We start from the raw sequence: 71,878 nt of genomic DNA, 5'->3' as shown, positions 1-71,878 counted from the left end.
AATGAAATGCGCTGACTTGGTCAACCTATCAATAATGACCCAAACTGCGTTGAACTTCCTCCGAGTATGCGGAAGCCCAACAACAAAGTCCATAGTGATCTGCTCCCACTTCCACTCGGGAAGCTCAATCCTCTGAAATAACCCACTAGGCCTCTGATGTTCATACTTAACCTGCTGACAATTCAAACATCGAGCCACATAGGCAACGATATCCTTCTTCATTCTACGCCACCAATAATGTTGTCGCAAGTCCTGATACATCTTCGCGGCGCCCGGGTGAATAGAGTACCGGGAGCTATAGGCCTCCTCTAAAATCAACTCTCGAAGCCCATCCACATTAGGCACACAAACTCGACCCTGCAATCTCAAAACTCCATCAGCATCTAAGGTAACCTGCTTGGCACCTCCGCGCTGTACCGTGTCCCTAAGGACACACAAATTGGGATCATCAAACTGCCGATCACGGATACGCTCTAATAACGAAGAACGAGCGATCGTGCAAGCTAATACTCTACTAGGGTCAGAAATATCCAACCTCGCTAACTGATTGGCCAAGGCCCGAACGTCCAAAGCAAGCGGTCTCTCGCCGACCAGAATATAAGCAAGACTGCCCATACTGGCTGACTTCCTACTCAAGGCATCGGCCACCACATTGGCCTTTCCCGGGTGATATAGGATAGTGATGCCATAATCTTTTAATAACTCCAACCACCTCCCCTACCTCAAATTCAACTCCTTTTGCTTGAACAAATACTGAAGACTCTTATGATCCATGAACACCTCACACGCCACGCCATACAGATAGTGCCTCCAAATCTTCAACGCGTGAACAATGGCTGCCAACTCCAAATCATGCACTGGATAGTTCTTCTCATGAACCTTCAACTGCCTCGAAGCATAGGCAATGACCTTGCCATCCTGAATCAACACTACACCAAGTCCAATACGAGATGCATCACAATAGACTGTATAAGGCCCTGTACCTGTGGGCAGAACCAATACCGGTGCCGTAGTCAGAGCTGTCTTGAGCTTCTGAAAGCTCGTCTCACACTCGTCCGACCATCTGAACTGGGCTCCCTTCTGGGTCAACTTGGTCATCGGGGCTGAAATAGATGAGAAACCCTCCACGAACCGATGATAGTAACCTGCTAACCCCAAGAAACTCCGAATCTCTGTGGCTGATGCTGGTCTAGGCCAGTTCTTGACTACCTCAATCTTCTTTGGATCAACCTGAATACCCTCTACTGATACAACATGACCCAGAAATGCAACTGAGCTCAACTAGAACTCGTACTACGAGAACTTAGCATATAACTGACTATCCCTCAAGGTCTGAAGAACCACTCTAAGATGCTGCTCGTGCTCCTCCCGACTACGGGAATATATCAAAATATCATCAATGAAGACTATCACGAACGAGTCCAAATAAGGCCTGAACACTCAGTTCATCAAATCCATAAAGGCTGCTGGGGAATTGGTCAACCCAAATGACATAACCAAGAACTCATAATGTCCGTACCGAGTGCGGAATGCTATCTTAGGGACATCGGATGCCCTAATCCTCAACTAATGGTAGCCAGATCTCAAGTCAATCTTCTAAAATACCTTGGCACCCTGAAGCTGATCGAACAAATCATCAATCCTTGGCAGTGGATACTTATTCTTAATTGTAACCTTATTCAATTGCCGGTAATCAATGCACATTCTCATCGAGCCATCCTTTTTCTTTACAAATAGAACCGGCGCACCCCAAGGCGATATGCTGGGTCTAATGAAAACCTTCTCAAGCAAGTCTTGCAACTGCTCTTTCAACTCTTTCAACTCTGGCGGAGCCATGCGATATGGCAGAATAGAAATGGGCTGAGTGCCCGGAGCCAAATCGATGCAAAAAACAATATCCCTATCGGGTGGCATCCCTGGCAAGTCTGATGGGAAAACCTCAGGAAACTCACGAACCACGGGCACAGAATCAATAGAGGGAATCTCGGCACTAGAATCACGAACATGAGCCAAGTAGGCCAAAAACCCCTTCTCGACCATACGCGGAGCCTTCACATACGAAATAACACTGCGGGTAGAATGACCAGGAGTCCTTCTCCACTCTAAATGGGGAAAATCCGGTAAGGCTAAAGTCACAGTCTTGGCATGACAATCCAAGATCGCATGATACGGGGACAACCAATCCATCCCTAATATAACATCGAAATCCACCATATCTAAGAGCAACAAATCAACACGGGTCTCAAGTCCCCTAAACACCACAACACAGGAATGATGAACCCGATCAACCCCTATAGAATCACCCACTGGTGTAGATACATACATAGGAATACTCAAGGCCTCACTAGGCGTAACTAGGTAGGGTGCAAAATAGGACGACACATATGAATACGTAGATCCAGGGTCAAATAGCACTGAAGCATCTCTATCACAGACCAAAATAATACCTGTAATAACAGCATCGGATGACTCAGCCTCTGGCCTGGCTGGCAAAGCATAACATTGGGGCTGGGCCCCACCTCCCTGAATAACATCCCTGGGACGATCGGCTGCTGGCTGACCCCTACCTCTGGCGGTCTGAGCTCCACCTCTATGACCTCTACCTCCACCTCTATGTCCTCTACCCCCGCCTCTAGCTAGCTGGGCAGGGTGTAGAGCAACTGGTGCCTGAATCATAGGACGAGGACCCTACTGCAGAGAACTACCCGAAGCTCGAGGGCAAATCCTAGCAATATGACCAATATCACCACAAGTGTAACAAGCTCTCGGCTGCTGAGACTGCTGACCCTGTCGCCCTAAATGACCACCTCGAAAACTCTGAAGCGGCGGTGCACTAATGGGAGCTGGTGGTGCACTGAAGGACTTCTGATCCAACTACTGCGTTTGAGAACCACGACCACCTGAGATACCATGTGATACCTAAAGAGCTGACTGAAAGGGCCTAGGAGGATGGCCTCTACCATACGAATCTCTACCTCCAGATGAGGTACCACTGAATCTGCCTGAATGACGGGGCCTCTTATCTGACCCATGACCACCTCCCTGTGACAAAACCATCTCAACTCTACGGGCCACATTGGCCGCCTCCTAAAATGTGATCTCGCTCCCGGCCTCCTTGGCCATCTGAAGACAAATCGGCAGAATAAGACCATCAATAAACCTTCTCACCCTCTCTCTCTCGGTGGGAAGTATGATGAGAGCATGGCGAGCTAAATCAATGAACCTGGTCTCATACTGGGTAACAGTCATGGAACCCTGCTAGAGGCGCTCAAACTGCCTGCGAAGAGCCTCCCTCTGAGTGACTGGGAGAAACTTCTCCAAAAACAACTCTACAAACTGGTCCGAAGTCAAAGACGGCGACCCTGCTGGTCTGGCTAAGCAATAGTCCCTCCACCAAGTCTTGGCGGATCCAGACAAGCGAAATGTAGCAAAATCAACCCCATTGGTCTCAAAAATACCCATGTTTCTGAGAACCTCGTGGTAGATGTCTAGATAATCCTGGGGATCCTCAATAGAAGCACCGCTGAATGTGGTAGTGAATAGCTTGGTGAATCGATCCAATCTCCACAAAGCATCGGCGGACATAGCCGCACCATCTTCGGTCTGAGCCGCTATACCCGGCTGAACTGCCACTGCTGGCTGAACCACCGGAACCTAAACCTGGGGAGCTACCTACTCCGGAGTATGTGTAGCGGGAGTCTGAACCCCTCCTCCAGCCTGAGAAGTGGCTGGTGCTACTAGAAGCAAACTCGCTCGTAAGACGCTCTCTATGAAGCCTACCAATCGGACCAAAGCGTCCTGAAGCACTAGAGTGGCTATGAAACCCTCTGGGACCTGAGCTGGGCCCACCGGAGCTGCTGGAGCTGGAACCTCCTCATCATAGTCAACATGAGGCTCCACCTCTGAGACTGTTGCTCGGGGTTGAGCTCTGCCCCTGCCTCGGCCTCTGGAACAGCCTCGGCCTCGCCCTCTGCCCCTAATAGGAGCTGCTGCTGGGGGCTCGGGCTGCTGCGCAATCGATGAGGAAGCGCATGTCCTCGCCATCTATGAAAGAACGGAGTAGAAATTCAATCAGTATTGGGTAAACAGAACTGCACGACAAGAAAGAACAGATGCGAAGTTTTCCTAACTCAGTAGCCTCTGCGGGATAAATACAGACGTCTCCGTACCGATCCCTCAGACTCTACCGAGCTTGTCCGTGAGTTGTGAGACCTAAGTAACCTAGTGCTCTGATACCAACTTGTCATGACTCGGATTTCCCACCATCGGGAGTCGTGATGGCGCCTACTATTGGAGCTAGGCCATCCAAGTATTAAAACATTTCTAATAACATTCGCAACAATATAAACAAAACGAGACAATTTAATAAAAGCGAAAGTCTTAACTTATATAGAAACTTAATAGAAATGCGGAAAGTTTAACATAATCCTCTACCCAAGATTGGTGCCACAATGCTCACGAACTTCTAAGATTTACTAAATACAATCGCCTAAAAGAAAATTTTAAACTGTTTGTTTCGGTAGAAAAGATAACAAACTGAATAAGGAGAGAGAGACTCCGGACCTGCGGACGTCAGCAAGGCTACCTCGTCATCTCTGGACTAAAGTCAGCTCCCGATCAAATCCTACTGCTGAGGTCCAAAAGCTGCTCCTGGATCTGTGCAAAAAGATGCACAAAGTGTAGCATCAGCACAACCGACCCCATGTGCTAGTAAGTGCCTGGCCTAACCCCGGCAAAGTAGTGACGAGGCTAGACAGGACCTACCAAAAACAACCTGTGCAGATATATGCAATAAAAGGAAATATACAGAATCTAAACAGCTAAGAGGGGGGAAGCATGCTATGGGGAGCTAACAGTTTCAAATAGAAATCCTCAATAACAGAAAGAAGTAACGAAGCCAGAATGTCAACAAGAATCAAAAATCAACAATTTGCACGGCATCACCCTTCGTGCTTTTACTCTCGTTCTTACCAAAACAATACACGGCATCACCCTTCGTGCTTTACGCTCTTCCTCACCCAAACAACAATCACAAGGCAAACAGGGTAAGGAAATCTATAACCTCGAAGTAAATCAAATAAGAACAAGTAATGAAAGAAACAACATAACTCGGATATCAACAAAGAATCAGAAAGCAACAAATGCACGGCAGCACCCTTCGTGCTTTTACTCTCGTCCTCACCATATAATCAATAAAATCAGCACGGAATGGTACACGTGCAGCACGACATCACCCTTCGTGCTTTACACTCTTTCCTCACAATAGCAAACAATGCACGGCATCACCCTTCGTTCTTTATCACTCTTCCTCACCCAAGCAACAATCACAAACAAGGGGCAAGGGAGTAGACAAATAATGATAGACATCCCGGCAAGGGAATACAAATAAACAGCTAACTCCCGGCAAGGGAGCACAATTAAGCAATTAAAACCCGGCAAGGGAACAATATCAATAATCTCAGCATCCCGGCAAGGGAGATAGTCAACAAAGCAACAAGCATCCCGGCAAGGGAGCAATTCAATAATTCTTTCTCTTTCTTTCACTTTTTACCTCTTATCTCACTTTACCACCTGAGCCAACGCTCCAAAGGGGTTCAATCATTTCCTATACTTTCACGCTTTACGATATACTCGAGCCAATACTCCAAGAATGTACAAATCATAATTCTTCCTCAAACTCTTCACATTATATGAAATTTATCAATTTAACAAGGAAGAGGTATCACGAAATTCGAATAAACACAAATAAGACTCACGGTCATGCTAGAATCCGGTGTATAGATACTCCTCACCATGCCTATACACCATACTCAACAATTAACAAATAGCAACCAACACTCTAATCCTATTCCCTCAAGCCAAAGTTAGAACAAACACTTACCTCGGTCCAAAGAATAGCGATCAACCCTCAAATACCGCCTTTCCTTTATAATCCAACTCCGAAACAACGATATCTAGGCATAATTAATTCAATAATATCAATAAAGTCTCGATAACAAAATCTCATAGCTTAGATATGAAGTTCCTAGCATTCTTCCAAAAAAATACCAAAATTCGACCCCTGGCCCACATGGTCCAAACACGAGTCTCAGACCAAAACCCGATTACTCATAACCCCACGAGTTCAAATATATAATTTATTTTAAGATCCGACCCCAAATTGAGGTTGAATCACTCAAAATTCCCAAAACCCTAACTCCACCCAAAACCCCTAATTTCTAGTCTAAATTACACGATTTAAGCTTAGGAACTCAATAGTTAATGATGGAAAATGAAGAAAATAAGTGGGAATTTACTAACCCAAGAATTATTGGTGAAAGAAATCTTCAATAGACGCCTAAGGACCTTGGAGAAGAAAAAGCTCGTGTGTTTTGATGAAAATCCCGCAGCTACTGTTTCTGAAGTTTTAAAAATTTAACTGGGCGGAAATAGTCTATGCGATCGCGAAGAAATCAATGTGATCGCATAGAGGATGGGGAAAATGGTCACTGCAATCGCGAAGGAAGCAATGCAATCGCATAGAAGAAGCAGGCTGGGCATTGCGATCGCGAACAGGACTCTGCGATCGCATAGAGGAAAATATAGGGCTTCGCAGGCTAACACTATGCGATCGCGGGAGGATCTATGCGATCGCATTGAACAAACTGGACCCCCCTGAGAATTTGCACTATGCGATCACGGACATAGCTATGCGATCACATAGCACAAAGGACTGGACAACAGTAAACAGCAGTTCTGCAATTTTCCTAACGCTAAAACAACCCTGAAACACATCTGAATCACACCCGAGCCCTCGGGGCTCCTAACCAAACACGTGCACTAACTCAACAACATCCTACAAACTTAACCATGCGATTAAATTGCCAAAATGACATCATAAACGAGGAATCAAACCTCAAAATCATCACTTTTTCATCAAACTTCATAAACTTTCAAACTTAGTTTTAGGTCCGAAACACGTCAAATGACGTCCGATTTCAACCAAATTTCACAGGCAGTGCTTAAACCACATATGAGACCTGTACCGGGCGCCGCAACCAAAATACGGGCCCGATACCAACGCTTTCTAATCCATTTTCATTTCAAATTTCCAAATAAATTTCAGAAAACAAAATTCTTTTAAAAAATCATTTCTCGGGCTCGGGACCTCGGATTTCGATTTCTTGCATACGCGCGAGTCCCATATTTTTCTACGGACCCTCCGGGACCGTCAAATCACGGGTCCGGATCCGTTTACCCAAAATGTTGACCAAAGTCAACTTTACTCATTTTAATACCAAATTTTAGCATTTTTCACAGAATTTCACATATAAGCTTTCCGGCTACGCGCTCGGACTGCGCACGCAAATTGAGGCAACTAAAAATAAGGTTTTCGAGGCCTCGGAAGCACAAAAAAAGGGGAAAAACAGGTGATGACCCTTTGGGTCGTCACAAAAACTTATCAAAATAACAGCTCGTTGTCGTTCGAGCGAGGTCAAACCACTCTTTTTTTTATGGCGAAGGCCCTTGTCCTTATAGGGTGTTATTTCAAACTTATCAAAATGATAGCCTGTCATTGTTCGAGCGAGGTTGACACTTTCTTTTTTTATGGCGAAGGCCCTTGGCCTTAAAGGGCGTTATTTCGAACTTATCGAAATGACAGCTCGTCGTCATTCGAGCGAGGTCGAACCTCTCTTTTTCTTGATAGCAAAGGTCCTTGGCCTAATAGGGTGTTGTTTCGAACTTATCGAAATAATAGCCTGTCATCGTTCGAGCGAGGTTAAATGTTTCTTTTAATGAAGGTGAAGGCCCTTGGCCTTAAAGGGTGTTATTTCGAACTTATCGAAATGATAGCCCGTCGTCATTCGAGCGAGGTCGAACATCTCTTTTCCTTGATGGCGAAGGCCCATGGCCATAAAGGGTGTTATTTAGAATTTATCGAAATAACAGCCCGTCGTCATTCGAGCAAGGTCGAACCACTATTTTTTTTTAGCGAAGGCACTTGGCCTTATAGGGAGTTATTTCGAACTTATCAAAATGACAGCCCGACATATTTCGATCGAGGTTGAACCTTTCTTTTTTGATGGCGAAGGCCCTTGGCCTTAAAGGGCGTTATTACGAACTTATCGAAATAACAGTCCGTTGTCGTTCGAGCGATGTCGAACCTCTCTTTTTCTTGATGGCAAAGGCTCTCGGCCTTAAAGGGTGTATTTATCGAAATAACAGCCTGTCGTCGTTGGACCAAGGTCGAACCTCTCTTTTTTTTATGGCAAAGTCCCTTGGCCTTAAAAGGTGTTATTGCCAACTTATCGAAATGACAGCCCGTCGTCGTTCGAGCGAGGTTGAACCTCTCTTTTTCTTGATGGCGAAGGCCCTTAGCCTTAAAGGGTGTTATTTTGAACTTATCGAAATAACAGCCCGTCGTCGTTCGAGCAAGGTGGAACCTCTCTTTTTTTTATGGCGAAGGCCCTAGGCATTAAAGGGTATTATTTTGAACTAATCAAAATAATAGCCCGTCGTCGTTCGAGCGAGATTGAACCTCTATTTTTTTCATGGCGAAGGCCCTTGGCCTTAAAGGGTGTTATTTCGAACTTATCGAAATGATAGCTCGTCATCATTCGAGCAAGGTCGAACCTCTCTTTTTCTTAATGGCGAAGGCCCTTGGACTTGAAGAGTGTTATTCCAAACTTATCGAAATAACAGCCTAATGTCGTTCGAGAGAGGACGAACCACTCTTTTTTATGGCGAAGGCACTTGGCCTTATAGGGTGTTATTTCGAACATATCAAAATGATAGCCCGTCATCGTTCGAGCGAGGTTGAACCTTTATTTTTTGTTGGCGAAGGCCCTTCGCCTTAAAGGGTGTTATTACGAACTTATTGAAATAATAGCCCGTCATCGTTCGAGCGATGTCGAACCTCTCTTTTTCTTAGTCGTGAAGGCCCTTAGCCATAAAGGGTGTTATTGCCAACTTATCAAAATGACAGCTCGTCGTCATTCGAGCGAGGCTGAACCTCTCTTTTTCTTGATAGCGAAGGCCCTTAGCCTTAAAGGGTGTTATTTTGAACTTATCGAAATAACAGCCCGTCGTCGTTCGAGCGAGGTGGAACCTCTCTTTTTTATGACGAAGGCCCTAGGCATTAAAGGGTGTTATTTCGAACTTATCGAAATAATAGCCCGTCGTCATTCAAGCGAGGTCGAACCTCTCTTTTTTTATAGCGAAGGCCCTTGGCCTTAAAGGGTGTTATTTTAAACTTATCGAAACAACAACCCACCGTCGTTCGAGCGAGTTCGAATCTCTCTTTTTTTTATGGCGAAGGCCATTGGCCTTAAAGGGTGTTATTTCGAGCTTATCGAAATGACAGCCCGTCGTCGATCGAGCGAGGTTGAACATTTCTTTTTTTGATGGCGAAGGCCCTTGGCCTTAAAAGGTGTTATTTCAACTAATGGAAATGACAGCTCGTCATTATTCGAGCGAGGTCGAACCTCTCTTTTTTTGATGACGAAGGCCCTTGGCCTTAAAGGGTGTTATTTCGAACTTATTGAAATAACAGCCCGTCGTCGTTCGAGCGAGGTCAAACCTCTCTTTTTTTATGGTGAAGGCCCTTGGCCTTAAAGGGTGTTATTTCGAACTTGTCAAAATGACAACCCGTCGTCATTCGAGCGAGGTCAAACCTCTCTTATTCTTGATAGCGAAGGCCCTTGGCTTAAAGGGTGTTATTTCGAACTTATTGAAATAACAGCTTGTTGTCATTCAAGCAAGGTTGAACCTTTCTTTTTTGATGGAGAAGGCCCTTGGCCTTAAAGGGCGTTATTTCGAACTTATCGAAATAACAGCCCGTCATCGTTCAAGTAAGGTCGAACCTCTCTTTTTCTTGATGGCGAAGGCCCTTAGTCTTAAAGGTTGTTACTTCTAATTTATCAAAATAACAGCCCGTCGACGTTCGAGCGAGGTCGAACCTCTCTTTTTTTTTATGGTGAAGGACCTTGGCCATAAAGGGTGTTATTTCGAACTTATTGAAATAACCACCCATCGTCGTTCGAGGAAGGTCGAACTCTCTTTTTTTTTATGGCGAAGGCCGTTGGACTTAAAGGGTGTTATTTCGAACTTATCAAAATAATAGTCCGTCGTCGTTTGAGCGAGGTCGAACCTCTCTTTTTTTATGGCGAAGGCTCTTGGCCTTAAAGGGTGTTATTTCAAAGTTATCGAAATAACAGCTCGTCATCGTTCGAGCGAGGTCGAACCTCTCTTTTTCTTGATGGCGAAAGCCTTTGGCCTTAAAGGGTGTTATTTCGAACTTATCGAAATAATAGCCCATCGTCGTTCGAGCGAGTTCGAACCTCTCTTTTTTTTATAGCGAAGGCCCTTGGCCTTAAATGGTGTTATTTCGAACTTATCGAAATGACAGCCTGTCGTCATTTGAGTGAGGTCGAACCTCTCTTTTTCTTGATCGCGAAGACCCTTAGCCTCAAAGGGTGTTATTTCAAACTTATCGAAATAACAACCCGTTGTCGTTCGAGCGTGATGGAACCTCTCTTTTTCTTGATGGCGAAAGTTCTTTGCCTTAAAGGGTGTTATTTTGAACTTATTAAAATAACACCCCGTCGTCGTTTGAGTAAGGTCGAACCTCTCTTTTTCTTGATGGCGAAGTCCCTTAGCCTTAAAGGGTGTTACTTCAAATTTATCTAAATAACAGCCCGACGTCGTTCGAGCGAGGTCGAACCTCTCTTTTTTTTTATGGTGAAGGACCTTGGACATAAAGTGTGTTATTTCGAACTTATCGAAAGAACCACCCGTCGTCGTTCGAGCGAGGTCTAACCTCTCTTTTTTTTTATGGCGAAGGCCCTTGGCCTTAAAGGGTGTTATTTCGAACTTACCGAAATAACAGCCCGTCGTAGTTCGAGCAAAGTCGAACCTCTCTTTTTTTTAATGGCGAAGGCCCTTGGCCTTAAAGGGTGTTATTTTGAACTTATCGAAATGACAGCCATTCGTCGTTCGAACGAGGTCGAACCTCTCTTTTTCTTGATGGCGAAGGCCCTTGGCCTTAAAGGGTGTTATTTCAAACTTATCGAAATAACATCTCATTGTTGTTCGAGCGAGGTCGAACCTATCTTTTTTTTTTATGGCGAAGGCCCTTGGCCTTAAATGGTGTTATTTGGAACTTATCGAAATAACAGCCCGTCGTCGTTCGAGCGAGGTCGAGCCTCTCTTTTTCTTAATCGCGAAGGCCCTTTGCCTTAAAGGGTGTTATTTTGAACTTACCGAAATAACAGCCCATTTTCGTACGAGCGAGGTTGAACCTCTCTTTTTCTTGATGGCGAAGGTCCTTGGCCTTAAAGGGTGTTATTTCTAACTTATCGAAATAACAGCTTGTTGTCATTCAAGCAAGGTTGAACCTTTCTTTTTTGATGGCGAAGGCCCTTGGAATTAATGGGTGTTATTTCGAAGTTATCGAAATAACAGCTCGTCGTCGTTCGAGCGAGGTCGAACCTCTCTTTTTATTGATCGCGAAGGCCCTTAGCCTCAAAGGGTGTTATTTCAAACTTATCGAAATAATAGCCCGTTGTCGTTCGAGCGTGGTGGAACCTCTCTTTTTCTTGATGGCGAAGGTTCTTTGCCTTAAAGGGTGTTATTTTGAACTTATTAAAATAACAGCCCGTCGTCGTTCGAGTAAGGTGGAACCTCTCTTTTTCTTGATAGCGAAGTCCCTTAACCTTAAAGGGTGTTACTTCGAATTTATTGAAATAACAGCCCGTCATCGTTCGAGCGAGGTCGAACCTCTCTTTTTTTTATGGTGAAGGTCCATGGCCATAAAGGGTGTTATTTCGAACCTATCGAAATAACCACCTGTCGTCGTTCGAGCGAGGTCTAACCTCTCTTTTTCTTGATGGCGAAAGCCTTTGGCCTTAAAGGGTGTTATTTCAAACTTATCGAAATAATAGCCCATCGTCGTTCGAGCGAGTTCGAACCTCTCTTTTTTTTATAGCGAAGGCCCTTGGCCTTAAATGGTGTTATTTCGAACTTATCGAAATGACAGCCTGTCGTCATTCGAGTGAGGTCGAACCTCTCTTTTTCTTGATCGCGAAGACCCTTAGCCTCAAAGGGTGTTATTTCAAACTTATCGAAATAACAGCCCGTTGTCGTTCGAGAGTGGTGGAACCTCTCTTTTTCTTGATGGCGAAGGTTCTTTGCCTTAAAGGGTATTATTTTGAACTTATTAAAATAACAACCCGTCGTCGTTCGAGTAAGGTCGAACCTCTCTTTTTCTTGATGGCGAAGTCCCTTAGCCTTAAAGGGTGTTACTTCAAATTTATCGAAATAACAGCCCGTCGTCGTTCGAGCGAGGTCGAACCTCTCTTTTTTTTTATGGTGAAGGCCCTTGGCCATAAAGTGTGTTATTTCGAACTTATCGAAATAACCACCCGTCGTCGTTCGAGCGAGGTCTAACCTCTCTTTTTTTTTTATGGCGAAGGCCCTTGGCCTTAAAGGGTGTTATTTCGAACTTACTGAAATAACAGCCCGTCGTAGTTCGAGCAAGGTCGAACCTCTCTTTTTTTTAATGGCGAAGGCCCTTGGCCTTAAAGGGTGTTATTTCGAACTTATCGAAATGACAGCCATTCGTCGTTCGAACGAGGTCGAACCTCTCTTTTTCTTGATGGCGAAGGCCCTTGGCCTTAAAGTATGTTATTTCAAACTTATCGAAATAATAGCTCGTTGTTGTTCGAGCGAGGTCGAACCTCTCTTTTTTTTTATGGCGAAGGCCCTTGGCCTTAAATGGTGTTATTTGGAACTTATCGAAATGACAGCCCGTCGTCGTTCGAGCGAGGTCGAGCCTCTCTTTTTCTTAATCGCGAAGGCCCTTTGCCTTAAAGGGTGTTATTTCGAACTTACCGAAATAACAGCCCATTTTGGTTTGAGCAAGGTTGAACCTCTCTTTTTCTTGATGGCGAAGGTCCTTGGCCTTAAAGGGTGTTATTTCTAACTTATCGAAATAACAGCTTGTTGTCATTCAAGCAAGGTTGAACCTTTCTTTTTTGATGGCGAAGGCCCTTGGAATTAATGGGTGTTATTTCGAAGTTATCGAAATAACAGCTCGTCGTCGTTCGAGTGAGGCCGAACCTCTCTTTTTCTTGATCGCGAAGGCCCTTAGCCTCAAAGGGTGTTATTTCAAACTTATCGAAATAACAGCCCGTTGTCATTCGAGCGTGGTGGAACCTCTCTTTTTCTTGATGGCGAAGGTTCTTTGCCTTAAAGGGTGTTATTTTGAACTTATTAAAATAACAGCCCGTCGTCGTTCGAGTAAGGTGGAACCTCTCTTTTTCTTGATGGCGAAGTCCTTTAGCCTTAAAGGGTGTTACTTCGAATTTATTGAAATAACAGCCCGTCATCATTCGAGCGAGGTCGAACCTCTCTTTTTTTTTATGGTGAAGGTCCATGGCCATAAAGGGTGTTATTTCAAACCTATTGAAATAACCACCCGTCGTCATTCGAGCGAGGTCTAACCTCTCTTTTTCTTGATGGCGAAAGCCTTTGGCCTTAAAGGGTGTTATTTCGAACTTATCAAAATAATAGCCCATCGTCGTTCGAGCGAGTTCGAACCTCTCGTTTTTTTATAGCGAAGGCCCTTGGCCTTAAATGGTGTTATTTCGAACTTATCGAAATGACAGCCTGTCGTCATTCGAGTGAGGTCGAACCTCTCTTTTTCTTGATCGCGAAGACCCTTAGCCTCAAAGGGTGTTATTTCAAACTTATCGAAATAACAGCCTGTGTCGTTCGAGAGTGATGGAACCTCTCTTTTTCTTGATGGCGAAGGTTCTTTGCCTTAAAGGGTGTTATCTCGAACTTATCGAAATGACAGCCCATCCTCATTCGAACGAGATCGAACATCTCTTTTTCTTGATGGCGAAGGCCCTTGGCCTTAAAGGGTGTTATTTTGAACTTATCAAAATAACAACTCGTCGTTGTTCGAGCGAGGTCGAACCTCTCTTTTTTTTTATGGCGAAGGCCCTTGGCCTTAAATGGTGTTATTTGGAACTTATCGAAATGACAGCCCGTCCGTGTTCGAGCGAGGTCGAGCCTCTTTTTTTCCTAATCGCGAAGGCCCTTTGCCTTAAAAGGTGTTATTTCGAACTTATCGAAATAACAGCCCATTTTCATTCGAGCGAGGTTGAACCTCTCTTTTTCTTGATGGCGAAGGTCCTTGGCCTTAAAGGGTATTATTTCAAACTTATCGAAATAACAGCTTGTTGTCGTTCAAGCAAGGTTGAACCTTTCTTTTTTGATGGCGAAGGCCCTTGGCCTTAAAGGACGTTATTTCGAAATTACCAAAATAATAGCCCGTCGTCATTCGAGTAAGGTCGAACCTCTCTTTTTCTTGATGGCGAAGGCCCTTTGCCTTAAAGGGTGTTACTTAAAATTTATCGAAATAACAGCCCGTCGTCGTTCGAGCGAGGTGGAACCTCTCCTTTTTTTTATGGCGAAGGCCCTTGGCCTTAAAGGGTGTTACTTCGAATTTATCGAAATAACAGCCCGTCGTCGTTCGAGCTAGCTCGAACCTCTCTTTTTTTGATGGCGAAGGCCCTTGGCCTTAAAGGGTGTTATTTCGAACTTATCGAAATAACAACCCGTCGTTGTTCGAGCGAGGTCGAACCTCTCTTTTTTTTATGGTGAAGGCCATTGGCCTTAAAGGGTGTTATAGTGAACTTATCGAAATAACAGCTCGTCGTCGTTCGAGCAAGGTCGAACCTCTCTTTTTCTTGATGGCGAAGGCCCTTGGCCTTAAAGGGTGTTATTTGAACTTATCGAAATAGCAGCCTGTCGTCGTTCGAGCGAGTTCGAACCTCTCTTTTTTTATGGCGAAGGCACTTGACCTTAAATGGTGTTATTTCGAACTTATCAAAATGATAGCCTGTCGTCATTCAAGCGAGGTCGAACCTCTCTTTTTCTTGATCGTGAAGGCCCTTAGCCTTACAGGGTGTTATTTCAAGCTTATCGAAATAACAGCCCGTCGTCGTTCGAGCGAGGTCGAACCTCTCTTTTTTTTATGGCAAAGGCCCTTGGCCTTAAAGGGTGTTATTTCGAACTTATCAAAATAACAGCCTGTCGGCGTTCAAGCGAGGTCGAACCTCTTTTTTTTATGGCGAAGGCCCTTGGCCTTAAAGGGTGTTATTTCGAACTTATCGAAATGACAGCCCGTCGTCTTTCGAGCGAGGTCAAACGTCACTTTTTTTTATGGCGAAGGGCCTTGGCCTTAAAGGGTTTTATTTCTATCAAAATAACAACATGTCGTCGCTCGAGCGAGGTCGAACCTCTCTTTTTATTTGATGGTGAAGGCCCTTGGCCTTAAAGGGTGTTATTTCGAGCTTATCGAAATGATAGCCCATCGTCGTTCGAGCAAAGTTGGACCTTTCTTTTTTTGATGCCAAAAGCCATTGACTTAAATGGTGTTATTTCAAACTTATCGAAATGACAGCTCGTCGTCGTTCGAGCGAGGTCGAACCTCTCCTTTGTTTTATGCCGAAGGCCCTTAGCCTTAAAGGGTGTTATTTCAAACTTATCAAAATAACAGCCCGTCGTCGTTCGAGCGAGGTTGAACCTCTCTTTTTTTATGGCGAAGGCCCTTGGCCTTAAAGGGTGTTATTTCAAACTTATCAAAATGACAACTCAACGTCGTTCAAGCGAGGCCAAACCTCTCTTATTCTTGATGGCGAAGGCCCTTGGCCTTAAAGGGTGTTATTTCAAACTTATCGAAATAACAGCTTGTTGTCGTTCAAGCAAGGTTGAACCTTTCTTTTTTGATCGCGAAGGCCCTTAGCCTTAAAGGGTGTTATTGCAAACTTATCGAAATGACAGCCCGTCGTCGTTCGAGCGAGGTCGAACCCCTCTTTTTTTAGATATCAAAGGCCCTAAGAATTAAAGGGTGTTATTTCTAACTTATCGAAATAATAGCCTGTCGTCGTTCGAGCGAGGTCGAACATCTCTTTTTTTTGATGGCGAAGGCCCTTGGCCTTAAAGGTTGTTATTTAGAATTTATCGAAATAATATCCCGTCGTCGTTCGAGCGAGGTCGAACCTCTCTTTTTTTATAGCGAAGGCCCTTGGCCTTAAAGGGTGTTATTTTAAACTTATCGAAACAACAACCCACCGTCGTTCGAGCGAGTTCGAATCTCTCTTTTTTATGGCGAAGGCCCTTGGCCTTAAAGGGTGTTATTTCAAACTTATCAAAATGATAGCCCTTCGTCGTTCGAGCGAGGTCGAACCTCTCTTTTTCTTGATGGTGAAGGCCCTTGGCCTTAAAGGGTGCTATTTCGAACTTATCGAAATATTAGCTCATCGTCGTTCGAGCGAGGTCAAACCTCTTTTTTTTTTATGGCGAAGGCCCTTGGCCTTAAAGGGTGTTATTTTGAACTTATCGAAATAACAGCTTGTTGTCGTTCAAGCGAGGTTGAACCTTTCTTTTTTGATCGCGAAGGCCCTTAGCCTTAAAGGGTGTTATTGCGAACTTATCGAAAAGACAGCCCGTCGTCGTTCGAGCGAGGTTGAACCTCTCTTTTTCTAGATAGCGAAGGCCCTTAGCCTTAAAGGGCGTTATTTCGAACTTATCGAAATAATAGCCCGTCGTCGTTCGAGCGAGGTCGAACCTCTCTTTTTTTTATGGCGAAGGCCCTTGGCCTTAAAGGGTGTTATTTCAAACTTATCAAAATAACAGCCCATCGTCGTTCGAGCGTGGTCGAACCACTCTTTTTTTGATGGCGAAGGCCTTTGGACTTAAAAGGTGTTATTTCGAACTTTTCGAAATGACAGCCCGTCATCGTTCGAGCGAGGTCGAACCTCACTTTTTCTTGATGGCGAAGGCCCTTGGCCTTAAACGGTGTTATTTCGAACTTATCAAAATAATAGCTCGTCGTCTTTCGAGCGAGGTCAAACCTCTCTTTTTTTATGGCTATGTCCCTTGGTCTTAAAGGGTGTTATTTCAAACTTATCGAAATGACAGCCCAGCATCGTTCGAGCAAGGTCGAACCTCTCTTTTTCTTGATGGCGAAGGCCCTTGTCCTTAAAGGGCGTTATTTCGAACTTATCAAAATAACAGCTCGTCGTCGTTCGAGTGAGGTCGAACCACTATTTTTCTTGATGGAGAAGGCCCTTGGCCTTAAAGGGTTTTATTTAGAACTTATCGAAATAACAGCTCATTGTCGTTCGATCAAGGTCGAACATCTCTTTTTTTATGGCGAAGGCCCTTAGCCTTATAGGGAGTTATTTCGAACTTATCGAAATAATAGCCCGTCGTCGTTCGAGCGAGGTCGAATCTCTCTTTTTTTCAATGGCGAAGGCCATTGGCCTTAAAGGGTGTTATTTAGAACGTATCGAAATGATAGCCCATTGTCGTTCGAGCGAGGTCGAACCTCTCTTTTTCTAGATGGAGAAGGCCCTTGGCCTTAAAGGGTACTATTTCAAACTTATCGAAATATTAGCTCGTCGTCGTTCGAGCGAGGTCGAACCTCTCTTTTTTATGGAGAAGGCCCTTGGCCTTAAAGGGTGTTATTTCGAACTTATCAAAATGACAGCCCGTCGTCATTCGAGGAAGGTCGAACCTCTCTTTTTCTTGATGGCGAAGGCCCTTGGCCTTAAAGGGTGTTATTTCGAACTTAACGAAATAACAGCCCATCATCATTCGAGCGAGATCGAACCTCTCTTTTTTTATGGCGAAGGCCCTTGGCCTTGAAGGGTATTATTTCGAACTTATCGAAATGACAACCCATCATCGTTCGAGCGAGGCCGAACCTCTCTTTTTTTGATGGCGAAGGCACTTGGCCTTAAAGGGTGTTATTTCGAACTTATCGAAATAACAGCCCATCGTCGTTCGAGCGTGGTCGAACCTCTCTTTTTTTGATGGCGAAGGCCCTTGGCCTTAAAAGGTGTTATTTCAAACTTATCGAAATGACAGCCCGTCGACGTTCGAGCGAGGTCGAACCTCTCTTTTTCTTAATCGCGAAGGCCCTTAGCCTTAAAGGGTGTTATTTCGAACTTAGCGAAATAACAGCCTGTTGTCGTTCGAGCGAAGGTTGAACCTCTCTTTTTCTTGATGGCGAAGGTCCTTGGCCTTAAAGGGTGTTATTTCGAACTTATCAAAATAATAGCTTGTCGTCGTTCGAGGGAGGTTGATCGTTTATTTTTTTGAAGGCGAAGGCCCTTGGCCTTAAAGGGTGTTATTTCGAACTTATCAAAATGATAGCCCGTCGTCGTTCGAGCGAGATCGAACCTCTCTTTTTCTTGATGGCGAAGGCCCTTCGCCTTAAAGGGTGTTATTTCAAACTTATCAAAATAACAGCCCATCGTCGTTCGAGCAAGGTCGAACCACTATTTTTTTTATGGTGAATGCCCTTGGCCTTAAAGGGTGTTAATTCGAACTTATCAAAATGACAACCCGTCATCGTTCGAGCGAGGTTGAACCTTTCTTTTTTGATGGCGAAGGCCCATGGCCTTAAAGGGCGTTATTTCGAACTTATCGAAATAACAGCCCGTCGTCGTCCGAGCGAGGTCGAGCCTCTCTTTTTCTTGATGACAAAGGCCCTTGGCCTTAAAGGGTGTATTTATCGAAATAACCACCCGTCGTCGTTGGACCGAGGTCGAACATCTCTTTCTTTTTTATGGAGAAGGCCCTTGGCCTTAAAGTGTGTTATTGCCAACTTATCGAAATGACAGCCAGTCGTCATTCGAGCGAGGTCGAACCTCTATTTTCATTGATGGCGAAGGCCCTTAGCCTTAAAGGGTGTTATTTTGAACTTATCAAAATAACAGCCCGTCGTCGTTCGAGCGAGGTCCAACATCTCTTTTTTTTATGGCGAAGGCCCTAGGCCTTAAAGGGTGTTATTTCGAACTTATCGAAATAATAGCCCGTCGTCGTTCGAGCTAGGTTGAACCTCTCTTTTTTTTTATAGTGAAGGCCCTTGGCCTTAAAGGGTGTTATTTCAAACTTATCAAAATGAACAGCCCGTCGTCATTCAAGCGAGGTCGAACCTCTCGTCTTCTTTGATTGTGAAGGCCCTTGGCCTTAAAGGGTGTTATTTCGAGCTTATTAAAATGACAGCCTGTCGTCGTTCGAGTGAGGTTGAACCTTTCTTTTTTTGATGGCGAAGGCCCTTGGCCTTAAAGGGTGTTATTTTAAACTTATCGAAATGACAGCCCGTCGTCGTTCGAGCGAGGTCAAACCTCTATTTTTTATAATGGCGAAGGCCCTTGGCCTTAAAGGGTGTTATTTCGAACTTATCGAAATGACAGCCCATCGTCGTTCGAGCGAGGTCGAACCTCTCTTTTTTTAATAGCGAAGGCCCTTGGCCTTAAAGGGTGTTATTTCGAACTTATCGAAATAACAGCCTGTCGTCGTTCGAGTGAGGTCGAACCTCTCTTTTTTTTTATGGCGATGGCCCTTGACCTTAAAGGGTGTTATTTTAAACTTATAGAAATAACAACTCGTCGTCGTTCGAGCGAGGTCAAACCTCTCTCTTTTTTTATGGCGAAGGTCCTTGGCCTTAAAGGGTATTATTTCAAACTTATCGAAATAACAGTCGGTCGTTGTTCGAGCGAGGTCGAACCTCTCTTTTTTTTATGGCTAATGCCCTTGGCCTTAAAGGATGTTATTTCGAACTTATCGAAATAATAGCTCATCGCCGTTTGAGCGAGGTCGAACCTCTATTTTTCTTGATGGCGAAGGCCCTTGGCCTTAAAGGGTGTTATTTCGAACTTATCGGAATAACAGCCCGTCGTCGTTCGAGCGAGGTCGAACCTCTCTTTTTTTTTTATGGCGAAGGCCCTTGGCCTTAAATGGTGTTATTTCGAACTTATCGAAATGACAACCCGTTCTCATTCGAGCGAGGTCGAACCTCTCTTTTTTTTGGCGAAGGCCCTTGGCCTTAAAGGGTGTTATTTCGAACTTATCGAAATAACAGTCCGTCGTCATTCGAGCGAGGTCGAACCTCTCTTTTTCTTGACGGCGAAGTCCCCTTGGCCTTAAAGGGTGTTATTTCGAACTTATCGAAATAACAGCCCATCATCGTTCGAGCGAGATCGAACCTCTCTTTTTTTTGGTGGCGAAGGCCCTTGGCCTTAAAGGGTGTTATTTCGAACTTATCGAAATGACAACCCGTCATCGTTCGAGTGAGGTCGAACCTCTCTTTTTTTGATGGCGAAGGCACTTAGCCTTAAAGGGTGTTATTTAGAACTTATCGAAATGACAGCCCGTCGTAGTTCGAGCGAGGTTGAACCTTTCCTTTTTTTTTGATGGCGAATGCCTTTGGCCTTAGTGGATGTTATTTCGAACTTATCGAAATGACAACCCGTCGTCGTTCCTAGTTTCTGGAGAGTTGGGCATCTTCCGTGGGAGTCCCAGTTTGTTTGGTATTGCTTGCATCAGATGGTTCAACGCTGGTGGATACGAGGCATCAACGTTTCACGCAGGCTCGCACTGTGCGCACGTTATAGTTTTCCTGTCTGACTCCGGCCGTTTAGCTCGGAGATGCTGCCGGTGGGTGATGTTTCGGATGCATCGAAATAATTTTTTTTCTTCTATCTAGGTGTCCTTGCGTGCGTTCGTCCTCGCGAATCTTATGTGCTTGCTCTAGCGAAGTGGGGGAGGTGAGGGTGAGATGTTCTTCGCTCCCGTCCGGTGGTTCGTTGGGGGAGAGCTGGATTGTAGCGCTGTTTGCCTTGTTTAGGATATTTGCAGCTGATGGGGCGAGGAATTCCAGGTTTCGTGACTCCGTTTGGCTCTCCTTCCCTCAAGGCGATGTTCTTATGTCTTGCCTGGGTTAGATTCTCCTTTCGTGCTTCTTTCAGTGAATGATTGTGTTTCTCAGTTTTGATCTGGGAAAAACTAGGAGTTTTTACTAGGAAATCCCCACAGATGGCGCCAAATTGTTTGACTCAAAAGATTGTAAAGTCTTTTTGAACAAATCAATCAAAAGATGAAGGGATAAATCGTAGTCAAACTTAATTGATTCCAGATCGAGAGATTTCATAATGATGATTGTATATGGGACGAAGGAAATATCAGCAATTTTATTAAGATTAAACATTGCATTCCTCATCAGTTGATGAGGAAAGATCATTACAATTGTTCTTCTTTTCGGGATATAGGAATGGAGTTTTTTATTTTGACTTCCCTTCTCAGAGAATCGAAAAAGCCCCTTTCTTGAAAGCCTTCCTTCGCTATATATAGTCGAAGTTTCTTTACCCTCAGTGTGACTTGGCGCGTTTTGGCCAATGATGCATTCTGGTCGTAACTTTAGGCATTACTCCTTTCGATTTGGAGGATATCTCAGAGGAGAAATGGAGTGGACTCTGTTGACTTTTACTACCCGATTGCTAAGAAGGGGGTCGTGGGCAACCTGGTCGTGGTAGTCAGATTTTGACCAATACAGTTTCCATTAAGACATTGCATATCAAGTTCATAATGCACTTGAAATTAATGTAGACATGGCATTAAGCACAAACTTTTTTTCATGTGAATGGACATATAAAGATAGCTAGTTAGTGTTCGTTCCTTTCTGAGTAATAATGCAAACTGTTACTCTTCCTTGGGAAGTAAACAGCGGAATGTGTCAATTACCTAATCCAATGCGGCAGACACTGGGAGGCCAACCCGTGAAAGTGTGTAAATTAAGAGGCAGAAAAGTAAGAAACCAATTTCATCTACATCACCTTTTTACTTCTCTTTCAACAATCAAACAAAAACCTTTTCAAGATTTCTCCTCTTTTCTCCCTCCTTTTATTCTTGGAGCTTCTACAAAAGAATCTCCTTATATGGTACACCACGCAAAAAGAGAAAAGGTAAAGGTCCCCACTTTAATTTGGCACTTATTCACTCCCTATCTTCTCCATATTTATGTATTCACAACTGAATTATTAGATGACCATACTTATCAACATTGCAAACATTTCATGGCTAAGCCTTATAATTCTTTGTCATGTCTTATCATTACAACTTTCACCTTATTGCAATTGATATTTCCTAGCCAACAAGTGAAAATAACACCACCTCCCTTGCCAATTCTCCCATTACCAAATTGCGCTCAACTAAAATGGCACCAAAGAGAACTCATTATGTTCTTTCATTTTGGTGTCAACACGTTCACAGATAGGGAATGGGGCACCGGACATGAAAATCCTGCAATTTTTAACCCGACCCGCCTAGATGCCAACCAATGGGTTGACACGGCTGTCCAAGCAGGAGTGTCACTTATTATACTCACTGCTAAACACCACGATGGTTTTTGCTTATGGCCTTCTAAATACACTGATCATTCGGTCATAAGAAGTCCTTGGAAGAATGGTCAAGGTGATGTGGTTCAAGAATTTGTCAATGCGGCCAAGGCTCGTGGCGTTGACGTTGGTTTGTACCTTTCGCCGTGGGATCGCCATGATAAGAGATATGGTAATAATAAGGAGTACAATGAACACTACTTGGCTCAACTACAAGAACTTCTGAATAAGTAAGCCTTTGATCTTTTCCTCCCTTACTTTCAAGTTTCAATTCGACATGTTACATGCATGCATATGTTACATGTCGGAGGCGATGTGACGACACTTACCGCAGCTGTTCTGGCCGCATTAGTTACCAGATTCATTCAAAGACAGTTTTAATTAGGATACGAAAGTCCTTTTGAAAAGAAAAAAAGAGTTAACCTATATACATCGAGAGGCTATTAATAAAGAATTCTGTACACTACTATTATATTTTAGCATGTTGTACCAAATAATACGTTTAATTTTTTAGGTTATAAGTTTCACTCTTTATAGACGGTTAATAATTACCTGCTGCTTAAAAAAGGTATAATGGAACTAATAATTTTCTTTTTAATGGTTGAAAGCTATGGAGATGTTAAAGAGATATGGTTTGATGGAGCAAAGGGTTCGAACGCACCAAACATGACTTATTACTTCGATGATTGGTTCGCAATGGTGAGGGAGTTGCAGAGCACTATCAACATATTTTCCGATGCCGGCCCGGGCGTCCGATGGGTCGGAAATGAGGACGGATTCGCCGGAAGTACAAGTTGGTCTACCATCAATCGAACATTACTGTCTATTGGCAATAGCAACGCTGAGTACGTAAACTATTTTCTTCCAAGCCTAAATACAATTATTTCCCTTATTATTGTTTGTGCTAGCTGTATTCAGTAATATTGACAACTGATTTTTGGTCAACAATATACGTCAATTACCCTTTGTATGAAAAGCAAGAAGATACATGCCAATTATTAGATTGTGGCTGTTACGTCCAGTCATTTGGTGGGACATTTTCATAGAGTAGAAATGGAAAATTATTAGTCATTGAGGAAATATATTATAGTATATAGGAGCGGATTCCATTTACAAAAACTGAGTGATATCAAAGATTGTATTTTTATAAACTATAGTGCTAAATGCTTACTTTGCTAAACTAAATGCAGTTATCTCAACAGTGGAGATCCAAAAGGGACAGATTGGCTACCACCAGAATGTGATGTATCCATTCGAAAAGGATGGTTTTGGCATAAATCACAAGCACCAAAGAACCTAAGCGATTTGCTCGAAATCTATTACAAGTCCGTTGGAAGAAATTGCGTATTGCTACTTAACGTGCCTCCTAATAAACAAGGACTAATATCTGAGAGCGATGTGCAAAGACTCAAAGAATTTAGAAGTGCAGTCGACACAATATTCTCCACCAATTTGGCCACCAAGTGTTCGATCAAAGCAAGTAGTAAGAGGGGTGGTAAAAATGGAGGTTTTGGACCCGAAAACGTGCTAGACAATGACCATTTGTGGACATATTGGGCTCCAAGAGATGAAGATAAAGATGAACATTGGATTGAGTTCAAAGCGAAGGACAAACCATTGAGATTTAATGTGGTAAGAATTCAAGAAGCAATAGGGCTAGGTCAAAGGATTAAAGGGCATGAAATTTATGTAGATGGGATGAAAATTGCGAATGGAACCACAATAGGTTACAAGAAGCTTCACAGGCTAGAAAAAGGAATGTTGAGTGGTCATAGTGTGAGGATCAAGATAATTGAATCAAGGGCAATCCCTTTGATTTCATCAATTGGTCTTCATTTTGATCCCTTTTGGAATCCAAATGGGCAAGGAGATAGTGGTCCATTTTAATTTAGCACTTTCTGCTGATCCCATATGGGCTTATATCCTGTGCCTAATTCTTGTCTCAGTGTAGACTTGTAAAGTAGAAACAAGGAAGTGAAAAATGCACAATAAAGTGTTGAAGTTGCTAATTCTATTACCCTTTCATGTGCAGCTGGCCTGGTATGGTAATGTTACGGCGGACTAACCAAAACGCCGTGTCTTTTCATTATACTCCCTCTATCCCTTTTTATATTTAGATACTATTACTATTCGGGGAGTCAAAAAAATGATTTTAAATAATATTTTCATATACTTATTTAATTAATTTGAATTATCAATTAATTATTCTAATTGATATAAAAGCACGTGTATATATATATATATATATATATATATATATATATATATAAATTGAAGAATTTATACTTGATTGTATATCAAAAATTAGATTCTCATAAAATGGGATTGAGGGGGTATCTTTTAATTTATATCAACGAACTGACACAAATATATTTGAACTGGAGCAGGAAAAAAAAAATGTTTGAGGAGAAGTACGTGATTGCAGACACAAGTCCTGTTTGAAGGTGGAGCCTATTAGTGTCTCAAATTAGATTATGCACAAAACGTTTATTAAGCATATAAGAAACTAGACCTTCAAGGCCAGTCGCGTAAACACAAACTATCGAAATTGTTTGGTTTATTTATATAGTTTTTGATAATTTTCATCTTATGAGCTAGCTTTTAGAGTTGAATGAGACCCAAAATTTATTTTTATCTTAAGCAATACGTTACCCTATAAGTTAAGGGTAACCTAAAAAAATTAAAGGAAAGGCCAAAAAACATGATCCTTAGAGTCGGCGGAGCCAGGATTGAAAGTTATTGGGCTTGAGGTTCTAACTAAAGTAAGAATTTGTACATATTCAAGAATTTTTTAAGATAAATATAGGGTTTGAACTAAAGCTATTGGGTTCGACACCGATTACCGAAGCTCTAGCACCGCCCTGATCCTCATTTCATTTTTGTCTATAAAACATCAGCATATGAAGGAAAACTTGTCTGCGTTGTACATTCTAAAAAGACATCCTCCAAAAGTTTCATGAACCTGGTGCGATGTTTCACGAAGGCTTTACATAGTCAAATAATTACGCACGAGTTAAAGGTCAATGATCACATACACCATTTGATCTTCTGTCTTCAATGACTCAAATCTTTTTTACATCTTACGTGCTATATCCAACCCACTGTTATTCCCAGGTATATTTAAAAAAAAAATTGAATTCTTAAATGCAAAATATCTTCGAGCACTTTTCAGAACAAATAACCAATGTGTCCAAATTGCAGCAGTGGTGGGTCACACCGGCGATCAATCGTGTACTGGGAAGAAGACAACGTGATAATTATCTCCAACACATTTTCCCATTCAAAAAGTGAAAAAGAAACCAATTGATGACAAGTTCATAACAGTGACGACTGACGCGCAGTTTCTCGTGACAATATCTTTTTCGAAAACATGCTTTCTATCTTACAAATGAATACAACAACATATATCATGAATGTAAACTTTTATTGTGATTAAGTAATATTCCTACCGTCTCATTTTATGCGGCAAAATTTAAATTTAACAGTGTTTAGTGTTTACCCTATAAAATAAGTATCAATTAAATTTGTACGCGATTTAAAGGATATTTGATTTACTTCAATACGAACGATATAAGAAAAATAAGTAATTAAGTTAAAGATAAAATAAAAGATCAAACCAATCGTAATGTGATGAGCAAGCTTGATCTTAGGTTGAACATGAAATTCGACTTCGATTAGACCCTCGATATGAGCTCGGTTGCGAATAAAGAAGAGTACAAATGAAGAACACTATGAACAATAGCTAGAAAACAAAATAAACTTTTATTTCTTTGATTTTCGTGTTAACAATGTGTTCAAATAAAAGAAACTTTTCCCTTTATATAGCAGGGGAATTTTAGCTCTAATTCAAATCTAAATTAGGTAAAAATCTTCTTTTTTCGGTAAATGTCGATCCGCATTTGATATCGGACGGGATTCGCACCATAATATCCGGCTGAGGGCGAATATTACGGCTTCCTACTCGTCATGCATAAATGTTCTCCGTGTTTCCCATGGTATAGAAATTATACTTGGTCTGAGTCCGTTATTTCACCGTGCTTGATTCCGGATACATCATTCACTCCTCCCAGTTTCGGATACGAGGGGTCTATTGGCCTCGCTCGCGTCAAGTCGTGCTTCCCTTTTGTTTCATCATCGGGAATCAGGGAAAACTCTACCCCCGATTTTACCTGTACACAGATAGTCTCCGCGCTTCTCGGAGAGCAGATTTATCGAAGCGATAGGAAGCGATGAATTAACCCTAGCTTCTTCTTCCGTACGCTACAATCGAGTTGACGGGTGAATGAAACGTCGCATCGTTCTGACTTCGGACACGTGCCAGTCGCCGGTTGACCGTCCCCGAATGCGAAATGTCACGCATTGATTACCCCTTCTCTATAAAAGCTTGGGTCCCTTTTTCACTTTTTTGATTTTCGATTCCAAAGCTCCTTAATTTACCCATTTTTCATTTTTTCTTGACCCCTTCAAATCTTCATACATTGTTTCATAGATCTTCACATTTTCATCTCCCCATCTACAAATCTTCATACTCTATCTTTAAATCTTCAAATCTGACCTTTATACCTTCATCCTTATCTTCAAATCTTCATCCTCATCTTCATATTTCTCAGAATTAGATGGCGAAGACTTCAAAATCTGTACCTCAACAGACCGTCCCTTTAACATCAAACCAGCCATGGATGTTGAGGTGGTCATACCTGAGGTAGCCTCGGAAACTCCCCTAAAGAGCTTTATCCCGGGGGGCTGCTCCATTGAGAACGACTTCAAGGTCGAAAAATCCTCCAGTCAGTAGGACCGAGACGAGGGAGTATGGAGGTACATATGCTTCATTACCGAGGATACACTCCCAACAGTTCGGGAGGATTGCAATTGGAAGGGAAAAGAAGTGGTTGTCCCTGGTCCCGATAAGGACATCACCAATCATGTGGAAGGGCTCCTAAGTGGTTAGACTTACCCCTTCACACTTGCCCCAGTAGATCCCATAACCCTTAGTTTTTCCAAAAGATACAAGGTCTGCTTCAGGCAGATTCACATGTCCTTTTGGAGGATCGTAATCCTCCTCCATCATTTTGTCAACAACACCGAAGAACCTCGATTCACCATCGACCACTTGTTTTATCTCTACAGTCCCCGAGTTTTTCAGGGGGGGGAGGGGCTAATCAAGCTCGTTCGCTGGCAAGTAAAGCTCTGTTTTCGAGCATCAATAAAGATCAGGATCGAGGATAGCAGGGGAGATTCGTTTGGGTAAAGACCGAAGATCTCAATCCCTCCAAATTCTTGTCGTTCCCTAAAAAGTGGAACTCAGCCCGTAAGTTTCTCTCCCTTCTGAGTACTTGGAATTTACTTTGTTCTTTTCTCTTATTACCTACTTCTACCATCGTATAGCGGTTGCCCGAGTTCCGAACGCAGCCCCTCGCTCCAAAGAGTGGGTCGAGGGGATCTGCAGACAACTATCGTACATTGAGAGAGAATGGCGCAAACTCCCAAAATGCAAGTGGGAGGCCTGTTCCCACGGCAAGTGCTCCTCCCGAACAAGGCTACTTTTATACTCAACTGTTATTTCCAATGTGTTCTTTTTCTTTCATATGTTTGTCCAAGACCACTGAGCTTCAGCCATTGGATGAGGACGAGGCTCCGTCCTCACTTGCTAAACACTCCGCTTTGGGACAGCCCGGAGCTGCTTCACAAGAGGAGAAAAAGAGGAAATCTTCTGGTTCCCCAGACACCGAAGCCAAAAAGAAGAGGGTAATTGTCCGGGTCCTAAAAAGCAACAAGAAGAGTACCCAAGTCAGGGTACCAGACTCTGACTCCCTCTACCGGCTCAAGGATTACCCTAAAAATGATGAACTAGAGTTTGCCGCCCATGGGTCGACCATTGACGAAGAACAACATGCGACAACCGGGGATGGTGGTTGAGGGGCCGTTCCCTCAAGAGCCAGAAGGAAAATCAGAGGCTACAATCTTTTGAGAAACTATCCCTGCCCCGAGGGAAATTGTCAGTGTCGTTGACATCGCGGAATTGCCGTCTCATACAGAGTCCATGTTCGACTAGGATCAGGCCGACAAGGAGAAGCCAAACGAGATGACACGGGCCGAAGACGAGGCTCTCAGCATGTTCTTTGATAGCATGGACATGGGTGCGTTGGAGGATTACTCCGAATTTAGTCATATGGAGAGCCCCAAAAAGGATATGTCATCAGGAACAGGCAAACCAAGCTCGAGCCCGAAGCTGGTGAAACAGTTCCCTACCCCGAGCGTGGATCCCAACCTTAAAAGAACAGTCGTGTTTACTATCCCGGCAGATACCCGGATGTTTTTCCCTCCGGTGGGTGTGGCCATCTATCTTCATTTTCTGGTGACCGAAGAGGACCAGGCGAAGATGAACGAGGTAAGCACATTGAGCCTCTATAACAAGGCATAACAGGCTCTGAACCGGGTAAGCTTCCCTTTCCTTGTTCCCTTCGTGCAACATGTTTAACTTCAACATGTCCTTATGATCTTATTTTTCAGGCTTTTGTGCTACACCATGAAAGCCTCCATCGGTCTCGAATGGAAATCAACCAGCTTGAGTTCGAGTTCAACGAGCAGGTCCTGAAGAAGGACATGTACAGAGTTCTCAACGAACAAAAAGACGAAGCCCTCAAGGATCTCCCTATTCTTCGAGCCGAGCTGGAAAAAGCTCAATAGGAGGCTTTGTCCATGAAACGGGAGCATGTAGACCTGGTCGAGAAGGTAAGGATTGTTTAGGTTAAAAATGAGAGGTTATGCATAGTGACTAACAACGCAACCTCGTAGGTCCAATAGAAGATAGAACTGATTGACCAGCTCCGGGCCGAGATGAACGAGCTCAAAATTTTGGCCGAGACGCTGAGGATCAGGATGGACCTTCTGTCCTCGAAAAAGGAGGCTACAAAAGAGGAGTTGGCATCGATCAAGGACCAGCTCTAGGCGGTTGAAGGATAAAGCCGACAAGGGGTCTCGGCTAAATAAGAAGCTTCGGGCACAACTGGATTCAACCATCTCAGAACGGGACGACCTTGGTCGGGAATATACCGCGCTAAAGTCAAAGTTAGAGGCAGCATCAATTGATTCCTCCGAGGTCGAAGAAATTCTAACCCAATACAAAACTAATGTGGAAATAATAACAAAGGCTGAGTATGTAAAGCGGTTGTCCTGGAGGGAGACCCTTGAGGAGATTCACGCCCAAAGTTTAGATTTGTTGGCCGAGATTGAAAAGGCCAAGAGGCTTGAGACCGAGGCAAAAGAGTTGTATGAGCTCGAACATCCCAAAGGTTCTGGTGCTGAGTCGAGCTCCGGTGAAGATTAGGCTTAGCTTCTCTGTCTCTTTTTATTTTTATTTTCTATTGTTATTTCTTTTTTGCTTATTTTGAGGCCGTTTTATCGTGCCTTTGTAAATATTTTTGAAATATATAAAAAAAATCCTTCAAACACTATGTCTTTTATTTTTTCAGTACTTGTCTACAATTTTTTATTTGAAGATCATCATTAATGCCTTAGCATAGAATTGGACGTAACCTAGAGTACTCGTTCGCGGGAAGCCCGAATGAGGCCTAGTTTCAATAATGACTTTGAGTTGTTTAGGTTTCGCAATTACGATAAACACAAAGACCTTTAAGATAATCGAGTGTTTTAGTCATATACGACGATATTTACCCAGGGTAACCTTTTAATAGGTTTTGCTCATATGTAAGGGCCTTATTTTCTGAGTACGAACTTGGACGTCTCCAAGCCGTTTTAAGTTGGCCGTAGCCTTTCATGATTGGGCCCTACCTAATAGGCTCGGTGCCTCCGGGATTCGATAGTCCGAGCTATCCGATCTTTTTATCGGAAGAAAGTCCCCAAGTCGGGGTAGCTCGTAGGCTCTAAGATTCGGGATCAGTTATTTGTTCTAAGTAACTCCAACGAATGTATCGATGGTACAAAATGCATAGTGATATAATATAGAGGGCAAATCACTTTCATTGATTTTCATGTAGAGTACATAATCGGAGGTGCATAAGCCTTATGCTGTGGCAAGAGTGGGCTACATTGGCACGGTTTGTTTGACCGTTTAACCCTTTACAATGAATCCTAATCACAAAGCCTTGGCTTTTAATATTAAATAATAACACCTTCTAAGGATCCTAACTTAGGGGGTAATGGCCCATAGTATTTGAGGTCGAACTTGTGAGGGCTCGAATACTGTTGGTCAGGTGTAGGTCATCAGTAACTCCGGCTTTAGGCCGACCTTTGAAACTAAGGTAGCACGTTTTATTGTTGCCTCTTAAAAATCTTGTTGTAAAACCCACTTCAAAAAAAAATCGGTTCAAGTGAAAAAGAGTACAACACGCGCTTTCAGACATAATAGTCACATTTTCCCTCGGTCGAGTACCTGCACAAGCTAGTCGATAATATAACAAATATCAAAATGGAATTGTGCTTGTACCTTAGTAGTAGTACCACTTTAAGTGTGACACGTTCCAGTTGTTCGATAGTTGCACACCATTTCCTGACTCAAGTTTATATGAACCTTTCATGGTTATTCTTACAACTCTATATGGTCCTTCCTAGTTTAGGCCTAATTTCCCATCATTTGGGTTCCTGGTATGCAGCGTTACTTTCCTTACCACCAAGTCCCTGACTTGAAAATCTCTAAGTTAGCTCTTCGGTTGTAGTGCCTCCCTACTAGCTATTTTTGGGCAGCCAACCGAACCAGGGAAGCTTCTCGCCTCTCGTCCAATAAGTCCAAACTCACGGTCATGGCCTCGCCATTTGATATTTCAGTAGTATACTGGAACCTGAGGCTCGGTTCCCCAACCTCGACAGGAATTAAGGCTTCTGCGCCGTAGACTAGAGAAAATGGGGTTGCTCCGGTACTTGACTTCGAAGACATTCGGTTTACCCACAATTCTTCGGGCAAGATTTCCTTCCACTTTCCTTTCGAATTGGTTAGTCTATTTTTCAAGTTTTGGAGTATAGTTTTGTTCGTTGACTCCGCTTATCCATTCCCACTAGGGTGGTAAGGTGTTGATAATATCTTTTTGATTTTGTGGTCTTCAAAAAGCTTACTTACCTTGTTGTCGATGAATTACTTTCCATTGTCGCAAACGATCTCAATATTCTAAACCGACATATTATGTGATCCCAGATGAATTTGATGGCCTCTTTATCCCGAACCTTCTCGAATGCCTGACCCACTTGGATAAATAGTCGGTCATGATTATTATGATTTGGGCTTTACCGGGTACCCATGGCAGGGGACCGACGATGTCCATTCCCCATTTCATAAACGTTCAAGGCGACAGGACCAGGTGAAGCATCTCTCTTGTTTGATGAATCACTGGGGTGTGTCTTTGACACTCATTGAATTTCCGTACGAAGTCTTTCACATCTTTCTCCATTTTGTTCCAATAGTAACCGGCTCTAATTAACTTCCGAACCATGGATTCTACCCCCGAGTGGTTCCCGCAAGTGCCCTCGTGGACCTTTCTCATAGCGTATTCATTCTCTCCCAGACCCAATCATCTAGCGGGCGGGCCGAAGAAGGATCTTATGAACAATTTCCCCTCGATCAAGCTGAACCTGGCAGCTTTGGAGCGTAGGACTTTTGATTCCTTAGGATACGATGGCAATTTTCCTATTTTCAAGTAGTCTATGTATTTGTTTCTCCAATCCCCAAGTCAAGCTTGTCGAGTTTACCTCGACGTAACCTTCTTCTACTACCGAGTTCATCAGTTGTACCACTGCCCCCGAGTCGAATTCATAGGAGTCGACAGACGATCCCAAGCTAGCCAGGGCATCGACCTCGCTATTTTGATCCCGAGGTACGTGTTGTAGAGTCCTTTACTTGAACTGGTGTAAGGTAACCAGCAACTTATCAAAGTACCTCCGCATTTGTTCCTCATTTACTTCTAACGTCCCATTGACTTGATTCACGACAAGGAGAGAATCACATTTGGCCTCGATCACTTCGTCCCCTGGGCTCTTAGCCAGCTCTAGACATGCAATCATAGCTTCATACTCGGCCTCTTTGTTAGTCAATTTTACAGTTCTGATGGACTGTCTAATTATGTTACCCATAGGTGGTTTTAATACGATACAGAGCCCGGACCCCTTCGCATTCGAGGCACCGTTTGTGAATAGGGTCCATATCCCCGAGCTAGTTCCTGAAAAAAATAGTAATTCCTTCTCGACCTCGGGTATCAAGGCCAGTGTAAAGTCGGCCAAAAAGTCTGGCAAAATCTGAGATTTTATAGCGTTCTGGGGTTTGTAATTGATATCGTACCCGTTAATTTCTACGACCCATTTGGCCAGCCAGCTAGAGAGCTGAGGCTTACGCATGATTTTCCTCAGCGGGTAAGAGGTCATGACACATATGGGGTGGAACTGAAAGTACGATTGTAATTTCCTAGAAGCGTTTAGTAATGCGAGGCTAATTTTTCTAGGTGAGGATACCTTGTTTCGGCATTGCCTAGGGTTCTGCTAACATAATAAATAGGAAATTGTGTACCTTCTTCTTCCCGGACTAAAACACCGCTTACCGCCACCTCGAAAACCGCCAAGTAGCGGTACATCTATTCGTCCGCCTTTGGGGTATGCAGCAAGGGGTGCTTGAATTCTTCTAAAGCTTGTTGGCATTCCGGAATCCAAGAGAAGTTGTTCTTCTTTTTCAATAGTGAGAAGAACTGATGGCTCTTATCCGATGATCTTGATATGAATCGGCCCAACGCAGCTATCTGTCCAGTCAGTCTTTGTACTGCCTTGACGTTGTCGAATATGGTGATATCCTCTATGGCCTTTATTTTGTCCGGGTTGATCTCTATTCCTAGTTAGATACCATGAATCCGAGAAACTTGCCTGAGTTGACCCCAAACGCACACTTCTCCAGGTTTAGCTTCATGTTGTAGTTTCTCAATATGTCTAAGGTTTCCTACAAATATTTTAAATGGTCCTTTGCTCGCAGGGACTTAACCAACATATCGTCAATATAAACTTCCATTTATTTTCCTATTTGTTCTTCGAATATCAGATTGACTAGGCGCTAGTATGTGGCACCGACGTTCTTTAATCCAAACGGCATTACGTTATAGCAATCGGTGCCAAATTTGGTTATGAAAAGAAGTCTTTTCTTGATCGCTCGGGTCCATCCAAATTTGGTTGTACTCGGAATAAGCGTCGGGAAAGCTCTATCGGGCGGCATGCTCGGAAGGTTAGCTGGAAACACATAAGGGAAATCCCTCACTACTGGAACTGACTCAATTGTAGAGGTATCAATCTGACTTCTCTCACATAAGCTAGATACGTGTCACACCCCTCCTCAACCATTCGTTGAGCTTTAAGAAATAAAATAACTCTACTGGGAGTGTAATCTAATGTACTCCTCCACTCTAATCGCGGTAAACCCGGCATAGCCAACATCACAGTCTTGGTGTGACAATCAAGAATAGCATAATAGGGCAACAACCAGTCCATGCCCAATATAACATCAAAATCTACCATGCTGAGCAATAATAAATCGGCTCTGGTCTCAAAACCACTAATAACAATCAAACACGACCAGTACACGCGGTCCACAACAAGAGAATCTCCGACAGGTGTAGACACATAAACAGGAAAACTCAAAGAATCCCGAGATACGCCCAAATGCAGGGCAAAATAAGATGACACATAAGAATAAGTGGAGCCTAGATCGAATAGAACCGATGCATGTCTATGAATGACCCGAACAATACCTGTAATGACAAAATCGGAAGCAACGGCCTCTGTACGATCTGGAAGGGAATAGTATCTGGCTTGGCCTCCCCCTCTAGAGCGACCTCTACCTCCCCGACCTCCACGCTGAGCTGGCTGAATAGGTGGAGTGGTAGCTGGTGTCGTGATCATAGCCTGGGAACCATGTGGAGCACGCTGTTGCTTAGAAGTCTGAGGAGGTGCACCCCTCCTAAGTCTGGGGCAATCTCTCACCATATGGTGAGTGTCGCCACACTCAAAATAAGCTCTAGGAGGGCGTGGCGGCTGTGGATGGTTCCGGCCAGGTCTGCTGGACTGACCGTTAAAAACACCCCGTGCATGAGGCACACTAGATACTGGGGGTGCATAATAAAGCTCTTGGGTCTAGGAGGAGCTGGAATACCACTGGCGGCTGGAAGACCTGAATGAACGGAGAGACTCACATAGCCCCTACCATGTCGAAATACAGCTGGGGCACGAGCACTAGAGTAGTGGCCAGACTCTTGAGACCTCTTGGACTTTCTCTCCTCCCTATCCCGAGAAAGCATGCCCTCCACTCTCCTAGAAATACTCACAACCTGCTGATACGAAATATCCATCTCTAACTCCCGAGCCATGCTAGTCTTGATATTGGAGTGGATTCCCTCAATGAACGTACGGACCCTCTCTCGAACTATAGAAACCAAGGCCGATGCATGTCTAGCCAAGTCACTGAAATAGACTGCATACTCTGAAATAGTCATAGTACCCTGGCGCAACTGCTCAAACTTCGTGCGTCATGCGTCCCTGAGGATTTGAGGGGCATACTCTCTCAAAAACATGTCCGAGAACTGAGTCCATGTAAGGGAAGCTACCTCAGCTGGACTTTCCAACTCATAAGTACACCACCACTGATAGGTTGTTCCTCGAAGCTGAAAGGCATTGAAAGAAACCCCACTCGACTCTACTATGCCCATAGTACGGAGGATACGGTGGCACTCCTCCAGAAATCCCTGAGCATCCTCTAACGCTAGACCACTGAATATAGGAGGGTCGTACTTCATGTACCTCTCGAGCTTACGCTGCTCCTCCTCTGAAACTGTTGCCCTACCCTCGGGCTGAGCTGGGGCTACAGGTGGTAACGGTTTAACTTCTGGAATCTGATCAACTTGAACACGCTGCTCTGGGGTGCGGGTGGCGGAAATCTATGCTCCTCCCCCGGCCTGAGATGTGGCTGGAGCAAGGAGAATCAACCCTGCCTGAGCTAGAGTACCAAACGTGCTTAGGAACAGTGCAAGGGTCTCCTGAAGAGATGGTGTAGTAGTGGTAGGCACCTCAAGTGTCTGTCCTCCAACTGGAGCTACTGGTGGCTCCTTTGTAGCAGCTCGCTTGGGTGCTCTGGCTGCACCACGTGGGCGTCCTCGGCCTCTACCCCGCCCCCGGCCTCGGGCGACTCTAGTAGGGGCGTGGGTTCCTGCTCATCTCCAGCTGCACGTGTCCTCACCATCTGTGAAAGAATAGAAGACAGAAGTTTAGAATTTTGAAGTCAATAATCTCGCACGACAAGTAATCAAATGAAGTGAAATTTTTCTAACAGCTCCATAGCCTCTCAAAGATAAGTACAAACGTCTTTGTATCGATCCACAAGACTCTAATAAATCGGCTTGTGACTCACGACTCCTATGAACCTAGAGCTTTGATTACCAACTTGTCATGACCCAAGTTCTCCCTTCATGAACCGTCGTGATGGTACCTAGTCGTAGGTAAGCCTAATGTTTGCGGAAAAAGAAACGAAAACATAACAGCTAACAACTAACAGGTAAATTTTTAATATGAAATTAAGATGTCACTCGGCATATACAATAACCACTCTCGAAGTGTACATAAACTCTCCCAAAACCTGGAATATGGTAAGTCAAGCTACAGAAAGAAAATAGTGTTTCTATACTCCAAATTCTAACAAAAAGGAAATACAAGAAGTGGTTGACTTTGGGAAGAGTAGAAAAAGACTCCAAGGTCTGCGAACGCGGCAGATATACATTGAAGTCTCTAAAGTTGTCTCACCTCACTGGTAATGCGGCTGATGACCGGTACCTGGATCTGCACACAAAAAATATGTGCAGGGAAGGGCATGAGTCCCCAACGGTACTCAATAAGTGTCAAGCCTAACCTTGGTCGAGTAGTGACGAGATCAGGTCAGGGTCCTACTGGTATAAATATAAATGAAATAAGACAGAATGAAATATCACAGTAAAAAAATAAATACGAAAAGCTAACAGGAATGGAATCATAGAAAGACAACAGCTCAGAACACCGAGATAATAATAGGGAATCTCCCGAGATAACATCTCGTAGTCCCAAACGTAAATTGCAGGACGGGGGAATCTCCCAGAATACCGTTCCATAGTCCCAAAGTAAATATGCAGTACAGGAGTATCTCCCGGAATACCGTTTCGTAGTCCCAAAATAAATATACAGTATAGGGGATCACCCGGAATACCGCTCCGTAGTCCCAAAGTAAATATGCAGCTCAACCAACAGATATAACAATTACAGCAAAAAAAGTTACAATTTAGACTAAATTCAAGTCAAGAGAAGCAGGAAAATTTCATTAAACATGTTGCACAGAGTTCAGATAGGCAGTACGTAAGCATGCTATTCTAAACTAAACAGGATAGTTACATATGCTAATGTAGTTCAAATAAGGAGAAATATGTTATGACTTAGTGAAAACGGAGTTTTATAACAAATAGCCCGTGTACATACTCGTCACCTCACGTACACGGTGCTCACATATCAAAACAGTACCAAATCCTAAAGGGAGTTTTCCCCACACAAGGTTAGGCAAGCCACTTACCTCCAACCAAGCTCAAATCAATCTGTCACAATGCTCTTTCCATGAATATCCGACTCCGAATGGCCCAAATCTAGCCAAATTCGATTACATAACATAAATATAACTACAAGAAACTAATCTAGCTAATGAAATCGAAGCTAAGGCAAGAAATTGAAAAATCGCCCAAAAAGCCTCCAGGGGCCCACGTCTCTGAATCGGGTAAAAGTCACAAATTACGAACACCCATTCACTCACGAGTCTAACCATACCAAATTTACTCAAATCCGATACCAAAATCTTGATCAAAATCCCAAAATTTGGCCTAAGAACTTTTCTCAAATTTTCCCCAATTTTCCACCCTAAATCACTAATTTAATGATGAAATTAAAGACTTAATCATGAGAATTAACCAAAACTAGGTAAGAATTACTTACCCCAAACACCCACGCAAGAACTCCAGATATTGCCTTATATCAAGCTCCCAATTCGATTTTGTGATATGAACTAAAAACCCTCGTTTTTGAATCCTTAAAATTTCCGAGTGATTTCTTAATCGCGACTGCGGAAATGACCTCGCGATCGCAAAGAACAACTTCACTTTCTTAGAATTCAACTCTACGCGAACGCGGAACACCCTACGCAAACGTGATGCACTAGTTGCTCACACTTACACGATCACAATTGTCCTCACGCGACCGCGAAGAGTAACACTTAAACTCCACTGCTACCTCACTTCCTTTCGTCAATGCGACCTAGCCCACGTGTTCGCGATGCACACCCTGATAACTTTATGTGATCGCGTCTTGATCTTCACGAACGCGAAGAGCAACTTTAGCTGACCTCTCAGATGACCTACGCGATCGCGAGACCTCCCTCGCGAATGCGATGAAGAAAATGTCTGCAACAAAATACCAAAAAATCCGCCAACTCCCAAAGTCCAAAAATGATCTGTTAAGTATCTGAAACTCACCCGAGGCCCCCGAGACCTCAACCAAACATATCAACAAATCCTAAAACACCATGTAAACTTAGTTGAGCCCTCAAATCATATCAAACAACGCTAAAATCACGAATCACCCTCCAATTCAAACTTAAAGAAGTTGAAACTTCAAAATTCTACAACCGATGCCGAAACCTATCAAACCACGTCCGAATGACCTCAAATTTGGCACACAAGTCATATTCAACATTGCGAACCTAATCCAACTTTCGAAATCGGATTTCGACCCTGATATCAAAATTTCACTACCGGTCCAAATCTCCAAAAATTCGACTTCGCCATTTCAAGCCTAAATGAGCTACGGATCTCCAAAACACAATCCAGACACACCCCTAAGCCCAAAATCACCCAACGAAGCTAACGGAATCGACGAAACTCCATTCCGGAGTCGTCTTCACACAGTTCCGACTTCGGTCCAAATTCTAAGACTTAAGCCTCCGTTTAGGGACTAAATGTCCCAAAAACACTCCAAAACCAAAATGAAACCTCCCACCAAGTCACAATAGCAAAAATAGATATAGGGGGAAGTAGTTAATAGAGGATCGGGGCTATAACTCTCAAAAGGACCGGCCGGGTCGTTACAAAATATGTATAAATAACCTAGATAGATATTCTATCTAGGTTTCTGGAAATGAGCAAATCAAATACTTTGCACTCCTTTTTGACTTGTTTAGGACCACAAATTCCAAAAGTCTTCATTTTTTCTTAAACGTCACACCCAATCAAATAGGTTCACATAAATTGAAACGAAGAGATTATATAATAATATAGTGGTGTTTCATATTTTTGGGGCCTTAAATATTTGGGGGCCTAAGGCAAGGGCTTCACTTGCCTTACCCTAGAGCCGCCCTTGTTGAATGATGTGATTAGGTTATCCTTCTCATATATGTATGTATTACCGAGGGAACTGCAGGTTTATAATCTGAGCGTCTCAGTCAATGATGCATGGAGATACTGCATCTTGTCCACTGCTTCATCTGTAATGCTGTCAGCTAGCTCATCAATACTTGAATGTTGGTTTGTTCCTATTGATTTCTTGACTTCCTCTGCAATTTTGTTTTAATTTTTTTTTTTTTTTTTTTTTTTTTTTAGGAGAGGGTACTTGCACATCATATAGAAAAAGCAAGAAAGTGTGCTAGCTGTAGTGTCTTTGCCAGCAATTATAAAGCTAAGGATTATGTCCTTAAGATACTTTGGATCCCTTTTGTTCATTTCCAGAAACCTAGATAGAATATCTGATTTGCTCATCTGCCATTCAAGAAAATTCAAATATCATCTGGTGCTTTTGATATAGGGAAATAAGTTAAGACAGTTATTTGAGCCTGAACTTACCACCCTGTCATCTTGCGACTTGCTCATCTGTTCAGTCTTGCTGCTGATATTTTGTAAACAAATTCTTCAACCACTTTATAATACACTTCTTCCAATTGGCTTCTGACCCAATATTTAGAAATCTTTTCACTTTCCAAAACATATCAATGTAGCGATAACGAGTTAATGCACTAGCTTCATCGAAAGAAGTGGAAAATAGGGTGCCTTCTTCGCTTGTAGTGTCTAGATCCACTCCAAGAATCTTGAATACTGTCTCCAGTGTTGATTTCGTAAATAACCTGCCAAAAAATGAGAGTTAGTTTCTTAACTTATAAATTTTACTGTAGAGCAAACTGAAGTTCCATACTTGGATTTCTGTTGCTTGATTTGTAGTCACAGTTTCAGATACTTATTGAGCAAGTTTTACTGCACTTGTTCTCTAAACTGCATTACTAAAGTCCCTTAAATTTTTTGTGGAGAATTCATAACTTGATATCTTCCGTTGGTTTCTCCACTTCTCTTCATTGACTGTGAAGATCCCATCACCTAAAAGATCATTCAAGATGCCGTATAGGAGCCAACCCTCAAAGTTTTAGTCTGAGAAACTGGGATAAAATATTCTAGGATTTTTTTTTTTTGAAAATAAGAATTTGGGAGACGTTATGTACTAATAGCACTTTAATCCTAATACGAAAAATTTTGAGATTCATGTACACATAAACCAAATGGTGTACGTGTTATGGATATAGTAGATATGCCCTAGATCCAATATTACATTTGATGTTTTGAACATATTTTTATAAAATATATATGGCATTTGATATTCTTTTATCATTGTTATTAATTGTTTGATTAATTTGATAAGGTCCTTGATTAAATTTTGAGACTTGACATTGTGATGGAGATCATGATAATGAGAGTAAAGTTTCTTATAATTTAATCTAAATTTGTTCTTGATCGTAGGATTATTAATCTGGACATTAGTAATCCAATAAGATCAATATTTATGTGATCGTCTTTATGGGATAAAGATTAGTTGATCTCATTAACTAAATTACATAGATAGATGATACATATAGAGATATGATCATTGAACCGACTCATTGGATAATTCCTAATGGTTAGAATTACCATAAACTGTCAATAGGATATTCTCTTGAAGAATGTGATGTAACCGTTTCCTTTGACCTGAGATCGTCATAGTAATTGACAAGTTATTTATTGTGCTTTGATACTAGACACCCATGGCCCTAGGGCGATAGTTGAAAGGATATTGGGTATGATTAAATGCTTGTAGGATTAGTGATTGATCAAGATGGAATCTGTCAACTCTTGGTAATGAGTTTAAGCTCCATGTTGTCATGAAATATAAACGACCAAATTAAGACCTTGGCCAGGGCAATTGAATGAAAGAAGAAATGAGTTTCTTAGGTCATTCAATGGTCGATTATATTTGACGTGAACACATAGTTGGTCGCCTATTAGGATTTGACAGTTGAACCATATCCTAGGGTGATCCAGAGCTATAAGGACAGAAGGAATTACTACATTATTCTTCTACTGGTTCTTGAGAGTAAATTGTATACTTCATATTATCCGGTTGTTAAGGAGTGTTGCTAGACGCCACCCTTGATTAGTATATTGATGTGGTCAATTTACTACCGGCTTAGTATTGAACCTATGGGGTCGCACACTAACGAGTGTTCTGATCTTTGCTAAAGGATTAATTAACTTATTATTTGATAATTAAATTAAGGAATTTAATTAGTCAAATACATTTAGTTGTTAGTCCAAATGAAATATTATTATATTCTTTGCTAGCACAGAGAATATAATTAATATTGTGAACAAATTGATGTTTTCTATTTGAAATAGAAAATTAAATTATATCTCTTGGTTGAAATATATATGTGATATATATTTGATACTCGTAATTATTATTTATATATAAAGGTTATATATTTAATATTAATTTATTCTTACAATCCAATTTTGAATTGGACATGAAATTCCATAAAGGTTTTCCTACGATTTCATTAAACATGGAAATTAAAGTCCATAAAAAGGACGTCTGACAACTCAAACGTGCTTTCTTGCTTACAATAGGAAAATTCCAATGTTTGGAATTGGACTTCATGGAAAGTCCATGATTCTCGGCAGTCACGTTACCCGTTGAGAATGGGATTGCGAATTTTCATACAAAATCCCATAAAGTTTATTTTGGAAAAAACGTTTACCCTAAGTAAATCATTACCTCAACCAAATAGGAAAAAAGTTTGTAGGTGATACTAAAGGGTGATGGAGAAAATTTGCCGAATAATTTTTCCATGAGAAGAAAACCCACTTTGTGAAAGTGAGAGTGCAATACAAAGCCACGAGAGAAAATACAATTGCAAGAAAAGTGTTTCTTGTTCTTCTAATTTGAGTTGAGATTTTTGAGAAAAATTTCAGCACAATATTTTGTTCAATTTGTTCGCGGGTTTCATCGATCAAAGAGTTGATAGCAAGGATCAGTCTCGGTGTGGATACACATAGAGTCTTCGCACTATCGAAGAATTTGAAACAAGACTTTCTTCACCAGGTACGTCTTAGATCCGATCTATTGATATGTAAATAAATTTTAAACATGAAAAGATCTGCCTATGATTGTTATTGTCTTCCGCTGCATGTTACGAACACCTATACGCAATCCTTCAGTACGATCAGAGCAGTGGTTTATTGTGTCTAAAATTTATTTACGAAGTATTGTAAGATTATATTTGAAGAGTTCAAACCATAATATATGTGTCTTGTGCAATAGTCAAATCGTTTGAATATTGATATTACTTTATTGTGGATAAAATATGTATTCATATAACTATTGAGATAGTTCATAACTTGAATTTGAAATTTTGTATTAGATACGACGGGAATCTATAATAGGTTATATGATTCTATTGTTATTAGTTCATGATATGTTAATTAATAATGATATTCTGGCATGAATTACTTTTTTGTGATATATGTGATATATAGATTAAACATGTTAGAAGAATGTTGAATTTTATTTTTATGTCACGTGCTTGTTCATTACATAATTTTGAATTATTTATTACATGTGATGTAAATCAATTTAGGACTAAGCATGTAGACAACTTGAACTAAATTCACATGCTATAAAAGATTTGATCTTCATGTTATTAAAAAATTATTTTAGTAACAATTCCCTCTTACTAAAATTTGATTTCTTAAATAATAAAAGATAAGATATTTTATTATAAGAGCTATCCATCAAGGTAAATAATTTTACTTATTTCTTGTTTATAAGGAGCGGCCTGACTACCAGAGACTTATAGTTCGAGAATATGTTAAAACTATTTATTGCATTAGATGTATGGATTGAAAGAATTATTCAATTTTACACTAAACGCCTGGACCACCCGGGGAGTATAAAATTTAATAAGTTCTTTGTTATCATGATGGTTGAACTCAACTATGCCAATAGGATCGACCTGACTACCAGGAGGCTATTTGACATAGAGCTATTTAAGGAAATTGTATGGGGATACAATTGGTAAGAGTACCTACCTTTAAAATATATGTGAGAAACGACTTGACTTCCAAGGGGCTCATACATTGTTAAAGGATTCCTTTACTCCACTAATAGAAATAAAGATTTCGTAAACTATAATGGGGGTAAATAGTTTAAAATAATTAGTGGAAATATCATTTACATAAAAGTCCATGTCTTTATGATATATGCAAATATGTTCTTATATTATTGCCTTTTCTTTTCTATATTTTAGATTTCTCAATATGTCTGTTATATCACTGCACAAAATACTTGAGACCAACAAGTTGGTAGGACCAAACTTTGATGACTGGTATAGAAATTTGAGAATTGTTCTCATGCATGAAAAGCTCATTGATGTGATCGATAAGCCTGCAAAGATAATCCCACCAGAGAATGATGTTCAAGGCACCAAGGTTTATCAGAAATACTTGGAAGAATGTCTTGCTATTAAACACATCATTCTCGCTTCTATGAGTTCTGAACTCCAGAGAAAACATCAGAATATGGATCCAATTGCAATCATTGAATATCTTAAGAAGATGGTTGATACACAATTGGACATTGAAAACTCTCCAGTTGGGCCCCTTGTCAATTATATGATTGTTCTTACAGAAGAACATGAGAAGTTGGGGTACAAGCTTGGTAAAGAGCTTTCTGAAGATTTGATCTTGCAGTCAGTATATGATACTGAATGTTTTCACTGTAAGAAGAAAGGGCATTGGAAGAGAAACTGCAAGGAGTATCTTGCAACTCTAAAGGACAAGAAACAAGGTGAGACATTAATGAAAAATGTTTTCAAGGTTTCTTTAGCTACTACTAATTCTTCACTGTGGGTATTAGCTACTGGCAGTGGTTATAACATCTGTAATATGTTACAAGGGTTTAAGATAAGTCGAAGGCTAAAGAAAGGAGAAGTTAATCTACAAGTTGGAAATGGTGCAAAAGTTGCGGCCGTAGCTGTAGGATCAATTTCTTTAATAATGCCTACGGGCAAAGTACTTATGTTGGATGATTGTTATTACGTTCCTAAATTTGTTTCGAACATAATTTCAGCTTCTATGTTAGACAAACGTGGTTTTCGCATTAATATAGGCAATGGTATTTGCTCTATTTATTATTGTGATAATTTATACGTGAATGGCTATCTCCAACATGACGTTTATGTCTTACTTAATGTGAATGCTAATTCGATTATGCATGTTTCAAGTCTTAAGAGGAAAAGAGATGATCAAGTAAATCATGCATACCTTTGGCATTGTAGGCTTGATCATATTGGAGAGAAAAGAATTAACAAGTTGTACAAGGAAGGGTACCTTGACAAATATAATTTTGAATCATATCCAACTTGTGAATCTTGTCTCAAAGGAAAAATGACCAAATCTCCATTTACTGGAAGTGGAGAAAGAGCTTCTGAATTATTGGGACTAATTCATACAGATGTTTGTGGGCCTATGAAAATTCAAGCTAGAGGTGGATATTCTTACTTCATCACCTTCACTGATGATATGTCAAGATATGGATTTGTGTATCTTATAAAACACAAGTCTGAATCTTTTGAAATGTTCAAAAGGTTCCGTAGTGAAGTTGAGAAGCAGACTGGTAAAAGTATCAAAGTACTAAGGTCTGATAGAGGTGGAGAATATCTTAGTGAAGATTTTACCAGATATCTCAGAGAGAATGGGATTCTCTCACAGTGGACACCTCCAGGAACACCACAACACAATGGTGTGTCTGAAAGGAGAAATCGAACCTTATTAGATATGGTGAGATCTATGATGGGGTTCACTGATCTTCCAATAAATTTATGGGGATATGCTTTGGAAGCAGCAACATACTTACTTAATAAAGTTCCCACTAAGTCAGTCTCTACAACACCATATGAGATATGGAAAGGATGTAAGTCTAACCTTAAACATATTAAAGTTTGGGGTTGTCCAGCTTATGTTAAGAGACTACAGTCTGATAAACTTGACTCAAGATCAGATAAGTGTAGGTTCATTGGGTATCCCAAGGAAACAATGGGATATTATTTCTATCACCCTTCTGACCATAAAGTGTTTGTGGCCAGAGGAGCAACCTTTTTGGAAAGAGAATTTCTTTTAGAAGGAAATTATAATGGAGAAATAGAACTTGATGAAGTTCAAGAAACTAATGAATCAACACAATATAAAGATCATGAGACCCAAGTTGAAGAACCTTTATTGGATGTTTTGAAGTTGCCAAGGAAGTTGCCATCTTCAACGGTTGAAGTTCAAGAACTAACTGAAGCTCAAGAACAGGTTAATGAACCAGTTCTAAACCAAATTGAACATCAACCAAATCCAGCACAAGGTGAAGAGGTTGTACAAGTACCTCTTAGAAGGTCTACACGAGAACGTCATGTACCAACTAGATTAAATTTATTGGTACAAGATGATGTATCAAATGAGGTTGATCATAATGATGATGACCCTAAGACCTATGAAGAGGCTATACAAAGTTCTGATTATGAGAAGTGGCAAAAGGCCATGGAATCCGAAATAGAATCCATGAAGGAAAATAAAGTATGGACTTTAGTTGAACCTTCAAAGGATATAAAACCTATAGGTTGTAAATGGGGTTTTAAGAAAAAGATTGGAGCAGACGGAAAGGTGGAGACCTACAAAGCACGTCTTGTTGCCAAGGGATATCGTCAGAAAGAAGGAATCGACTATGACGAGATTTTCTCTCTCGTGGCAATGCTCAAATCAATTCGGATTTTGTTTGCTATAGCAGCATACTATGATTATGAAATATGGCAAATGGATGTTAAAACAGCTTTCCTTAATGGTGAGCTAAAAGAGGAAGTGTACATGACACAACCTGAAGGTTTCACATCTTCATCTGATCATAATAAAATTTGTAAGCTACAAAGATCTATTTATGGACTAAAGCAAGCTTCTCGAAGTTGGAATATTCGATTTAACAAGACAATTGAAAAGTTCAATTTTGTTAGATGCGAAGAAGAACCTTGTGTGTACAAAAAGGTTAGTGGGAGCACAATTATATTCTTAGTGTTGTATGTTGATGATATATTGCTCATAGGGAATGACATACCGGCATTGCAAAGTACCAAGATTTGGCTATCTGAACAGTTCTCCATGAAAAACTTGGGAGAAGCAGCTTATATATTAGGAATAAAGATCTATAGAGATAGATCTAGGAAGCTGCTTGGACTTTCCCAGTCTTTGTACATTGATACCATTTTAAAGAGGTACAATATGGATAATTCCAAAAGAGGCTATCTACCGATAGGCACTGGAATTACTCTCAGTAGGGAGGATTGTCCTAATACACCTGAAGAGAGAGAACGCATGAGTAGGACCCCATACGCTAGTGCAGTGGGAGCTATCATGTATACCATGACATGTACACGTCCTGATGTGGCTTATGCACTTGGAGTGACTAGCCGCTATCAGGCAAATCCTGGTGAGGAACATTGGAAGGTGGTGAAGACCATTCTTAAGTACTTAAGAAGGACTAAAGACCAATTCCTCATCTATGGAGATTCTGAGTTGAAACTTGAAGGTTATACTGATGCAAGTTTCTCTTCAGATAGAGATGATAGCAAATCTATTTCTGGTTATGTATTCACCTTAAATGGTGGTGCAGTGAGTTGGAAAAGTTCCAAACAAGCTACAGTAGCTGATTCAGTGACTGAAGCAGAATATATAGCAGCTAGTGAAGCTGCTAAGGAAGCTGTATGGATGAAAAAGTTCTTAACTGAACTTGGTGTGGTTCCTTCAATAGGAGGTGCGGTTCCACTGTTGTGTGACAATAATGGAGCCATTGCTCAAGCAAAAGAACCAAGATCACACCAAAAGTCCAAACACGTTCTGCGAAGGTATCACTTGATAAGAGAGATCATTGAACGTGGAGACATCGAGATTCAAAAGGTTGATGGAAAAGAAAATGTTGCAGACCCATTCACTAAAGTTCTTGGCGCAAAGGAGTTTGACAAGCACAAGTGGAAATTGGGAATGAAGTACAAGAGCGATTGGCTCTAGTGCAAGTGGGAGATTGTTATGGATATAGTAGATATGCCCTAGATCCAATATTACATTTGATGTTTTGAACATATTTTTATAAAATATATATGGCATTTGATATTCTTTTATCATTGTTATTAATTGCTTGATTAATTTGATAAGGTCCTTGATTAAATTTTGAGACTTGACATTGTGATGGAGATCATGATAATGAGAGTAAAGTTTCTTATAATTTAATCTAAATTTGTTCTTCATCGTAGGATTATTAATCTGGACATTAGTAATCCAATAAGATCAATATTTATGTGATCGTCTTTATGAGATAAAGATTAGTTGATCTCATTAACTAAATTACATAGATAGATGATGCATATAGAGATATGATCATTGAACCGACTCATTGGATAATTCCTAATGGTTAGAATTACCATAAACTGTCAATAGGATATTCTCTTGAAGAATGTGATGTAACCGTTTCCTTTGACATGAGATCGTCATAGTAATTGACAAGTTATTTATTGTGCTTTGATACTAGACACCCATGGCCCTAGGGCGATAGTTGAAAGGATATTGGGTATGATTAAATGCTTGTAGGATTAGTGATTGATCAAGATGGAATCTGTCAACTCTTGGTAATGAGTTTAAGCTCCATGTTGTCATGAAATATAAACGACCAAATTAAGACCTTGGCCAGGGCAATTGAATGAAAGAAGAAATGAGTTTCTTAGGTCATTCAATGGTCGATTATATTTGACGTGAACACATAGTTGGTCGCCTATTAGGATTTGACAGTTGAACCATATCCTAGGGTGATCCAGAGCTATAAGGACAGAAGGAATTACTACATTATTCTTCTACTGGTTCTTGAGAGTAAATTGTATACTTCATATTATCCGGTTGTTAAGGAGTGTTGCTAGACGCCACCCTTGATTAGTATATTGATGTGGTCAATTTACTACCGGCTTAGTATTGAACCTATGGGGTCGCACACTAACGAGTGTTCTGATCTTTGCTAAAGGATTAATTAACTTATTATTTGATAATTAAATTAAGGAATTTAATTAGTCAAATACATTTAGTTGTTAGTCCAAATGAAATATTATTATATTCTTTGCTAGCACAGAGAATATAATTAATATTGTGAACAAATTGATGTTTTCTATTTGAAATAGAAAATTAAATTATATCTCTTGGTTGAAATATATATGTGATATATATTTGATACTCGTAATTATTATTTATATATAAAGGTTATATATTTAATATTAATTTATTCTTACAATCCAATTTTGAATTGGACATGAAATTCCATAAAGGTTTTCCTACGATTTCATTAAACATGGAAATTAAAGTCCATAAAAAGGACGTCTGACAACTCAAACGTGCTTTCTTGCTTACAATAGGAAAATTCCAATGTTTGGAATTGGACTTCATGGAAAGTCCATGATTCTCGGCAGTCACGTTACCCGTTGAGAATGGGATTGCGAATTTTCATACAAAATCCCATAAAGTTTATTTTGGAAAAAACGTTTACCCTAAGTAAATCATTACCTCAACCAAATAGGAAAAAAGTTTGTAGGTGATACTAAAGGGTGATGGAGAAAATTTGCCGAATAATTTTTCCATGAGAAGAAAACCCACTTTGTGAAAGTGAGAGTGCAATACAAAGCCACGAGAGAAAATACAATTGCAAGAAAAGTGTTTCTTGTTCTTCTAATTTGAGTTGAGATTTTTGAGAAAAATTTCAGCACAATATTTTGTTCAATTTGTTCGCGGGTTTCATCGATCAAAGAGTTGATAGCAAGGATCAGTCTCGGTGTGGATACACATAGAGTCTTCGCACTATCGAAGAATTTGAAACAAGACTTTCTTCACCAGGTACGTCTTAGATCCGATCTATTGATATGTAAATAAATTTTAAACATGAAAAGATCTGCCTATGATTGTTATTGTCTTCCGCTGCATGTTACGAACACCTATACGCAATCCTTCAGTACGATCAGAGCAGTGGTTTATTGTGTCTAAAATTTATTTACGAAGTATTGTAAGATTATATTTGAAGAGTTCAAACCATAATATATGTGTCTTGTGCAATAGTCAAATCGTTTGAATATTGATATTACTTTATTGTGGATAAAATATGTATTCATATAACTATTGAGATAGTTCATAACTTGAATTTGAAATTTTGTATTAGATACGACGGGAATCTATAATAGGTTATATGATTCTATTGTTATTAGTTCATGATATGTTAATTAATAATGATATTCTGGCATGAATTACTTTTTTGTGATATATGTGATATATAGATTAAACATGTTAGAAGAATGTTGAATTTTATTTTTATGTCACGTGCTTGTTCATTACATAATTTTGAATTATTTATTACATGTGATGTAAATCAATTTAGGACTAAGCATGTAGACAACTTGAACTAAATTCACATGCTATAAAAGATTTGATCTTCATGTTATTAAAAAATTATTTTAGTAACAATTCCCTCTTACTAAAATTTGATTTCTTAAATAATAAAAGATAAGATATTTTATTATAAGAGCTATCCATCAAGGTAAATAATTTTACTTATTTCTTGTTTATAAGGAGCGGCCTGACTACCAGAGACTTATAGTTCGAGAATATGTTAAAACTATTTATTGCATTAGATGTATGGATTGAAAGAATTATTCAATTTTACACTAAACGCCTGGACCACCCGGGGAGTATAAAATTTAATAAGTTCTTTGTTATCATGATGGTTGAACTCAACTATGCCAATAGGATCGACCTGACTACCAGGAGGCTATTTGACATAGAGCTATTTAAGGAAATTGTATGGGGATACAATTGGTAAGAGTACCTACCTTTAAAATATATGTGAGAAACGACTTGACTTCCAAGGGGCTCATACATTGTTAAAGGATTCCTTTACTCCACTAATAGAAATAAAGATTTCGTAAACTATAATGGGGGTAAATAGTTTAAAATAATTAGTGGAAATATCATTTACATAAAAGTCCATGTCTTTATGATATATGCAAATATGTTCTTATATTATTGCCTTTTCTTTTCTATATTTTAGATTTCTCAATATGTCTGTTATATCACTGCACAAAATACTTGAGACCAACAAGTTGGTAGGACCAAACTTTGATGACTGGTATAGAAATTTGAGAATTGTTCTCATGCATGAAAAGCTCATTGATGTGATCGATAAGCCTGCAAAGATAATCCCACCAGAGAATGATGTTCAAGGCACCAAGGTTTATCAGAAATACTTGGAAGAATGTCTTGCTATTAAACACATCATTCTCGCTTCTATGAGTTCTGAACTCCAGAGAAAACATCAGAATATGGATCCAATTGCAATCATTGAATATCTTAAGAAGATGGTTGATACACAATTGGACATTGAAAACTCTCCAGTTGGGCCCCTTGTCAATTATATGATTGTTCTTACAGAAGAACATGAGAAGTTGGGGTACAAGCTTGGTAAAGAGCTTTCTGAAGATTTGATCTTGCAGTCAGTATATGATACTGAATGTTTTCACTGTAAGAAGAAAGGGCATTGGAAGAGAAACTGCAAGGAGTATCTTGCAACTCTAAAGGACAAGAAACAAGGTGAGACATTAATGAAAAATGTTTTCAAGGTTTCTTTAGCTACTACTAATTCTTCACTGTGGGTATTAGCTACTGGCAGTGGTTATAACATCTGTAATATGTTACAAGGGTTTAAGATAAGTCGAAGGCTAAAGAAAGGAGAAGTTAATCTACAAGTTGGAAATGGTGCAAAAGTTGCGGCCGTAGCTGTAGGATCAATTTCTTTAATAATGCCTACGGGCAAAGTACTTATGTTGGATGATTGTTATTACGTTCCTAAATTTGTTTCGAACATAATTTCAGCTTCTATGTTAGACAAACGTGGTTTTCGCATTAATATAGGCAATGGTATTTGCTCTATTTATTATTGTGATAATTTATACGTGAATGGCTATCTCCAACATGACGTTTATGTCTTACTTAATGTGAATGCTAATTCGATTATGCATGTTTCAAGTCTTAAGAGGAAAAGAGATGATCAAGTAAATCATGCATACCTTTGGCATTGTAGGCTTGATCATATTGGAGAGAAAAGAATTAACAAGTTGTACAAGGAAGGGTACCTTGACAAATATAATTTTGAATCATATCCAACTTGTGAATCTTGTCTCAAAGGAAAAATGACCAAATCTCCATTTACTGGAAGTGGAGAAAGAGCTTCTGAATTATTGGGACTAATTCATACAGATGTTTGTGGGCCTATGAAAATTCAAGCTAGAGGTGGATATTCTTACTTCATCACCTTCACTGATGATATGTCAAGATATGGATTTGTGTATCTTATAAAACACAAGTCTGAATCTTTTGAAATGTTCAAAAGGTTCCGTAGTGAAGTTGAGAAGCAGACTGGTAAAAGTATCAAAGTACTAAGGTCTGATAGAGGTGGAGAATATCTTAGTGAAGATTTTACCAGATATCTCAGAGAGAATGGGATTCTCTCACAGTGGACACCTCCAGGAACACCACAACACAATGGTGTGTCTGAAAGGAGAAATCGAACCTTATTAGATATGGTGAGATCTATGATGGGGTTCACTGATCTTCCAATAAATTTATGGGGATATGCTTTGGAAGCAGCAACATACTTACTTAATAAAGTTCCCACTAAGTCAGTCTCTACAACACCATATGAGATATGGAAAGGATGTAAGTCTAACCTTAAACATATTAAAGTTTGGGGTTGTCCAGCTTATGTTAAGAGACTACAGTCTGATAAACTTGACTCAAGATCAGATAAGTGTAGGTTCATTGGGTATCCCAAGGAAACAATGGGATATTATTTCTATCACCCTTCTGACCATAAAGTGTTTGTGGCCAGAGGAGCAACCTTTTTGGAAAGAGAATTTCTTTTAGAAGGAAATTATAATGGAGAAATAGAACTTGATGAAGTTCAAGAAACTAATGAATCAACACAATATAAAGATCATGAGACCCAAGTTGAAGAACCTTTATTGGATGTTTTGAAGTTGCCAAGGAAGTTGCCATCTTCAACGGTTGAAGTTCAAGAACTAACTGAAGCTCAAGAACAGGTTAATGAACCAGTTCTAAACCAAATTGAACATCAACCAAATCCAGCACAAGGTGAAGAGGTTGTACAAGTACCTCTTAGAAGGTCTACACGAGAACGTCATGTACCAACTAGATTAAATTTATTGGTACAAGATGATGTATCAAATGAGGTTGATCATAATGATGATGACCCTAAGACCTATGAAGAGGCTATACAAAGTTCTGATTATGAGAAGTGGCAAAAGGCCATGGAATCCGAAATAGAATCCATGAAGGAAAATAAAGTATGGACTTTAGTTGAACCTTCAAAGGATATAAAACCTATAGGTTGTAAATGGGGTTTTAAGAAAAAGATTGGAGCAGACGGAAAGGTGGAGACCTACAAAGCACGTCTTGTTGCCAAGGGATATCGTCAGAAAGAAGGAATCGACTATGACGAGATTTTCTCTCTCGTGGCAATGCTCAAATCAATTCGGATTTTGTTTGCTATAGCAGCATACTATGATTATGAAATATGGCAAATGGATGTTAAAACAGCTTTCCTTAATGGTGAGCTAAAAGAGGAAGTGTACATGACACAACCTGAAGGTTTCACATCTTCATCTGATCATAATAAAATTTGTAAGCTACAAAGATCTATTTATGGACTAAAGCAAGCTTCTCGAAGTTGGAATATTCGATTTAACAAGACAATTGAAAAGTTCAATTTTGTTAGATGCGAAGAAGAACCTTGTGTGTACAAAAAGGTTAGTGGGAGCACAATTATATTCTTAGTGTTGTATGTTGATGATATATTGCTCATAGGGAATGACATACCGGCATTGCAAAGTACCAAGATTTGGCTATCTGAACAGTTCTCCATGAAAAACTTGGGAGAAGCAGCTTATATATTAGGAATAAAGATCTATAGAGATAGATCTAGGAAGCTGCTTGGACTTTCCCAGTCTTTGTACATTGATACCATTTTAAAGAGGTACAATATGGATAATTCCAAAAGAGGCTATCTACCGATAGGCACTGGAATTACTCTCAGTAGGGAGGATTGTCCTAATACACCTGAAGAGAGAGAACGCATGAGTAGGACCCCATACGCTAGTGCAGTGGGAGCTATCATGTATACCATGACATGTACACGTCCTGATGTGGCTTATGCACTTGGAGTGACTAGCCGCTATCAGGCAAATCCTGGTGAGGAACATTGGAAGGTGGTGAAGACCATTCTTAAGTACTTAAGAAGGACTAAAGACCAATTCCTCATCTATGGAGATTCTGAGTTGAAACTTGAAGGTTATACTGATGCAAGTTTCTCTTCAGATAGAGATGATAGCAAATCTATTTCTGGTTATGTATTCACCTTAAATGGTGGTGCAGTGAGTTGGAAAAGTTCCAAACAAGCTACAGTAGCTGATTCAGTGACTGAAGCAGAATATATAGCAGCTAGTGAAGCTGCTAAGGAAGCTGTATGGATGAAAAAGTTCTTAACTGAACTTGGTGTGGTTCCTTCAATAGGAGGTGCGGTTCCACTGTTGTGTGACAATAATGGAGCCATTGCTCAAGCAAAAGAACCAAGATCACACCAAAAGTCCAAACACGTTCTGCGAAGGTATCACTTGATAAGAGAGATCATTGAACGTGGAGACATCGAGATTCAAAAGGTTGATGGAAAAGAAAATGTTGCAGACCCATTCACTAAAGTTCTTGGCGCAAAGGAGTTTGACAAGCACAAGTGGAAATTGGGAATGAAGTACAAGAGCGATTGGCTCTAGTGCAAGTGGGAGATTGTTATGGATATAGTAGATATGCCCTAGATCCAATATTACATTTGATGTTTTGAACATATTTTTATAAAATATATATGGCATTTGATATTCTTTTATCATTGTTATTAATTGCTTGATTAATTTGATAAGGTCCTTGATTAAATTTTGAGACTTGACATTGTGATGGAGATCATGATAATGAGAGTAAAGTTTCTTATAATTTAATCTAAATTTGTTCTTCATCGTAGGATTATTAATCTGGACATTAGTAATCCAATAAGATCAATATTTATGTGATCGTCTTTATGAGATAAAGATTAGTTGATCTCATTAACTAAATTACATAGATAGATGATGCATATAGAGATATGATCATTGAACCGACTCATTGGATAATTCCTAATGGTTAGAATTACCATAAACTGTCAATAGGATATTCTCTTGAAGAATGTGATGTAACCGTTTCCTTTGACATGAGATCGTCATAGTAATTGACAAGTTATTTATTGTGCTTTGATACTAGACACCCATGGCCCTAGGGCGATAGTTGAAAGGATATTGGGTATGATTAAATGCTTGTAGGATTAGTGATTGATCAAGATGGAATCTGTCAACTCTTGGTAATGAGTTTAAGCTCCATGTTGTCATGAAATATAAACGACCAAATTAAGACCTTGGCTAGGGCAATTGAATGAAAGAAGAAATGAGTTTCTTAGGTCATTCAATGGTCGATTATATTTGACGTGAACACATAGTTGGTCGCCTATTAGGATTTGACAGTTGAACCATATCCTAGGGTGATCCAGAGCTATAAGGACAGAAGGAATTACTACATTATTCTTCTACTGGTTCTTGAGAGTAAATTGTATACTTCATATTATCCGGTTGTTAAGGAGTGTTGCTAGACGCCACCCTTGATTAGTATATTGATGTGATCAATTTACTACCGGCTTAGTATTGAACCTATGGGGTCGCACACTAACGAGTGTTCTGATCTTTGCTAAAGGATTAATTAACTTATTATTTGATAATTAAATTAAGGAATTTAATTAGTCAAATACATTTAGTTGTTAGTCCAAATGAAATATTATTATATTCTTTGCTAGCACAGAGAATATAATTAATATTGTGAACAAACTGATGTTTTCTATTTGAAATAGAAAATTAAATTATATCTCTTGGTTGAAATATATATGTGATATATATTTGATACTCGTAATTATTATTTATATATAAAGGTTATATATTTAATATTAATTTATTCTTACAATCCAATTTTGAATTGGACATGAAATTCCATAAAGGTTTTCCTACGATTTCATTAAACATGGAAATTAAAGTCCATAAAAAGGACGTCTGACAACTCAAACCTGCTTTCTTGTTTACAATAGGAAAATTCCAATGTTTGGAATTGGACTTCATGGAAAGTCCATGATTCTCGGCAGTCACGTTACCCGTTGAGAATGGGATTGCGAATTTTCATACAAAATCCCATAAAGTTTATTTTGGAAAAAACGTTTACCCTAAGTAAATTATTACCTCAACCAAATAGGAAAAAAGTTTGTAGGTGATGCTATATAAAGGGTGATGGAGAAAATTTGCCGAATAATTTTTCCATGAGAAGAAAACCCACTTTGTGAAAGTGAGAGTGCAATACAAAGCCAAGAGAGAAAATACAATTGCAAGAAAAGTGTTTCTTGTTCTTCTAATTTGAGTTGAGATTTTTGAGAAAAATTTCAACACAATATTTTGTTCAATTTGTTCGCGGGTTTCATCGATCAAAGAGTTGATAGCAAGGATCAGTCTCGGTGTGGATACACATAGAGTCTTCGCACTATCGAAGAATTTGAAACAAGACTTTCTTCACCAGGTACGTCTTAGATCCGATCTATTGATATGTAAATAAATTTTAAACATGAAAAGATCTGCCTAGGATTGTTATTGTCTTCCGCTGCGTGTTACGAACACCTATACGCAATCCTTCAGTGGTATCAGAGAAGTGGTTTATTGTGTCTAAAATCAAGTATATCAAGCACACTTTAACTGTGATTTCATTTTCATGATCTGTGATCCAATAGGGCAATTCTGCAGCAGATTGAAATTCAGAAACTAGAAAGGTTTACTAGTTTTCGACGTTTCAAAGGGAACTTCTCGAGATATTTGCAGTGAGTTCTAGTGATTTGTTCTCACAATAAATCCTTAAAAACTTCTTTTTTTTTTGTGAAATTAACAAGGAAGGGAACTAGAGACAACAGGTGATTCATTTACTAAGGTGCATCAAAAGGATGTAGCATTACACTTCTCTCATAACCTCCAGAAATGAAATGCAAATCTTTTATGCTTGACTCAAAAATGATCTTAAGGGCAGAAAGAGGAAGATTTTGGGTGGGGTGAGCATAACATGTTTACCTTGCCATAGTTGGGGAAATTGGTTTTCAGAATATACTCCACAGCAGGGTCTGAGGTGTAAACCTCACTTCGGAAAAGATAAAGCAACCTATAGGTCTTGTATTTGCTTGCCAGTTCTGCCATGTAATGATGCAGCCTGTTGAAATTCAGCAATTGGTTGATGACTGTTCCAGCAACAGGATGGTACTTTCCTTTGTTTGCTGACCCATTGAAGATATGTTTGAACAAACATGCTGCTAAGATAACAGCCAATGCTGTTGTTACTGTGAGAGTAGCAGGAATAGATGGAACGTCCATGGATAAAGAGCTCCTTTTTTTCAGTGGGAATGAGATGTTAAGCTGCCTGCCCATATATATAATGTCTGAAAATGAGACATACTTACCAAATTTGTTGTCCCCTATTAAAGAATGTTGTAATATCCAAGCACGTAAAAAAGAAATTATAGAACAGGAACGAGTAATTTATCCAAAAACGTGTTCTTGTCTGTGCCAACCTCATGCACAATAGACAAGTAGGATATTTGAGGCCAAATCAATATGACAAGAATAGAAAAAGGACTGAAACAGAAGAGACTAAGAGCCAAGAAATGAAATTCAGACGACAGACACACACTTGTAAGTAAAATTACAGGACCTGCATACATGGTTTCACAAATAGTTGAGAAGTGGTAGCATTGAAGCTGAACACCCTTCATGGGCAGACATAAGGTTGCTTAAGAACCTGGTGTTAGGCCAACAACACTTCCATCACCACCCCTACCATTCAAATTAGGCTCACTAGAATTAAGGCGGTCAATATGGATAATTCTGGTATCATTAGACTTTCATACACAAGTCCCTTCTTTGCTTTCTGGTGATTAAGGTTCTAAGCCAGAACTCTCTAGCCTTCTGCTTAATATGTGGCTCATGCTGGTTCTTCAACACACTCACTCAAAGATATGCTAGCCTCTGATTTAATGTTCAGAAGAGATTGAACACTTTGGTCATCCATATGCATGAATTCCCGTGCACCATACTCCAAACAAAGGGATACAGCTGAATTAAAAGATGGAATTTGGTCCATAATCAGACTGAGAGACTTGTAATAGATGCAATTGATTAGCTAGTTTCAAAAATTCTTGGACCATCAATTACCAATTAACTACGCCTCAAGTTTTCGAGGACTACCCCTTAAAAATCTCCCTTTTCTTGATGGATAAAATTGAAGTGTGAAAATGGTTCCAACATTTTGAAGTTGGAACTGTATTTTTTAAATCCAAACTCAAGATTGTTTTTCTGTTTTATATCCTAGTTTTGTTACAAGATGTAGATTAATTCTCACAATGATAACCAACAAAAATCACATGCAAGACAAAGAATACCTTTTCTTTCTTCATTTTGGGGCATGAAATACTTAGAAGCCAAAGCAGGCTGCAAGATCCCTAGCCAGTTTGGTCATCAAGGATACAGTGGTACGAGCCAAAAAAAAATCTTCTGATATGGTGATACTGACTGGCGTTGACTGTAAAACCAGACAAGCAATATCAATGCAAAGGTCATCAAGCCTCCACGGGATGAACCATAAGTGTGGGATAGCCAAAGTGCGACTGCTAATGTCTTCAGATGGAATACCATGCTCTGAGGACATATTGTTGAAAAACCAGTAAGTATTTTCACATGTTAATAAAATTATCTCCTCATCATTCCAGAGAAGGGATCATATTAACTCTCCTTCCCATCTCATCACTCAAACTAGTTAATACATGCTTTATTTCTGTCATCAAAACTTGAGGTGAATCTCTTACAGAAAATTCGTGGACAACTCCATCAACTTCAATCATGCTGCATCCAGGAACTGTCTTCTCAATCCCTTTCTCCTTCATAAGGGCTCTAATCTCCTTAACATGGTCAAACCTACCAGCTTTGGCATATATATCGCAAAGATTAACATAAAAGGCATGGTTCAGAGGCTCCAAAGAAATCAAATGCCGAGCAACCTTTTCTCCTAACTGAAAATTTCGGTGCATTTGGCAGCCACCAAGTAGTGCACCCCAAACGAAAACATCTGGCTCCATTGGCATACTTCTGATTAGCCCTTCTGCCTCATCAAAGAGACCAGCTCGACCAAGAATATCAACCATGCAAGCATAGTGTTGAATTTGTGGCTCTATGTGATAAGCATGCCTCATCACATCAAAACACCTTCGCCCTATCTCTATAATGCCAGAATGCGCACAAGCAGACAACAAAGCAGTAAAAGTTACAGCATTAGGCCTCACTCCAGCCTCTTCCATGTCCAACAAAAGCTCGAAAGCTTCCCTGCCATTCCCATTAAGAGCAAAAGCAGAAACCATAGCTGTCCATGCCAAAACATCCTTATTTTTCATTGCCTTGAAAACATCAAGTGCTCGAGAAACACTCCCACATTTGCCATACATGTCTACTAATGCTGTGGCAATCACCATATCACACTCCATTCCACTCCTGTTCAAGTAATCATGCACCCACTTACCTTGATCAACTGCTCCAAGAGAAGCACAAGCTGAGATTACACTAGCAATTGTCATTTTATCTGGACTAACCATATCATCACCTGAAATTTGCATTTCATAGAAGAATTCTAAAGCTTCTTTTGGCCTCCCTCCTTGTACAAACCCCGTGATAATTGAATTCCAAGTAATAATATTCCTCTTCTTCATCCTCCTAAACAACTCTAAGGCCATATCCAACTCTCCGTTTCGCAGACACCCAATAACCATAGAATTCCACGAAACAATATCCCGATTTGACATTTCATCAAATACCTTCCTTGCAATTCCCACTGACCCGCATTGTGAATACAAACTTATCAAAGAATTCTGCACAAAAACATCACTAAGAAACCCAAACTTAACAACGTGGGCATGAACACTTCGTCCGACGAATTCATCAACTCTGTTCACGCAATGTTTTAACACGAAGGGAAATGTAATACAGTCAGGTGTAATATCATCAAAGAGCATTTGTTTGTATAAAATTAAGGGCTGAAATGAAGTGGGGTCAAGGATTCTTGAAGCGTAAGCTCTGATCATGGAGTTGTAAATGAAGAGAGTTTTGCGAGGGACGAATCTGAATACGGCGTTGGCATAGGTGAGGGACCCTGATTGAGAAACTGTGCAGAAGAAAATAAGGCGAGAGATTAGGAAGCAACGGTCAGTTGTAAAGAGGTGAGGGGGTGTTGTGATGTGGGCATGTATCTGCTTCAGCTCTCTCAAGCTCTTGCAATTCTCAAGCAGGCATGTCAGTTTGTTCTTCAAATTTAACCGTTGGAGCTCCATCATTATTTTCGTAGCTCCAACGTTTGACAATCTCAATATCTTGTTCAGAGTTTAAAAACAGAAGGCAATAATTAGATTGGGAACAGTTAATTTTAAGCCAACACACTGTTGGGCTTTTCTGACGTTAATCTGCTTCTGCTGGCATATTCTTTGTCGCTGGAGTATGTTTTATAAGTAGGCTTCGACATTGCAGCTTCACGATTTAGAATTTCAATGGGAGAATAATAAATAGATTTGAGAATTGTAACGGTGGTTTGCTTACTGTGTTTCACTTGTGATTTCATTCCTGAAATAAATTAATTGAACCAACACTCATTTACTCATTCTCCTACCATTTGTTCTTTAATTTTTAAATATGACCATCAAAATATAGTACTAAATAATTAACAAATTAAGTGCCCCTTTTGATTAGTCAGTTTCCCAAGAGGGGAAAGGTCGGATGGCAATCTCCAAGTAGACGGCCCGGCATTCAAGCAATCAATCATTCTTTCTTGCTAAAGTTTGCTAAATGCCCAAGTTCTGCCAAATTCTGGAAGAAAATCAGAAGGATGCCCACATTTGTTTGCTTGGAAATTTGGAAGACAAGGAGTGTTTATCATAAATAGTGAATCTATTCTTTCTTCAAAAAAAGGTGATTCACAAAAGTACCATGGCGGGCCATATGTTACACATTGCGAATGAAATTCAAAAATTCTTGGAGAAGATAGAAAATTGCCTTATACATACATATTGCTATAGGAAAGCTAATCGGATGACGACTACCTGAAAAGATTGGTAGCTGATAAACAACAAACTTTTACTTGAAATGACGGGAAGTTGCATTACAAACTGCATTCCTCGATTTCTTAGAAACTTGACGGCACAGGACTTGGAGATACCCTGTCTTGAGTTCACAAAGCTTATTTGAAGTGTATGTCTTCACAAAGCTGTAAGTTTTTTCATCTTGCAAAGAAGATGCCATTTCTCTTTGGCAGCTGCTTCCGATGACTGATCGAGAAGGGCTTACCTACCTCCAGCACCATAACTGGGAGCTATGTGCTATCTTTTTATTCTTCAAAAGAAACACCTATCCACTAATATTACACATTGGGAATAGCATTTGAGAAGAATCAACTTGTGCACTGACCAAAGGAAATTGGAGTTGTCCAAAAACCACAATTTTTGTAAAAGACAAAAATCAACCTTCGCTTATTCACATGGCGTATGCACTTGTATCCTTCATAGGAAACCCTCAATCCCCTTTCCTGCCTGTACTTCCCTGTATATCGAAAGGGCTTCATCCATTACTTTAGCCTGAGCCAACAATTGTGCTCTCTTCTTCCCAGAAGGATGAGTTGACAGATAATCTCTCAAGGCTGATTCACCAGAGATCTTGCCCAGCTTCTCATAGACTGATGGAGCAATTCGAGGGTTATATCCAGCAGAAGCCATCAACAACAGCCCTATGTAATCTGCTTCCATCTCCATCCTGGTAACACATAAATGCATGACAAGTCTACGCAACAGGAATTACACCCGGCAAATGTTCATCCTATCTAGCACCATGAGCTAGAAGACGCGTGAAGCACGCACAGATGAAATATTTGAGATATTAACAGTGAGCCTCAACAGAATTTAACAATAACCCATATAACAAGTAGGTGATGCCAATAAGGTTTGAAGCCAAGAGTTTTGGTTCCAATCTCTCAATGATCAGTGATTGGTAATATCACCAACCTCCTCAACTGGAACAAGATCATCGAGCAATTACTCTAGATTTTAACCAACAAACCCAGAACAAGAATAAACCTACATGTACTTAGTGTTGCATATCTCATTAAAATTATGAACTCCGGGATCACAGTAAAACTATGGATGCATATTGATTACAAACATTGGTCACAAAAAGTTATAAACAGATTAATAGAAGAAAAAGCTTATTAAACCAATAGATTTAATAAAATATACCACACAACAGGCACAAATATAAACATTTGAGCATCTGGAATCAGTGACTTCCTCCCCATTTTTATTCAATTTTTTTATGTGGGACCTGTGGGAGGGGAAGGTGAGTTACACGACAGATATTGCCGCTCCCATTCATTTTGAATGTTGAGGTTTCTAATCCCTCTGGAGACAGAAGCTTGGCACCTATTAATCAATCATTTTTAACATAGTTTCTTTCACCGCTCACATTAACATAGTTTCTTTCACCGCTCACAACGTGATCAATAAAATTACCCAAGTGGCCAGATGGACTGTCAAAAACAGAAAAATTGGTGTCACCTGGAGTCAACAACTAAACTGATGTCACAAATGAGGAGACTAGGGTATGCTTTCAATGCACATATAAAAAAATCAGAAAGTAGCACCAAGTTGTAAGAAACATAAGCTGGTCACATATTATAGCTTTCTGTTCACATGGACTACATTACCTATTGGCACCACTTAGATCAAAAGTACTAGAGTTTAAGAGGATAACATCTCAAACCTGTCCCGCTTGAGTAGGCGGGCAAAGATCCACATTGTGAGTACTTTCTAACGAGTCATACTTGCCCCCTCCCCCCCCCCCCAAAAAAAACAAAAGCAGGATATAAAGAAGAAAAATGGATGTTGTGTCTCCTTCTTTACTTTTTTTTTTGGGCTCTCACTTTTGGCACGTTGAATTTCCTGTAATAGATTCCTGAGAGCCGCCTTAGATTCACTAACCAAATAAACACCCCTAAGGTTAGCCCCCCTAAAATTAGAAAATTTAGGTTCCCTTTTCTCAAAATTATACTATTTGTCATCCGAAAGGCTCACTAATTGAAAGACATCATATGGAGACACATGTATTAATTTTTAATGCACACTGTACCAGGGATAATCCATTACTGGGATGAGGTATTTCTTGTTTCATTTCTAGATAAAGCGAGCCGAGGGTCTAACAGAAACAACCTTCGTACCTTTCCAGGGCAGGGGTAACCTCTGCCTGCATACACACTACCCTCCCCAAACCCCACTTGTGGGATTCCACTGGGTTGTTGTTGTTGTTGATTTCTGGATAGAGCATCCTGATTTTAAGATTCAAATAAAATTGGTATTCAGTGGCCAAATTTCAGGTCACCCTGCAATTCTTAGAAGAGGAAACAGGGCGGGTTAATTCAAATAAGAAAATCAGGACTCAATTTAAGCCAATACTTCTTGGGTAAATTTTGAAGGGCTGCTAGGAGTTCGTGTCTTCTGGTTGAAGACCCTTTAGATTTCTGGTAGATTGGAACTTTGGATTGCCTTGTTATGAATAAAAAAGGGAATATTTGTCAACATGGAATTGCCAAATTTGCTTTGTAAAGAACTGGTTGCAATTTATCCTTTTTAGTTAAGGACATTGCTTCATCATCTTTACTCCAAACAATCATCTGTAGTTTGTATCCCCATTTTTCCGGTTAATATTGAGATGCTTTCGGATAATAAATATCTATTGAGATGGTAATTTGACTTAAATTCACATTTTTGTACTGTCAAAATCAGAGGAATTGACGGAACATGTCTTATGGCTTTTGTTTTTCATTGTTACTAATGTTTTTTACAACATGCTTTAGACTTTCAACATCTTAAGGAAAAAGGGAAATACAGCATATAACCAAACATTTATACATAGCCCCCCATATCTCGATTTTCATATCATACTCGTATCGGCGCCTGCTACATAGCTGATGCTCATCAAATATCCTCTCTTTTTTTCTTGGAATGACTTCTCTATGTTTCAGACAAACTCACTCGTTAATGAAATTGATGAACTTATACCGCTGAACCGTAAAAAAAAGAGATGAATCAGGGTTGAATCAAAGAATGAAATGGGTAAAAGAGAGAAAAGGCGAAAGCATCTCTAGGAAGGAGTAACCAACAACATCAGAAGATGAATGCAATGTGCACTCAATTGCGCCCTGCCAGCCATTATCATGTTAACATGGATAAAATCAATAGAACCCTCACATAAAGCACTCAAGGGAGATCCCCTCTTTCACTCCTACCATTCATTGCAGAAAGCATGTAGATGAGCATCCTTACAAGCCCTGAAAACCAAGTCGTCTACATTAACAACTTGCTCTACTTTTCTCGAATACCTTCCGAAACAAAAACCTAATAATTGCTTCCCACACTGAGCCAGAGTTAGATTATCGAATTCCCACACACCCTGTTCTGCTGGTCCAAAGGGGCAGAAGCAAGTCTCGCGTCTCTCTCTTTTTCTTTGGTTGCTGTACAAGCTTTATTAACTTTGTATAGAAGCAACGACACTATTGGATAAAACATTGCGTTCCTAACTACCAACGATTTCAATGTCTCCTATTCTGTTGTACTATTATGTATGCGTCTAACATGAAGGGACAACCGCTTAGAAGGGCCCATGTGTGTGCAGTGGGAACGCGAAATATAATGTAGTTAGATAGTGAGAATAATAATTTTATTGTATAGATATGTTTTTTTTTAACATGAGGTTTGGAGGATGCATATGAAAAGGACAAGGGACACTAAGACATGCCTTGGTGTGTGTGTGTGTGTATATATGTACAAAAGAAAAGGGGGAGAGGGGGGGGGGGGATCAAGCTTATACAAAGAGGCTCAAGCTCTATGCCTACATGTTGCAAATAACCGAATCAGCATTAACAAATATTTCACGTAAACAAAACTGCTAAAACACAAAAAAGTGAGCTTACTTGAATGACATAATCTATGATGCGCGTATTTCAGGAGAGTAGTTCCTGCTTCTTGGCAACGTATTGAACGTGTATGTGATGTTACATTTCTATGACTATTTATAAACTTAATGTAATTGAATAACCGTGAGAATTGTGCGATAATACACAGTAATGTTAACTAAATCCTAAAAGAGAAAGATATTGTATAAAACACACAAGCAAGAGAAACTAAAAATCCAGACAATAAAAGGTGATATACATACCTGCGTGAGAATGGAAGCCTTAGGAACAGGGCTGACATGGTGTTAACAACATCAGGCATAACAAATTGATAAAGAATCATTTGAATGATCGCAAACCACAAGTTTTTCGTAATTCCCTCAGCAGCATGGCGAGCCACGGCATGCCCAACCTATCAAAGCATCGAAGCAAAGGCGTGAATAGGACCAAACTAAAACAAAAGCAGAAATGTAACTAAATATATACAATGCGCTCAACAAAATGGCACAAATACCTCATGCCCAATTATGGTTGCAATTTCAGCATCTGTCCTAAAATGTTCGAGCAACCCTGTGAAGACTACAATCTTGCCACCAGGCAAACAGAATGCATTAACAACAGGCTCATTTACAACCAAAACCTCCCACTTCAATCCTTCTAAATGTCCAGTAGCGGATTCTGACCCCTTTTCCTGTCCCTTCTTCCTACTTTTCTGAACCCAACTGTCATCAAGAATCTCATCCTCTTTACTCCACTTCACCTCGGGGTTGCTATCACTCAATGCCATCAAAGTCTCATGCTGCCCACTACTAGTCCCATGAGATGCCATGTCACCTGAAGCATAGTGAAGATCAGTCCATACTTGTTCTTTTCTCAATCCTCTTTGTAAAGCTTCAATTATATCTGTAGCTATAAGTCTCACCCTAACACTTTCCGGGTGTATAGCTGGCAATATTTTCCCTTTGAATGTCCCTTTCATCTGTTGAAACTGAGTGTCACCCAACCTTTTCTCAAGATCTTTAGACAAAAGCACAAAATGGGTTCTTTTAGTATAAGGTATAGTCTCCAAATTACCCATGTAAACGGTTATTACTAATCCAGAACCAACCAAGACAATAGTAAGAACAGTTCTTGGATTCTGAAACCATCTCTGTGGACCTCTTGGACGAAAGTGATGAACTTGGTGTCTATCAACATAGTAATATCTTCTACCCCCACCCAAAAAAGGGCCAGTGGTATACTTATTTTGCTTTATGCCATACTGAAAACACGAGTTTCTCAAAATCTTTGAGGACGAGGTGGAAAACCCAGATGCAGAATTGAATTTGTTGGGTCTTGGAATGGTTTCTTGAATGGAATTTTTGAGTGAAAACTTAGATGCGAAATTGCGAAACGCGTCAAGACCGAATTTTGATCTTCTGTACCATCCCATGATTGCTGCGAGGACCTCAAAATCAAAAAAGAAGGATTAGCAGTAAGAACAAATCATTCAGACGTCAATTTCTTGGAGCAGAAGTTAAATCTGAAATTAATCATAAATATAAGGGCCAAAAGAGGTAAAGAGAGAGAAAATGGAATAGAAAAAGGGAATCAGAGTGATTAGGTGAATGGAGCAGGGTCTGGACGTGTCTGGAAATTTGCAAAAGCGCAAAGCAATGAAGTGGACAACGGTGGAACCCCAGAAGTACTTCTTCAATAATTTATTTTTCCTGTTTTCCCCTTAACATTAGTTACATTCTAATTAATATTGCTACCATAATAAATTATACCAATATATCATGATACAGTTTGTTTTTCTCTTCTTTTTTTTATAGTAAGGTAACTCATTACTAGTACTAGCTATATTGTTTGTAGTTACAACAAGTGGATCCATTTGCATACACTGCAAGTGGATCTGGCAAGTCCAATGTACAAAATGGCAGTAAACGTGTAGTAGATACACCACGCTTATCTTCATCCCATATATTCAACTAACAAAAAGTGGTGATTTATCAAAAATCTGCATAGTAGAGTTTCCTTCCAAAAAGCTTCTTGATTTTGCTAGTTGATCTGCTAATCTATTCTGTTCTCTGTACGCATGGCTTATTAGTGGATCATGTAGCTGCCTCAGCAGGTGCCTGCAATCATTCAGAAGATTAGCATGTATTATATTATTATCTTGTAGTAGCTTGAGTACCTCTTTAGCGTCATTTTTCCACTTGAAGTGGTGTTATATTGTGTTGTACTGCAAATATAAGTCCCTGTAATAGAGCAAATATTTCAGTAGCAATAGGCAATTGAGAAAGTACTGTACTTGAGAAGCCCAGGATCCAGTTTCCCTTATGGTCCCTAATTATTCCTCCAATACTATTTTTATTTGAGACTGGTGAGTGTGTTCCATCAGTATTTAATTTATATATGTTAGGTTTTGGAGGTATCCATTTTAGGAGAACTCTGATCCGTGTTTGTATTTTATGTGACGAGGCAACTAGATAACAAAATTCGGTCGCTTGTTGAGTAGTAAAAATTTTATTAATCGAATCATGCCTGCCCTCGTAGACATTTTTATTTCTAGTATTCCAAATATTCCATAAACTTAATGGTAAATAAGTGTGTCTATTTAAATTATAAGAAAATTTATTATCTTTATAATTTAGCAACGGAAGTATCCACTGCTGAGGTGTAGGAAAAATAAGTAGGCTATTTATATAACTACCCATACCCAAAGCATTCCAATAATTTTTTGCGTTCACACAAGTAAGAAATAGATGATTTAAAGATTCATCCTCTTCATGACAGTATGTGCATTCAGCATTAGCAGTGATGTTAAGATACTATAGGTATTGAAAAGTTGTTAGTCTATTATGGTTAAGTAACAAAATGAAATATTTGATTTTAGGATGTACTGGCAGGTCCCATATCCATTTGAAATGGAGAGATGTATTGTGTTCGTTAGCAACTTGATTTTGTAAAGCTTTATAGATAGAATTTACCGAAAATTGTCCATCCTTTGTTAAGGCCCAGAATATACAATCAACCTTGTACTTGTATATGGAGATATAAGTGGTTGCTAACAAATTTTTTAAGTCATCAGGGAATTGAAAAGAGAACTTGTTCCAGTTCCAACTATTATGATTGTATATTGAGTTAATATTAATATTTTGTTGTGATATAGGTAATGGACCACTTATTAATGATCGAACAGTCATACCAGGCTTTATCCACGTGTCTTCCCAGAATTTAATATGCTCACATGTACCAATTTGCCACTGTAGTCCTATTTGGGAAAATTTTCATCCTTTTAGTATATTATGCCAAATAGTGAAGTGACCAAAGACTTTTGAACGAACATATTTATTAATTAAAACTTTTGACCAAAGACTTTGATGTGAATGGAAGGCTCTCCATGCTAGACTTCCAAGTAAAGCTTTATCTTTTTGATGAAGACTCTGAATCCCTAAGCCTCCCACTTCAGTTGGTTGTGTAATTTTTTCCATTTAATAAGATGAATCTTTTTCCTTGTTGTGGTAGATCCCCATAGAAAATTACGATGGTACTGTTCCATCCTTTTTATAATCGAGGTAGGAATGTGAATATATTGCATAATATGATTTGGCAAATTTTTAAGAGTTGATTTAATAATCGTAGCTCCTCCCGCCATTGTGAGAAATTTTATTTTCCATCCTGCTAGTTTAACTTTGAAATTATCCAACAGGAATTGAAAGTCCGCCTTTTTTGGCGCGTATGGAACATAGGGAAACCCAAATACCATCCAAAATTTATTCCTTCCTTAATTTGGAAACACTTCATTGCCAATTCCTTAGCATTTGTTGAGCTGTTTTTAGAAAAGAATAATTTTGATTTCTCAAAATTTATTCATTGGCCTGAATGTTTGCTAAAATGATTGATCACATCTATGATAGCATTGCAACTTTTATTAGTAATTTTTGAAAAAAGAATAATATCATCAGCGAAGAATAGATGTGAAAGTTGTGAACTTGTTTTAGCAATATTGATTGGTTGTCATTGTAGATAATCAACAGATAAGGTAATGCTATGTGAAAATATTTCCATACACATTATAAACAAGTATGGCGATAATGGATCACCCTGTCCAATGCCTTTGGATGGTGAAAAATATTCTGTACGTGATCCATTGATAAGAATTGAAGTAGAAGTTGTAGTAACGCAGGACATGATTAACTTAATTTTAGCTGGAGGGATATTAAAAAATTGAAGAATTTTTCTAATGAATGGTCATTCCAGTCGATCAAACGTTTTTTCAAGATCTAATTTTAGTATCATATAACTATTTTTACCTTTTATTTTTGCTAAATGATTTATAGCTTTCTGTACTATAATTGCATTGTCAGCAGCACATTTTCCTTGTTGAAAACTAGTTTGTGTTGGTCCTATTATTACAGAAATAATTGGCTTAAGTCGGTTGACAATGATCTTAGTAATTAGTTTATCAGTTGTGTTACACAGACTTATGGGTCAAAATTGTTGTATGGTTTGGGCATGCCTTACTTTTGGAACAAGGCATATATATGTTTGATTGAGTAATGGAGGTATAACTCCAGAATTAAAAATGTCATGGCAAAATTGCCTAACCTTATTACTAATATTGGGCCAGAATTTTTGATAAAAGAATGAATGAAGTCCATCCGGACCCGATGCTTTATAAGGACCAAAGCTAAACATGGCATGATCAATTTCACTGTCGTCAAGAGGTGCTTCCAGAATATGATTGTTAATATTATTTAATAAATTAAAGTTCAAACTGAAGCTAAAATTTGTTGGCTGATTTTGCTCAGTAGTAAAAAGATTCTTGTAGTAAGAGAGTATGTGCTTTTGAATAGCTTGTTGGTCATAAAACCAATTACCTACAGAATCTTTTAGTGGAGTTATTCTATTTCTCCTACGTCTTTGTAAGGCAGACATATGGAAAAATTTCGTATTAGCATCTCCTTCATTAGCCAAGTTACTCTTGATTAAGTTTCCAAAGTCCTCCTCCATTCTAAGTATACTACTAAATTCATTATTCAATTAAGCTTCTAAGTTTTAAAGGAAATAACTAGTTGGGTAGTGAATAGAAGACTAAATACCTGCTAGTCTAGCTAGTATTTTCCTCTTACGATTAAAAATGTTCCCAAAAGTATTATGGTTCCAAGCTGTGACTATTTTCTGAAAATTAGAAATGGTTTTCAAAAGAGGAGGTGTATTAGTCCAAGTGTTGTGAACCAATTGATGAAATTGCGGATGCGATACCCAAATAGTTTCAAACCTAAATATATTCCTATGGGAATATTTCCTATTGTCTAAATTTATTAGTAAAGGGCAGTGATCGGAGTATGTTCAAGGTAAATGTTGCATTGTAGCCTCAGGGTACATACTAATCCAGTCATAATTTGCCAAAAACCGATCTAGTCTTTCTAGAATTGTATGACCATTTTTTCTTTTATTAGTCCATATAAAACGACTACCTTTAGATCATAAATATATTAAATTGCAATAGTTAATGCAATTCGAGAATCTATCTGCCCTAGTGACATAAATAGGAAGTCCTCCAAATTTTTCATTTGAATATAAAATATCATTGAAGTCTCCTCCTATTAGCCAAGGATAATTAAAATTATCATGCAAATCCATTAAACTTTCCCAAAGTATATTACGTGACTGGTATGAATTACTAGCATATATAGCACAGAACATCCATTTAGGTTCAGTGGGACATACTTGGACAAGGCAGTAAATTTCTTGCTCAGACATCCTCAATTCCTCAATACCAATCAAAGCCTTATTCCATAGTACCACTAAACCTCCTACTAGTCCATTAGTAGAAACTTGGGCCATGTTAGTAAACTCAAAAGCTTGCCGGAGTCCTTCATGGTCCTGCATGTGTGTTTCTAGGAGGATTGCTAGAACTGGTCTGTAATTATCTAGTAAGGATCTAAACTGATGTCTAAACTCAGGATTATGAGAACCCCTACAATTCCAGACTATGAGATTCATGATATTAATCATGCTTTATGTGACTGGTGGAGTAGGAATCAACGGATTGACAATCGTTGATGTCATCTGAGCCTGAGATTCCAATGGTGGAGGAAATTGACGAAGAGTCGGAATTATCATCATCGAGTATTTCCCTGCCTCTCGATTTGTTGTTACACAGAAGTTTAGGCTACATGAGATCATCTCTAGGGGACACTTGAGGATGAATTTTTTTGCGTACTGTTCCTTTAGATTGTAGAGATGAATCCCTTTTAACCATAAGAACTCTATCCTTGTCTCCCTTATTTCTGCCAAAATTTCTGCTAGCTCCTCCCTTTTTGCACGTCTAGTTCGTTGGGAGATGGAGGTAGAGGTGGTGGTGGGCTGCCCGGTGGAGATTGTGTCTCGAATGGACTGATTGGACTGGAGTATGGGGAGAGAGGATTGAAGGAGTCGAGATGTTGGAACCATGGTGCATAAATCTACCCCATGTGATGTGGTGGATAAAATGGCAGCAGGTTGGTCGTTGTTGGAACTGGAATCTGTGACTGCATGGGATAACTCCACTGGTGGGGATTCAAAGTTGAAGCCTGATGCTCCAATAGTAGAGGGGTTTAGGTGTTGTACCATTGATGTTGAGCATAACCCTCTATCCCCAATTTCATTCCCTCTGTGACTATTTCTGCCAAGTGAGTGGGGTTTTGTATAAGAAGAACAACCTCGTGATTATTGAGTTCCATCGTAAACACAAGAGCATACCCCTGTAATCCCATCTCTAACTAAGAATGAAAAGGAAGATCCACTGTGTTTGCTTGAGATGTGTATATCAGGGGTGTGTTTATGTGTGTAAGTTGAGGGCCATGCATATTCAGGTGAGGAAGATGAAAAAAGTGATTGTTGTCCATGTTCCTCAGATAAGCAGGGTTGTAATTTGCTGGAAATGTTAGTCTTTGCATTTTGAGTTATTGAAGTAGAAGAAACTATTTTAGTAATATCAAGAGCATAAGGCTTTTGATCAACAGTAGAGTGATTCAAAGAGGACTCATTAAGATCAAGAGGGTTCTGCTTTATTTTCGTTAACAGATCCTTGTGGATATCACATGAATAGTCATTATTTGGTTTATATTGGAATTGGGGTTGGCTAGGAGTGTAGCCTACTGTAGCATGCAATTCACTGTTGCTGCTATGTACGTGGATCCTATATGGCTCTTCAAGGCCATGTGAAGAAGAGGAGTTGTCCTGTAACGGTTGGTTAGAGGTAATATCATGTGGTGGGTCTAAATTAGTATGATGTGGAGGGTATAGCTGTGTTGGAGTGTTAAGTTTAATAGGCATGGTATGATCATTAATACCAAGGAATGATATAGGGCAGTAAGTATTGTTAATAGACGCAAAAGAAAATTTATTGGGGGGTAGTATCTGATATATTTTGGACTTTATTGAAGAGGAGTTATTGTCACACCTCCTTTTTACCACCCGAGAGGGGATATAAGGGAGTTTTTTCAATTTAAGTGACATTATTCGGAATGGATTTTTTTTTAAAATTCAGAGTCACACCTCTCAGTTGATTGCAATACCTTTTCAGGTGGGCTATGAGGTCTCCATGTCCATCATACTTTTCAAATTTGGGAGTCTTGAAACCAGACAACAAGTGGACATCGGGGAACATGCATAGATCTTTGAAGGCAACACTCTTTTGACCTGCCAACCCTTGCATGTTTTTCAACCGTTGTTCTTAGCTTTTCACTCTTTAGGTCATTTCTTCCTGTACCAGCTTTCGAGTAGGCTTCTTAATGTTTGCAGGAAGATCAAACGAGTATGAGTGATACTCAGAAGAGTGGTATTGCTCTTGCTGTGTAGCAAATTGTGACTCATGATGAGGCTGTCCTTGTCCACTGGCTCATGCTTGACACATTTCGGTCATTTGTTGTTTCAGTATTCTATTTTTCTCAAACACAATAGACTCTGGTTGAACCCTCTGACCCTGAGTCTCTTGAGCACTTGTAACAGCTTCGATGTCAG

The 71,878-nt window shown here is 39.9% G+C and overlaps 4 protein-coding genes across 6 annotated transcripts; 1 reads left to right on the top strand and 3 right to left on the bottom strand.

The window, feature by feature from the left end:
• Positions 1-21,809: 21,809 nt before the first annotated feature.
• LOC107781096 (alpha-L-fucosidase 1-like) lies at positions 21,810-24,255 on the top strand. The gene is made up of 3 exons (XM_016601734.2): positions 21,810-22,465; positions 22,844-23,080; positions 23,426-24,255. Exons 1-3 carry the CDS (start codon positions 21,915-21,917, stop codon positions 24,120-24,122), a joined length of 1,485 nt encoding a protein of 494 aa, XP_016457220.1. The 5' UTR covers positions 21,810-21,914; the 3' UTR covers positions 24,123-24,255.
• A 14,888-nt stretch (positions 24,256-39,143) lies between these two features.
• Positions 39,144-56,226, bottom strand: LOC142182028 (cytochrome P450 704C1-like). Its single transcript, XM_075255820.1, has 3 exons — positions 55,930-56,226; positions 55,559-55,605; positions 39,144-39,390 (listed from the first exon to the last, which is right to left on the bottom strand). The coding sequence occupies exons 1-3, from the start codon at positions 56,224-56,226 to the stop codon at positions 39,144-39,146; spliced, it is 591 nt and encodes a 196-aa protein (XP_075111921.1).
• LOC107761029 (pentatricopeptide repeat-containing protein At5g66520-like) lies at positions 55,713-59,511 on the bottom strand. Of its 2 annotated transcripts, none has more exons than XM_016579180.2 (2): positions 57,291-59,511; positions 55,713-56,272 (listed from the first exon to the last, which is right to left on the bottom strand). In XM_016579180.2, exon 1 carries the CDS (start codon positions 59,226-59,228, stop codon positions 57,609-57,611), a length of 1,620 nt encoding a protein of 539 aa, XP_016434666.1. In that variant the 5' UTR covers positions 59,229-59,511; the 3' UTR covers positions 55,713-56,272; positions 57,291-57,608. The 2 variants fall into 2 exon arrangements, with proteins under 2 accessions (XP_016434666.1, XP_075111375.1); XM_075255274.1 differs by lacking the exon at positions 55,713-56,272 and adding an exon at positions 56,279-56,964.
• Positions 59,512-59,816: 305 nt separating this feature from the next.
• Positions 59,817-65,817, bottom strand: LOC107761030 (mitochondrial metalloendopeptidase OMA1). Of its 2 annotated transcripts, XM_075255272.1 has the most exons (4): positions 64,398-65,698; positions 64,147-64,295; positions 62,150-62,257; positions 59,817-60,693 (listed from the first exon to the last, which is right to left on the bottom strand). In XM_075255272.1, the coding sequence occupies exons 1-4, from the start codon at positions 65,313-65,315 to the stop codon at positions 60,444-60,446; spliced, it is 1,425 nt and encodes a 474-aa protein (XP_075111373.1). In that variant the 5' UTR covers positions 65,316-65,698; the 3' UTR covers positions 59,817-60,443. The 2 variants fall into 2 exon arrangements, with proteins under 2 accessions (XP_075111373.1, XP_016434667.1); XM_016579181.2 differs by lacking the exon at positions 62,150-62,257 and having other exon boundaries at positions 64,398-65,817.
• Positions 65,818-71,878: the final 6,061 nt, after the last annotated feature.

This window comes from Nicotiana tabacum, chromosome 6, assembly GCF_000715075.1.
Source record: "Nicotiana tabacum cultivar K326 chromosome 6, ASM71507v2, whole genome shotgun sequence".
NCBI lineage: Eukaryota > Viridiplantae > Streptophyta > Magnoliopsida > Solanales > Solanaceae > Nicotiana > Nicotiana tabacum.
This window is presented reverse-complemented; position numbering and strand designations above follow the sequence as displayed.

Coding starts and splice junctions, on each gene's coding strand:
- LOC142182028 (XM_075255820.1), bottom strand. CDS start 56,226: ATGGACGTTCCATCTATTCCTGCTACTCTCACAGTAACAACAGCATTG. Junction 55,606..55,929: donor ATTTCCCCAACTATGGCAAG/GTAAACATGTTA, acceptor AATCTGCTGCAG/AATTGCCCTATTGGATCACA. Junction 39,391..55,558: donor AAAATGAAATCACAGTTAAA/GTGTGCTTGATA, acceptor ATTTTTTGGCAG/GTTATTTACGAAATCAACAC.
- LOC107761030 (XM_075255272.1), bottom strand. CDS start 65,315: ATGGGATGGTACAGAAGATCAAAATTCGGTCTTGACGCGTTTCGCAAT. Junction 64,296..64,397: donor CAACCATAATTGGGCATGAG/GTATTTGTGCCA, acceptor ATGCTTTGATAG/GTTGGGCATGCCGTGGCTCG. Junction 60,694..62,149: donor GTTACCCCTGCCCTGGAAAG/GTACGAAGGTTG, acceptor ATGTGTTACCAG/GATGGAGATGGAAGCAGATT.
- LOC107761029 (XM_016579180.2), bottom strand. CDS start 59,228: ATGATGGAGCTCCAACGGTTAAATTTGAAGAACAAACTGACATGCCTG.
- LOC107781096 (XM_016601734.2), top strand. CDS start 21,915: ATGGCTAAGCCTTATAATTCTTTGTCATGTCTTATCATTACAACTTTC. Junction 22,466..22,843: donor CTACAAGAACTTCTGAATAA/GTAAGCCTTTGA, acceptor AATGGTTGAAAG/CTATGGAGATGTTAAAGAGA. Junction 23,081..23,425: donor ATTGGCAATAGCAACGCTGA/GTACGTAAACTA, acceptor AACTAAATGCAG/TTATCTCAACAGTGGAGATC.